This window comes from Lycium barbarum, chromosome 6, assembly GCF_019175385.1.
Source record: "Lycium barbarum isolate Lr01 chromosome 6, ASM1917538v2, whole genome shotgun sequence".
Lineage (NCBI taxonomy): Eukaryota > Viridiplantae > Streptophyta > Magnoliopsida > Solanales > Solanaceae > Lycium > Lycium barbarum.
The window spans coordinates 124,312,986-124,384,661 of record NC_083342.1 but is presented as its reverse complement, the minus strand read 5'-3'; the positions used below and the strand labels follow the sequence as shown (position 1 = coordinate 124,384,661).

Here is a 71,676-nt window from a genome sequence, read left to right as displayed (position 1 = left end):
AATAAACCAGAAGTGTTCACTAGAATTTTAAAATATGGTTCTTTATTTAATCAGAAAATCAAATTTATATTTTGTTTCATTTTAAACATTTGAAATTAGTTTAGATATTTGAACTAGTGTATGTTTAGTTTACCTTTATAATTAATCAAATTAGATTTTGATTTGAAAAGGTACTATTTGAGTCTAATATATGTACATTGACAAGGCAATATTTTTGCACTTTTAAATTAATGAAATTAAAATCTATTGATTATAGCATATTACTTCAATTAGTGTTTAATATTGCTATTCTTTCGTGTCAAATAAGAAGGGGAAAACAGTTTCCTTTTAAGCAAGTTATCTCTTTTTAAAAAATATTAATGAAATTATTATATTGAGGTATTTGAGCACCCGCAAACTCTATACTCTAATCAAAATTTAATAAAATAAAGTTTTGGATACGGAATATGAATTATTATATTGATTGTGCTATTTATATACAACTTATTGGCAATTAGAGATGTAAAAGAATTTAAGCGAACTTGTGTTAGTGGGTGAGGCACAAGGTAAGAATTTTCATTAACTTTTGTCAAATGGTACTCCCTCCGGTTTAAAATAAGTGTCCAGTTACTCTTTTTCATGCTCTTTAAGAAAACACTGCTAATTCCCAGGAAAATATTTGGTATTTTGATTAAACTATTCTTAATTAATAAGATTCTTACTTATTTATTGTCTTGAGTAAATAAGAATAAATATGAAAATAATTAATTTCTTCTTAATTTTGTAAGTATACACTTATTTTGAATCAAAAGAAAAAAAGGCTAGATAAACAATTATTTTGAACTGAAGGGAGTATATACCTAAATAACATCGTAGAAACCATGTCACTTACCAATGATGCATCAATGCCCATCTCTCCTTTGCAATTTCATATCGAAACTAATTCAATTACGAATAGTTATTCCAAGCTTTACCATATTAGGCCCGTGCTATGCACGGACGTAACTATCTAGTTTGATTATTATATGATGATAAATTCTTGTATCTAGATCCTTCTAGCTCCGTACCAATCTTTAATTTTCTACTCAATATTTCTTAACCAATTAACATCACGTGCTTATTCATTTTTATATTATAATACTTTATATCTTTACTTGTGTCTTAAAATTTTAAATATTATTTTCACTTGTGAGTTTTGATTCGTCCGAAATCGCTGATTAAACATGAAGAAATCCTAAGCTTCTCATAAGACCTTCGGCGCTAATTGAGTGATGCTCTATTCCTAATGACTACATGGTTCAAGCATGGCCTAGATTTAGAAGTCGTTGTCATGCAATGGTGGAGAATATATTCCTTACATGCAAAGTACAAATGAATATATTCACTTAAAAATAAAAATAAAAATAAAAAGATACATATGTCTATCTATTTACTATTTTAAAATATTTCTCGGGGTATATAAGAAATCGGCACACTAATAATTAGAAAGCATACATTCTAAAAGAAATTAGTCCTGGGCTCTTCTGCTATGGAAAGGAGGACATTCGAAATCTCTTGGACATAATGTTTTTCTTTCATTCTTGGACATAACTATTGCTATTTATTTGTTAAGTCTTTTCCTCAATTACCTAATTAATTTGGTCGCAACAAGGGTTATTTAAAGATTTGAGGGTTGATCACTAGTCTTTTGGAAATTATATAGTATGAAGGTGTGATTATGGGATTTACACATTCTTAACTTGTACCATATTCAAGATATAATCATTCCCCTGGCAAAGCCTACAGTCTATATTTTAAGAATTTCGGGTACCAATTAAGTGGCCCAGAATCAAAAACAAAGTAAAGAAAAATTTACATCACATAACTACCTCTAAGACTTATTTATTAGTAATAGCTACCTTTATTTTTAATTATATTTGGTAGCTTAATTATTTATCAAATTACCATCTATAGCTTGTTTTTGTAACTACAGTGTATTTCCCTAAAAATAAGGTACCTCTCTCCTACTTACCCACAATTTTTTTTTCTAAATATTTTTCTCTCACCTATCAAATCTTTTTTCTCCCTCACCCCTCTTTCTCTCTCCGTTCCATCTCCTAGTCCTTTAAATTGATTTTCTTTCACCTATCAAATTTATTTTCTCCCTCACCCCTCTTTCTCTCTCTGTTCTATCACCTACCCTAGATCTCATTTTCTCTTACAAATAAGAAGAATCCTACAGTAGTAGCAGCAGCCATGGTCGAAGACGAAGTGAAGCCATGGTCGACGTTTGGGTATTGCTTTTCTGTGAGAAACAAAGAGTTCTCGTAGGAAATGGCTAAAATGGGATACGTGAAAGCTTTAATGGAAACAACATGGAAGTTGTAAAAATATGAAGTTGATATAAGGAAAAATGAGTGGCTTACGAGAAAAGCAACTGGTAACAAATGGGAAAAAGAAAAAAAGTTTGATTTTTGATTGAATCTTGTTGAAGAATACACTATGGTTTTGCGAGAGAAATGAAGAAAGACAGAGCAATGAGCACAGCTATCAGTGGTAGTGAAGCCATGGTCGATGAAGGAGTAAAAAAAAGAGCTCTAACAACGGTGAAGGACGACAGAGTGAAGCTTTATTAACTAGTCCAATTGAAAGTCTTTATCTCCGGATAACGTCCTTTTTGTAGCAATTTGATACGACTCGCTTCTTTCCCATTAGAACACCATTGATGAGAGTTGTGGAGCTTCATGCCCACCAAGTGTTTGATAAAATATTTTAGTATATTTCAATGTATATTTCAGTGTATTTCTGTGTATTAACAAACAGTATATTTAACTTTCCGTAAATTTCAGTGTATTTCAGCATATTATTTCGCTGTATTTCAATGTATTTATCTTTTTTTTGTTATAAATATAGTGAATGTTCCAACTATAGAGCCTATTTTTACTACACTTTATTTTCACGACTTTTGTATTTCGCTGTATTTCAATGTATTTCTAATTTATGAAATAATTTCTGATATATTTCATTGTATTCCATTGTATATGCGCATACTACAGCTTTATATTTCTTAAACAATTAACCATATTTCATTATATTTCAGTGTATATTTTTCTGTATTTTTGGAAGTTTTTAGATCTTTAGTAATTTGAATTCAAAAAGTTTTGATTGTGATAAAAGTTGAGAGAGATTCGTGAGCTTTTATGGAAGAATAACCGTTTTGCGTGATTTATGGGAAGTTTTAAATTGAATCCCATAATTTTTTTTAATAAAAAATTGTTCCATAAATAGGGCCTGATTTTACTCTTCAGTGATTTGTGTGAAATATGGTTGATTTAATTTGCTTACTATTTAAAAAGGAAAAGAATATTATGTTCCAAAAATATAGCTTATTTTTTCTCTTAGAATGTTTTTTAAAAATATGTTTCAAAAATAGAGCCTAAATTTACTCTAACGTGTTTTGTATTTCTCTGTATTTCGCTATATTTCACTGCATTTCAAAAATGCGAAATACAACTGAAATACAACAAAAACAGCTACAAATTGTAAATCTTCAACTTGTAGCTATAGCTAGTTAGAAGCTATTAAAAGGTAGCTATTTGTGTAAGTTTCACAAAAGTAAAAGCAGATCAGGTGAAATTATTTGAAGCGCGTATGTATCTTATCCGCTGATGTTGTCCCCAAGAGTACATTGATACATAGATTAATAGATGTTCTCTTCCTAATGGTGAGTGGTGACGACGCCGTTGGTGTATAAAAAACTACTTATCTTTTAAAAAATTACTCACATCTAAAAAATTAGGAGTAATTTTACCAACTTACCCCTCAGTAAATGCTTAGTAAAAGAAAATTTACTTAATGATCTTGAGTATGTAAAAAAAGATAATTTTAGAAGAATCAGATCAATTTCTTCTTAAAATTCTAAAACACTACTTATTTTGAAACACAATAAAAAACCTAAAATACCATTTACTTAGAAATGGAAGGAGTAATTTTTTTTTAATTCTCCACAAGATGGAATTTTCCTCCACATGGTGGGGATCGGAAAGTTGTTAAGGGGGTATATAAATACAACTTAAGTTTAGTTGCTAAAATGAGTTTTCGTGCCAAGTTCAAGGGTTAAATGATGTCTTTTCTCAATATATTACAAGCAAAGTTATTGTTTTTGTTTGATACTCCTGTGCGCAAATAGATTGGCAACACTTGTAAGGGTAGATCGGAGAATATATTACAAGCAAATTTATTTGTTTTTGTTTGATACTTCTGTGCGCAAATAGATTTTGCAACACTTTGTAAGGGTACATGATAATGGTATCTTAGGTGCATGATACACTCCTAATTTTTACTATCAAGTCCAGCAAATGCAATAGCATTAGTCTTTTCTACATTAAGCTGAAAATGAATGAGATCATTAATATTAATATATTGAGAAAACAAAATACATCTCTAGGATTTAAAATCTTAGTAAAGAGTTTATTTTTCATATGGTGTTTAATTAGTACGAGCTAAAGAATTTCAAGTGTGCCGTCAAGGACAAGTAGGGTGTGTGTGAGGCGGGTTGATTCGATATGGTGCAAAACTCGATATGAGCTAAATAAATTCCAAATATGTTAAATTACAAGTAAATTGTTGACTTTTACGTGAGGTAAAATTTTCTGTTCTTTCTTTTTAATGTTTACATATGTCTCGACAAAATGAAATTTTGTAGTCTTCCCAGCTCCTCTATTTTTCTAAGAAAACTAGTTTGCGCACTACAATATAGTTTGAAAAGATAGTAATTTATAAAGAATTGTATCAAGTAAAATTTTCATTTGCATAATGACACTTGAAGACATTATATTCAATAGTCTTTTTAGTGAGATCGTAAAGTCTATGTTAACAACATTAATGGTTTACTCCATGCTACCTCCAGGTCAGATTTCTCACCTCTTGATATTATTATTATTATTATTATTATTATTATTATTATTATTATTATTATTATTGTTATTGTTATTATTGTAAAAGCATAAAAGCAAAAAAATATATAATCGGGAGATACGAACACAAAAAAGAAAGAAAGAAATAAGGAGAAGGGAGAAGTTCGAGTTATTGCAAAGCGCAATTTGCACGATCGCCCTTTGTTGGGGTGGTCTTTAGTTTTTGGACCTCAAATTGCTGGTCTTTAATTTTTGCCCTTCGCCTAAAATATCCCGAGGTTCTGGGTTCGAACCTCGGCTTAGTCATAAAAATAAAAATAAAATCGCAAAGAAAGGCTTTGCAAAAAGTTCTGCCTTATGGAGCAGACTTTTAGTTAAGGCATAACTAAAAGTCTGCTCGAGAGGGCAAAACTTTTCCTTAAGGCATAAACTACAAGTTTTCCTTGTAAGGCAAAGTTCTGTCCTCTCCGGCAGACTTTTAGTTATCCCCCCCCCCCATAAGACAGAACTTTTCCTTAAGGCATAACTAAAAGTTTGCCTTATAAGGCAAAGTCTATGCATTAAGGAAAAATTATGCCGTTGGGGCAGACTTTTAGTTATGCCTTAAGGCAAAGGATGCAGCATAAGGCATAACTTTTTGCAAAGCCTTGCCTTGCAATTTTTTTTTTTGACTGAGCGGGGGTTCGAACCCAGAACCTCAAGGTATTTTCGGCCACCTTTTCAAGCGAAGAGCAAAACTTAAAGACCAGCAATTCGAGGGACAAAATTTAAAGACCACCCCAAAAGAAGGATAATCCGCGCAAAAAAATGTATTGCAAATACGTAAAAGCAAAAGCCCAAAGGGAATTAAGAGAGTAAAAAAAAAAGGTGGCCCAAATGGAAACCAAAACATTTTTCTGCGCAGATTGGCCTTCTTTTGGGGTGGTCTTTAATTTTTGTCCCTCAAATTGGTGGTCTTTAATATTCGTCCTTCTCTTAACACCCAGAGGTCCTGGATTCGAACCCAAGCTCAGTAAAAAAAAAATATCGCAATGTTCGCAGGGCAGAAGTTGAGATTTGCAAGGCAGAAGTTAGCCTTAAGAGAAACTTTTACCCAAAATTAAGCCTTAAGGCAAACGTCTGCCTTAAGGCCTAAATTTTGTCCAAAGTTAGACCTTAAGGCAGAAGTTTGCAAAATTCCAGCAAATTTTTTTTTTTTTTTGCCTTAAGGCAGAGTTTGAAATCCAACTTATGCCCCGCAAATCCCAACTTATGTCGTGCGATTTTTTTTTTTTAAAATTTTTAACTGAGCGGGGGTTCGAATCCAAAACCAAAAGGCTTTTAGCGAAAGATAAAAATTAAAGACCACTGATTTGAGGGACAAAAATTAAAGACCACCCCCAGCGAAAGACAATCCTACAAATTGCCCAAACTAAAAAAGTTGGCCCATCAAAAATATGAGATTTACACCGAATCATTGGTCCAGACTCATTCCGCATTGGGGTCATTTGTACTTTTGCTCCTATTTTGTGCTGGTCTTTATTTTTTTGTCCCTCTAGACAAATAACATTTTCGTGAGGCATAAATTTAAATTTTTGCATCAAAATATGCCACAAGTTATGCATCCTTAAAAAACTTATGTCATACTAGGCATAAGTTCGATTTTGAAGGGCAAAAATTAAAGACCAACCCATTTGAAGGGAAACCGTGTAATTTCTTCAAAACCAATCTACTACAAGGCTAATTACAAGGTAAGTGTGATGACCCGCCACGTCATCATGCCACCTAAGTGCCATTTGGAGCTATTTTTGCCATGTGGATGCTTACATGGGAAAAAGTCTAGCATGTGTTGGATGATTCTAGAGCTATGGAGATTCTTGTGGAGATGCTCTAGATATTTATGGACTTGCTAGAAGATTCCTTAAGAAGACCTTAGAATATTCTAGCCTAGTGGATAATTCTAGAGAAGGGACTTCATTGTAATACGTTAATTATTATTTGCATACTAGTCCCTAGGTGAGTAGTATAAATAGAGGGGCATCCATTTGTAAAATCCATCAAGCAAAATTAATCAAGTCTTCTATAATAAAAAACTTCCTTCTAGCAAATTTCTCTTGTCTTTCTCAATTACTATTCCCTTAGCGATCTTGAGTATAGTAAACTAGGCTGACTTGGCATTGCAAGATCGTGAGCAAGTTGTGCAAGAACGTGAGCGAGTTGTCAAGTGCCGCACGTGCGCTTAGTTGAAGACTAAGGACGTGACATAAGGCATTAAAAAAACATGACATCTATATATTGTATTTCGCTAGCTACAAATCCATGAATTTAAGTGTTACTTCCCTCGTCCCAATTTGTATGATATAGTTTGACTAGATACGGAGTTTAAGAAAGAAAGGAACACTTTTGTAACTTGTGGTCTAAAACAAGTCATAGATATTTGTGTGGCTGTAAATTATTTCATTCAGGGTAAAAGGGGAAGTTTTAAGTTAAATTATTTCTAAATATAGAAATGTATCATTCTTTTTGGGACTGACTAAAAAGAAAAGTGTATCACATAAAACGGGACAGAGGGAGTAGTATATTAACAGTTTAAAGATTTTTTATTATGTTATCAGTATGATATAACTTTTAATAGTCAGTTGCCATTTTGTTAAGTTAACAAGTTAATGGTTAATTTATTATACAGATTTGCATATAAATAGAGATTTACACATTATTACTTTGTGAATGATGGATTGGCTAAATAATTGCATAAACTTAAACTCAATTTTGATAAAAAAGTAGCCTTTAATTTCTTTATGCATATAAAGGTGGAGGGTGATAATGCATGGTATACATAAAGTATACCAATTATACAAGCACTCTGCCATGTTTTCTTCCGCTTGTACTTTGTTCCGGGGAATAAAATATCACACACAACAAACTTAATTTTATTCCATAATAAGCCATAATATATCTTCATCCAATACATCACACTAAAATGGAGAGGAAATCCTACCGCAGCAAGATTACTTATTTAAGTGACACAAGCAAACATAACATAAATATTTGTAGATCAATATATTTTGAAATATCTTTTTAATTGTTGTCCCACCATAATTGTGATTGGAGATAATCCACAACTTTCTTTTCAACTTGGAATGCTTTTGTGAGAACATAAGGATTGATTGGTGGATCCGAGCCAAATACTGCATTAGCAATAGTGATAACACCTGCATTTTGACTACTGAGTCCAGACATTGCAACAGCTTTAGTCGTTCCAATATTCAATTGAAAATGAATGAGACCAAATGGGAAAACGAACACATCTCCGGCCTTTAGAATCTTGGTAAAGAGTCTATTCTTCATATTTGGGCCGGGTTTTGAAAGGACAAAGCCATTTTGGTAACTCTATGAGGAGTTCCGGCGAGTTTTCTTATGATGGAGCTGGTAAGAATTTACATGTGAGTTTAACTTATAATATGGTTATGACATATGTACAGAGTAGTTTTTAGAATAGTTTAAACATACTTTTTAGGATCGCGCGAAGCCCAGGTATATTGACTAGTTTATACACATTGAATGAATTTCTTAGACCAAAACTATTGAGTTGGGCCGAAATCATGACTCGTATTCTAGCTCTGCCTCTTGCGACAACCACACACAAATCTCAAGTGCAAATGTAGTAAGTACGTCCATCATCACTGAAGTAGTTCCTCAGAATATCTTCAAATGGGTTGTCATCTTTAGTAGTCACATTAGAATCAGAATTCTCTGCTTGATCATCAAGGTATAAAATTTTAACACCAAGTTCTTTAAATTCAGCAAACTGAGGAGACCCCATAACCTGAATGACATCTCCTTGTTAAAACAAATTCTCAACTTTCCAATAACTAAACCACATCATGCCACTTTCATGATCTTCTGGCAGGCCAAACCAAGGAGGGTAAAGCGCCCAATTCAAATCTTTTGTCTGATTTCTTATCCAAATGGCTGGTCCATCGGACAAGCCATAGTTGGTGTATGTTTCAGGACATTTGTACACAAAGCAAATGCTCAAACCATTTATTACTTTACGGCTATCAACATCTTGCAGGGCGCAATAGACATCTGCTGCATCTGTGAACTTGTAGCTGAACCAATTCGGTATGCTTTCGCCAGGCAAAAATGTAGAGAAAACACCACGGTTGTACAATATCTGAGACAGTAAATCAATTAGATTTCTGTCTTCATATGTTGAAACATAATTACGTAATTAGAAATACGTTATCTTTAGACTTTAGTGAGCAGGCATGAGGTCCTAAGCTCAAATTAATCTCATCACCACCCAAAAAGTTAAAAATGTTTCCAGGTGTTTTACCGTAAAAAAGATTCATGCTCACACGAGAGGGACATGTTGATACAAAACTCATAGGAGTAGTATTTATTTTTGTTTTTTCACGAGATACAACTATTCGATCGTCTCTCCAAAGAAATGATATAACAACCCACAGTTTCGCTGGTCAATTTGATCATAATCTTTACATGTAGTTTAGTGTTATTCTTCTACCTAGTCTGTTAACATGAATTTGGCTCCTTTTCATTTCCTCAAGTTCTTACTTGGATGGGTTACTTACACATGTCTCATCTTATTATCAATGATTTTGATTTAATTAATTAATGCACGTAAAAGGAGTGTAGGAGAGACAGACCTGAGGGGGGAACTCCTTAGGCGATAGCGAAAATGAACTTGATATGTCATCTTGTACAAAGTTTGGGTATTCATTTCTAACTCTTCCAGCATTGTACGCACGACCAAATACAAGAGAAACCACAATACTTTTCATTGTAGGTTCCAAATTTGAAATTCCCATGTTGGCAAGCACTTGATCGAGCATCAGCATTTTCCGGTGGCTCTAACTTGAACACACCTTCCGCTTCAACTATATACATAAGAAAAATTGATTTTTATTCAATATGATTTTCGAGGAAGAGCGTTCGGATCAACCCCTTCCGCTTCATTAACTCCGCCGCCCATTGGTGCACCAAACTAACCCAGACATCACCATTATCGGAAAGGGAAAAAAGGAAAACTTTGTACATAGGAACAAGGTGACAAGATATTCAAATTAAATAAAAACATGCTTAGTTACTTACTATTTTTCCTCTTAGGACATTGTAAGAATCCGAATGGTGCCAAAGTCTACTACGTTTTCCAGGATCCACAGCAGCTTCTCGACGAACAATGTCTCTTCCCATATCTCGTACTAATTGATGCATTCTTATCTCATTTACATATTCATTAACTGTCACTAAACTTCAATCAACAAGATTTTGAATCCCTACCAATGTGTAAAAGTCACATTTATCTAATATCCTAACTACAAAATCTTTCTTCATCCACACAAAGAAACAACAAAGGTGAAGGAACAAGTTCTGATCATGATCATCTTCCAATAACTCATAACTTAATCTCAATTTGTCAAAAATTTTATTTGTTGGAATATCTCTCAACTTTTCTATAGCACTTCTCCACACATCCTTGGATTTTCCGGCCAACGACGAACCGATAACTTGAAGAGCTAATGGAAGTCCTCTACACCATTCAATCACTTCCTCTGAGTACTCTCTGTAACTATAATCTTCACTTATTGGATTGTTTTCACCAAATCCATGCCAATTGAAGAGCTCAGTTGCTTCAGTTGTGTACAAAATTTCAAACTTCATGTACCTCATGGCCTAATTGAGGTCTTAGTAAACTCTTGTGCCTAGTTGTCACAATTATTTTACTTCCATAGCCAAACCAATCTTTCATGTCAAATATTGCTTCCACTAAATCAGGCTCATCAACATCATCAAGAACTAGAAGAATTTTTCTAAAATCCAACGCATTTCTTATCTTGATGTGTTGATATTTTTACTTTTTCATGTTTAAGAAAGGCAGAAAGAAGTTGCTTTTGTAAAGTGATGAGACCCTTGGGGAGTTTGGAAGTTATAAGCTAAGAAGCAACTACTTTCGAAATATCCATAAGTTTAGGTTGTAAACAAATTTGGCAAGAGTTGTTTTCCCAATTCCACCAATGCCACAAACTAGAACTCTAGAAGTATTCCAATATTATTATTAGATCCATCTTGAACCCAGGAATTTATGGGTCTGGCTCGACGATGTATTCCGGTTGTACAAGAAGAAATATAAGGCTGGACGACTTAGTCTTGTGCTGATAACATTAATAATCCTCTTGATGAAAGTGGACTCATGCCTGAAATGTCCATAATATTATAGGAAATCAAACATTTAAGTACTAACAAAGTGTCCTCTTGTTACGTTATGAGAATATCAATACGGGAGAATAATCACCAAAAAAGAAGACTGCTTTAAGTTCAATTAAAGCATAGTAATTGTTAAATCTCCCCACAATTGCTTTCGGTAATAAATACATTTTTTTTTAGTTTAAATTATATACACTATCAATATACTTTTTTTCACAGTATCAGGTCACCCAAAGGATATGTACATGTAAGTCTCCTTAAGATTTGAGATTTGTAATCTTGAAAATAAGACAAGTGGTATACTATAACAAATAAAAATGACCTGATGGTGTAAAACTTTCTTACACTGACGGTACCTGAATAAAAAACAAATAGCTTACTGATTTTGAAGGGCCATTCCTGCCAAATCAGCAGCTTGGCTAAGTGCATCCTTCCATTTCTCTAACTTGGCCTCCCATTCTTTTTCATTATTTTCATGTATTTCACACTTCAATTTTTCTTCATGTTAATCTAATGCTTCTCCAAAACTTCCCTTGTGCTTCCTTAGATTGGAAGGATCAACATGGTAGAATATAGGTAATATTGTACATGCAAACTTCATTTTATGTTCAAGAATTGCAACAAGTTGATCGTTGCTGCCCAGAAGGGAAGAATAGGTAGGGATGACAGGATTTAAACCCGTGACGTTTTTTACCCAAAACAATGGCGCTATCAAACTGCGCTACATCCCTTTCAATTGGTCTACAACAGTGTCACTATAGAGAATCCCTGCCCACCTCTCTCCCTGTAAGTCGAGCCTCCTTTTCATGCATAATTTTGTGAGAATACAATGATAGACATCTTTGATTCTTGTATTGCTTTAGGCAACTCTGAATTAGTATCTTCTTCACTTCTGGCTTCATCATCAACACCTTTGAACGTGTGAAATCCGGCTTATTTTAAAGCTGTGGAGAGGTGATCACTGAAATTTTTACCAATGTCTTCACTTTTGAAACTCAAAAACACATCATATGAATCTCTAGAATTGTTGAATGATTGATCATAAGCTAATTGTTTGGTGGCCATTGAACAAAGTTCATCTATGTTAGCTAGCCACCAAAATAGTAGTAATGAATTTTGTGTTATTTTACCCTATTGTAGTAGGGGCTTGAGTAAAGTTATAAAATTTGAGGTTTAGGACTTTAGATAAGTGGCGGAGCCACATGCATCCTAAGGGGAACTGACACCCCTTCACCGAAAAATTACACTGTGTAAATATGAAAAAAGAACTTTTTTATGTATATATACTATGTCTTGAATCCCCTTAATTTCGTTGTATATATACTTTTTTATATTGTGACACCCCTTAGTAAAATTTCTAGTTCCGCCACTGATTAATATGTAAAGTTGATATTTGATTATTATATGATGATAAATTCTTGTATCTAAATCCTTCTAGCTCCGTAGCTCGTACGAGAATCTTTAATTTTCTACTCAATATTTCTTTATTAATTAGCATCATGCACTTATTCATTTTTATATTATAATACTCTATATCTTTACGTGTGTCTTGAAGATTTTAAATATTGTTTCACTTGTGAGTTGTGACTAGTCCGAAATCTCTGATTAAACATGGAGAAATCCTAAGCTTCTCACTAGACCTTCGACGCTAATTGAGTGATGCTCTATTCATAATGACTGCATGCTTCAAGCATGGCCTAGATTTAGAAGTCGCTGTCATGCAATGGTGGAGAATATATTCCTTACATGCAAAGTACAAATGAATAGATTCACTCAAAAATAAAAATAAAAAGATACATATTTCTGTCTATTTACTATTTTAAAATATTTATAGGGGTATATAAGAAATCGGCACACTAGTAACTAGTAAGCGTACATTCTAAAAGAAATTAGTCCTGGGCTCTTCTGCTATGGAAAGGATGGCATTCGAAATCTCTTGGACACAATTTTTTTCTTTCATTCTTGGACATAAATATTGCTATTTATTTGTTAAGTCTTTTCCTCAATTACCTAATTAATTTGGTCGCAACAAGGGTTATTTAAAGATTTGAGGGTCTTTTGGAAATTATATAGTATGAAGGTGTGATTATGGGATTTACACATTCTTAACTTGTACCATATTACTTTACTACTATATAGAAATGAGGATCGTCTCAGTCACTAAAAAAAAAAAAAAAAAGAGGTGGGCTCCACTCTTCTTTAATAGTAAAAAAATTGTTTAAAAAAAAATAAGATGGGGCCCAATTTTCTATAATAGCAGGAATGAAAAAATAAACAAATTTAAGGTTAGGTCCACTCTTCTATAATAGTAGAGATTAAAAACAAATAAGGTGGGGTCCGCGTGGAGAATTAGAAGACAATTGTAAAAAAATAAAAAAATAAGGTGGGGTCCTCGTGAAGAAGTAGGAGACAATTGCAACAAAAAAAATAGGATATTTAAATAATAATAATAATAATAAGTTCAGAAAATGGTAAAGGTACGCTTAGAGAAAATGTAAAGAAGGGAAGTTTGGGAAAAAAGAAATAACGATTTAAATTGAACACAAAAACTGCTAAAGAAGTCATAAAATCAAAAGATTTAAAACTTATACACAAAGGTATAAGTTTAGACACATACGTCTCACACCAATAATGAGGAATAACATCAAGAAGACGAAATATAAACGGTCTTCTATAATAGTAAATTAAAAAAAAAAAAAGGTGGGGCCCACTCTTCTATAATAGTAGAATTCTTTTTTAAAAAAATTAAGTTGGGGCTCACTTTTTTATAATAGTGCAAATAAAAAAAAAATTTAAGGTGGGCCCACTCTTCCATAATAGTAGAGATAAAAAAAAATTAAGGTGGGATCCACGTGAAGAAGAAAAAAAATAGGACATTTAAATAATGATAATAAGTTCAGAAAATGGTAAAGGTATGCTTGGAGAAAATTTAAAGAAGAGAAATTCAGGAAAAAAGAAATAACGATTTAAATTGAACACAAAAACCACTAAAAAAGTCATAAAACCAAAAGATTTAAAACTGGGTATAAGTTTAGACACATACGTCTCACACAAATAATGAGGAAAAACATCGAGAAGACGAAATATAAACGGTCAAGAAACGTATACACATATTTTCTTAAAATGAAGAAGTTGGTCCATACTTAAAAATTTAAGACTACAGCAGATGCTGACACATGAAAGCGCGTTTTAGTGTTATTGAGTAGAAAGAGATGATCGCATGAAACTCGGTAGGAGAAGGTGTATTTCAAATTTTTCAATTGGAAAACCAAACCAAGAAAGTCATATATGGGAGAAGCGAACTAAGTAAAATAATTTAATGATATTTTCAATTAATTGAATTATAATACTTTCTGTAATAAAAATTTCATAATTATATTACCAGAAGGTACTCTCTCTGTCCTAATTTATGTGACATAATTTGACTAGACACGAAGTTTAAAAAAGAAAGGAAAGATCTTTGAAACTTGTGGTCTAAATTAAGGCTATATTTATATACAAGTGAAAATAAAATACATTATTAAAATCTCAAATGAGTTTAGTTTAGCGCACAATGAGTTAGATGTAAGGTGGAGCTAGAGTGTCAGACAGTTTCAATTGAATCCGATAGCTTAGGTTCACAAATTTTGTATTTATCTATAGATTATTGATTTAGTATCGAATAAATTTTAAAAAAATAGAATTTAGAACTCAAACTCTATATGAGCTAAAGAAATTCCAAATATGTTAAGTTGCAGGTAAATTGTTGACTTTCATGTGAGGTAAAACTTTCTATTCTTTCCTTTTAATGTTTACATTTGTCTCGACAACATATAATTTTGTAGTCTTCCCAGCTCCTCCGTTTTTCTAAAAGAACTAGTTTGTACACTACAATATTGTTTGAAAAGATAGTAATTTATAGAGTTGTATCAAGTAAAATTTTCATTTGCATAATGACACTTGAAGACATTAAATTCAATAGTCTTTTTAGTCCATGCTACCTCCAGGTGAGATTTCGTCACCGCTTGATATTATTATTATTATTGTTACTTGCTATTATATTTTGTTAGTTTTAAAAGCAAAAAATATATAAAAGGAAGATCCGAACACACACATACACACACACAAAAAAAAAAAAAAAAAAAAAGAGAAGGGGCAAGTTCGTAAAGTTATTGCAAATGCGTAAAAGCACGAAGCCCAAAGGTGGCCCAAAAAGAAACCAAAAAAGTCGGCCCGTCAAAAATATGACACATACGCTGAAGGGTCATTTGCAATTTGTCCCTTCTTTGTGCTGGTCTTTAATTTTTGTCCCTTAGGACAAATAACTTTTTCACATGACATAAGTTTATATTTTCGCATTATAGTATTCCACAAGTTATGCGCCCTTAAACAACTTATGCCCCGCTAGGCATAAGTTCAATTTTGAAGGACAAAAATTAAAAACCAACCCATTTGAAGAACAAACCGTGCACTTTCTCCACTACGAGGCTAATTACGGGGTAAGGCATTAAAAATACATGACATCTATATTTTGTGTTTCGCTTGCTACAAATCCATGAATTTAAATGTTAGCATATAATAACAGTTTAAAGTTTTTTTTTGTTTTTGTTTTTTTATTTCTTATGTTATCAGTATGATATAACTTGTAGTTAGTTGCCAATTTTATTAAGTTAACAAGTTAATGGTTAATTTATTATACAAATTTGCATATAATTAATTTATGAATGATCGATTGGCTAAATAATTGCATAAACTTAAACTCAATTTTGACAAAAAAAAGTAGCCTTTAATATCTTTACGCATAGAAAAGTGGATGGTGATAATGCATGGTATACATAAAGTATACCAATTATACAAGCACTCTGCCACGTTTTCTTCCGCTTGTTCTTTGTTCCAGAAAAAGGGAACAAAATATCACACACAACAAACTTAATTTTATTGCATAATAAGCCATAATATATCCTCATCCAATACATCACACTAAAATGGAGAGGAAATCCCGCCGTACGTCGGTAAGATTACTTATTTATGTCACACAAGCAAATAGAACATAAATATTTGTAGATGAATATATTTTGAAATTAACTTTTTAGTTGTTGTCCCACCAGAATTGTGATTGGAGATAATCCACAACTTTCTTTTCAACTTGGAACGCTTTTGTGAGAACAAAAGGATTGATTGGTGGCTCTGAGCCAAATACTGCATTTGCTATAGTGATAACTCCTGCATTTTGACTACTGAGTCCAGACATTGCAACAGCTTTAGTCTTTCCAATATTCAATTGAAAATGAATAAGACCAAATGGGAAAACGAACACATCTCCAGCCTTTAGAATCTTGGTAAAGAGTCTATTCTTCATATTTGGGCCAGGGTTTGAAAGGACAAAGCCAACATAGAGTGTGCCTTCAAGGACAGTAATAAGCTCGGTGCCTCGGGGGTGAGTATGAGGTGGGTTGAGACCATATGGTGCATAATCAATACGTGCTAACGAAATGCCCAGAGTGTTGAGTCCAGGTAAATTGTTGACGTTCACATTAGTTACAGCAGATCCAACTTGATTTGAAGTGTTTCCAGGCATGTTTATACCAGAGAAAAGGAAATCATCTGCCACAACCTTCATTGGATCCTTGCAAATTTTTCCATTCACAAAAACTGCAAAAGAATCTCTAATTAATTAAGAAAATAACAAAAGGGCTATAATAAATGTGCATAGAACTTCATAAAAAAAATATAAACATCATGATTGTAATTTGATATAATAATTTACCAGCAGCCTTGTAGTCGTCAACAGCAACACATATATCCTGGAGAGGACTAGGATCAAATGCATGGCTCATTGAAGATAACACAGCCATAATGGCAATGGTTAATCCAAATGATTTATGAGCCATTGCTACTAGAAATAAACTATCTTATGAAACAATTCAAATTAAATGATCTTTAATTTGCTCTGTTGATTTTTGACAAACATAACAAGAAAGAGCTGCGTATTTATAGATGAATATTTGTTTGAATTGGTCGTTAATTTCCCATAAACAAATTGTGGATTAGTCTTCTGGATTAACAAGTCATCGATGGTAATTAATTTTTTAATCACTTGAATTTTTAATTCAAGCTTCCTTGAACAACTACAAAGGCTAAATTTATTTACCTGGGACTCAGCTAATCCGTACGTCCATTTGAAATAGTCATGAAAATGAGGAAGATAGATCGAGGAAAAGGAGATTAGGTTGAGAAATAAGATATGATAGCAACTTCCCAAGTTAAAATGAATTTACAATAATCTGAAATGAATTAGTAATCTAAATCTTTATTGACATTATCAGAAACTAGAACTTATTTCCTTGTTGAGTTGGAAAATCAGATCAACCACCGCATTGATTTATTAAACTACAGTTTCACATTTAAATTCAATTAAACTGATCATGACTACGTTGGTTACGTGCGAGAACAGTTCATTCATCTCAACAATAACAACCTGGAAGTTTATTATTTTAACACTAATTTCACTGCATGCTTACAAGCTTCTCGTTTTAATCCATAAAAGCACTAATTAAAAATTAACTACTATTATACATATGTACTTTTGGCCACAATGATATAAAGTTGTTTCTTTCTATGATCTAGAATATAGTTATATATACTAGTCAGAGTATGCAGTTTATGAGTCCTATGGTGCCCAACCAATAAAAGAAGAGGAAGATAGTACTAAGCTAACAGAAGGCTTCCTCTCTTCACCTGCTAATGTTTTATTAAAATTCAATATATCTGTTACTTTGACTTTGAAGAGGGTGGCTTCTAATTATATAACACACAGGACCAGACATATTTGTGGATACATATATGTACGTATGTACTATATATGTATGTATAAAAATAAGTATAGATTAGTAAGACCAAATTAAGGTCTTCTTTGTTTGGTTGTGATCGATCGCATGTACAATATAACCAAGATTTTTAGAAATAAGTAACAAAGAACTTTTACTTTGTGTCCTGTATTTTTCTAAGAGTTGTATATTGCATCATGGATTAATATCCCTGTTGAAAATATAAACGACTCTTAGTACACTTTTTATTGTATTTTATACAGTATTTGCTTGAGATGAGTTTGTGGAGTAATATGGTCAATATGCATTTGAGTTCAAATTATTTGTGACTGAGATATAGTTATTGTATTGCTCCTATAGGAGTAATACATATGTATATGTGGGAATTTATATGTTAGGGGATAACCTGATGATAAAAAAATCACAGTTGAAAAAGGAACACCTTTCATTTAAGAAGAAGTCACCAATATAATCATCAATTTTAAGAAGAAGTCACCAATTTAATCATCAATCATAATAATCAATGGAGTACAAAAAAAAGTAACAATAAAGTGAAAAGTTAGACTTAACAAGTCAATTTCCCCTTAAACAAATTGTACATTAGGTTTCTGCAGTATCAATTCATCAATGTCTAATTTTTTTTCAACACACCTGAATATTAAAGCTTTCTTCAACAACTACAAAGACCAAATCTTTATTACCTTATAATTTGAAAAATTAAGATTTGACAGTTAATGACTAACTTTCCAAGAGAGGAAAAAAGAAAAGATTAGGCTTAATACCTAGATGGACCCTTAAACTTGGCATGTTTTGTAAGATAGACATATAAACTTATAAGGTGACCAGATAGACACTTAAACTTACTCAAAGTGTATTTTTCAAGTTTTTCAGTTGTTTTGAAAACAAAAACTATATTTTTCAAACACTCACAATTTTCATGGCCAAACAAGCCCTAAATATATCACAATTTTTTTTTTAAAATGCAAAAATAAGGCAAACGCATATACATGAGACTATAAATGTGCACTTAAACCAATAAATACTCGCTAATCGCAATTTTGCAGCTTTCAATTAACTCGGTTTTTTTTTTACACTTGAATAATTAAAAAACAATAACTTTAACCAATAAAAATCCTTAAAAAAAGAAATTTCAAATTAAGAAATTTCTTTTTTTTAAGGATTTTCTTCTCGGCTTTACAGTTTTCTTAATTTGAAATTTCTTTTATACTTGAAATACTGAACTTAGAAATTTCTTAATTTGAAATTTCTTTTTTTTAAGGATTTTTATTGGTTAAAGTTATTGTTTTTTAATTATTCAAGTGTAAAAAAAAAACCGAGTTAATTGAAAGCTGCAAAATTGCGATTAGCGAGTATTTATTGGTTTAAGTGCACATTTATAGTCTCATGTATATGCGTTTGCCTTATTTTTGTATTTTAAAAAAAATAAAAATTGTGATATATTTAGGGCTTGTTTGGCCATGAAAATTGTGAGTGTTTGAAAAATATAGTTTTTGTTTTCAAAACAACTGAAAAACTTGAAAAATACACTTTGAGTAAGTTTAAGTGTCTATCTGGTCACCTTATAAGTTTATATGCTTATCTTACAAAACATGTCAAGTTTAAGGGTTCATCTAGGTATTAAGCCAAAAGATTATAACCTAAGAGATGTAGACTGAGAAGCATTATATTGGACGAGCGAATAAATAATGTGTACAATAATCCATTGATTTAATTAGTCTAAAATCTTCATTGGTACATATTAAACCACTGTACTATTAAAGTTAAAATTTATTAAATTGATGACTACGTTGGTTTGCACGCGAGAGGAAAATTCACTCATCCCAACATGATTACATGAAGACCTTTGAAGTTTCTTAATTTTGAACTAATACCATGCATATTACAAGCTTGTCATTGTAATTTAAAAAGGAGTAATATTTGAAAATAACTATATACCGTGTCACAACTCACACCTAGCTATCTATAGCAGTTATTTTCTACAACATTTTATTGTAACGGTCAAGTTTATTTGGAATCCATTATCGTATACATGTAACAACTCCAAATTCACGACACAAACTGCAACTCAGAATTACAATAGAAAAATGGAATTAACAAGGTAATTGTAGAACAACAATCTATCGGTAAAACTAGGGGTGTACATGGACCGGGTTGGTTCGGATTTTTTAAACACCAAACCAAACCAATTGTGTCGGGTTTTTAAATTTATACACCAAACCAATAAAATTCAGGTTTTTTCAACCTCGGGTTTTCTCGGGTTATTCGGTTTTCTCGGGTTTTTCGGATGTTTTTTCGGAATAGTCTTGATACAAAACATATAACTTTTACTTCAAATATTTATTTAGTCCTAGTAAGATACAACTATATAATTAAGGTGTTTCTTAAGAAAATAACACAAAATGTGAGAAAAGTGATGACATTGTATTTAAATATTCAACAAAAGCTAATAAAATCGGTTAAAATAAATATTGCTAATTAACAAGCCGTAAAGAAAATGACCATAATTTTAAAATACTAAGTCATGCTAAAATAAGTACGGCTAATAAGTATTAATTACATGACAAAGAAAAAAAAACTTAAGTTATGTATTTTCACTCTCTAAATCAATTATGCAAAACCAAAGAATAGATATCCAACGTTATTGTCATTCCTAGTGGTAAATTGAATTTCTTTTGTTAGCATTAGTGTTGAGTTGGTTTTGGTTTGGACTTTATTTGAGTTACTAACATCCATAGAATATAAAACTTATTGACATTCAAAATTCTAAGTTCAAGCTTGAATAATATGATAATAGATAAAAAACTACGAAAAAATTTAAGAAATATTTATAAATTACATTACAAATAAATATTTTTATGTATAAAATATTTTTAAAATTGAATACATGTAATGTCGGGTAGGTTTGGTTCGGTTTGACCTTTTTTAGTTAAAACCAAACCAAACCAATTATGGTCGGGTTTTTTTTTCCAACACCAAACCAAGTCAAACCAAACCACTAGTCGGGTTTTTTTCTCAGTTTATCGGTTTGGTGCGGTTTGTTGGTTTACTTTGTACACCCCTAGGTAAAGCGATAGGAAAAATTAAAGAAGATAACGAAAAGAAAACCAGAAGGGGATGAGAAACATAGGCTCAGAGAAAGGGGATGTGAGGAACAAACATTTTTCTGAACAATAAGCATAACCATTCTTTTCAACCCCTAGTCCTTTTTAACTAGTTTCTAAATGGGCCTGGATTCTAAATAAAACTATTCAACATTTTACTCGGCCCTAAAATCCCAATTGGATCAATCGTACATTTTTTTTTGTTGTACGGATTGACCTGCAAAGGCGTCGGTCTTTAATTTTTGCCCCTCAAATTGATGGTCTTTAATTTTTATCCTTCGCGTAAAAAGTGGCCGAAAATACCCTGAGGTTCTAGGTTCGAACCCTCGCTCAGTGAAAAAAAAATTAAGGCTACGCGAAAATTCTGCCTTATAAAGTAGAATTTGCCTTGCGAAATTTTGCAAGGCATTTTTTTTTTTAACTCTGCTGGAATTCTACAAGCTCCAATAGGCCTAATCTTGCTATGAAATTCTGTCTTGCGATTTTGTTTGGACTGAGTCGGGGTTCGAACCCATTACCTCGGGGTATTTTAGGCGAAAGGAAAAAATTAAAGACCAACATCTGAGGGGCAAAAATTTAACACCACCCCGAATAGGTAAATCGTGCAAATTGCCCTCAGTCGTATTTACCACTTTTATCCCATAGGCTCTTATGGAGTCAATTTGGTTCACAACACTTATGTTACATTATTTGTTCTCTACAACAACATCTTGCTATAGCAACTAAAAAAATCTGAATAAACGACACCATACCAATATCAATATGTATCTTGGCCTCAATAATATAAAATTTGTTTCTTTATATGATCTCTGGCACATAATTTCCCCAAGTCACAATAGTTGTAGCAGAGTAAGCTAGAAGATGACCAATCCCGCCCCATCATGATTGGTGTCGAGTCCGTTGTGAGAGGCGCTTAAAAGGCCGTTAAGGCATTACACTCACGGGGGAGCCCGCTCCTTTCTGTCTTTTCATTGTCCGCCTCCGCCCGAACAGATACGCACTAACCCACCGGGGAGCTCGCTCGATTCGTAGATTGGTCCGACTCGTAATTCACTTCTGACCCCGTGTTCGATAGCCCGACCGTAGTGATGTTAATTGTGGTTACATTCAGAGCATGGGGGCAGTTTAAGAGTCCTACAATAATGAAAAACACAAAATATAACTCCATCCGTTTCAATTTATGTGACACTCTTCCCTTTTAGTTAGTCAAAAAAAAAAAAAAAAGACAACTCATTTAGTAACAATTTAATTTTAAACTTTTCATTTTATTCTTAATGAGATGATTTATAGCCATACAAATATTTATGGCTTATTTTATACCGCAAATTTCAAAGTCTTCCTTTCATTCTTAAACTCCGTGCCTATTCACCTGCTAATATTTTAGTATTCAATTACTCAATAGTACTATATTTGTTACTTCGACTTGGTGGGGTTGGGGGGCGGCTTCTAATAATACACACGGCCACACATCAAACATAGAGTTAGGACTTTCATTAAAGAGATTTAAAAAATAAAGAAGTAAACACACAATGAATTCAAAAAGACGCAACATCTATTACTATAAATATATATAGATAAAGAACAATTTCGACCTAGTATATATATAGTGTAATTTTTCAACGAAGGGTTCGGATAAACTACCTTGTGTCCCTTAACTCCGCCCATGCCATACATAAAGTTGTGTGTGTGTGTGTGTAGGTATGCATATTAGGTGTGACCAAACTAGCCCATAAACATATGACCCCAACCCGCCCAAGTCTATGAGGTTAGTGACTCACTCATTTATTAACTCAATTCATTTTAACCCCACCAATCAGCCTACTTAAAAGTTGGGCTGATTTGAACTAAATATGCAGGTGTCATTTGCACTTTTTGTCCCTATTTTGTGTTGGCCTTTAATATGCAGCCCAAATTGATCCATGAGAATCTCTGTCAAAGTAAATTATAATTTTTTTTTTGGTATGTTATATATAGGCATAAAAACACCTTATTAATTTTATTTAGTAATTAAACAAATATTAAGAAAACAAACAAACAAATTAAAACTCGGTAAATGTTGAACGTGTTGCTATGACCTCTTTGTTTAGCCCATCTTGACCAAGCTCATTTCAACTCAGGTGGCTCTTGGACAGTTTAATAACTCAACCATTTATTAACTCAACCTTTGTGATCTTTCTAATTTCAACTATAAAGTCATTAGTTGACATTAATAAAGTGTAACGACCTGTTTGGTTGTTATAGCCTTTTTGGTATTTTCGCCCTTTCCCGAGCAGTGATTAGCTCATTTTTGACCCGAGGGAACCGTTGGCACGCTTTTCGAGGTGTCTAGACCGGGATTCGGGCAACTTTTGTGAAATATAGGCTTAAAGTGAAAGCGAGTTGACCCAAAGTTGACTCGGTCAACGAGTGCTCCGTTGGGAATTCCGAGGCCACGGGCGCGTTCGTAGCATGTTTTTATGTGTCTATGTGTATGGTATGTGAGCAGATGGCCTCGGGGACTAGTCAGAAAATCGGATCAAATGGTGAAAATTAGGAAAATTTTTTGGTGTCTGGCGCCTGCTGTAGCGGCTCCAGGACCGCTGTAGCGGTGTGGTTGCCGCTGTAGCGGTGTGGTGGCCGCTGCAGCAGTGTGGTTGCCGCTGCAGCGGCTAGTTGAATTCTAGCTAGACTGCCATAGCGGTCTGAGCACCGCTGGGGCGGCGCGATGGCTGCTGTAGCGGCATAACTGTACCAGAATACCGTTTTTATTTCATAAACCCTTAGACATTTCCCATAACTGATGAGGAGGATGCTAGGCAAGTATTTGCTTATCAATCTCAACATCATCTCATTAATGGAGTTGATATCTCTGCTTTTCAGGTGGCTAGAGGTTTATACTTTCTTTGTCATCATGATACTGATATCTACCAAGAGAACTCAAAGAATGATGGTTGGCGCACCAATGGTTGGTTAGATTTCTTGTTCAAGGATTCTGAAGAAGATACCAATATAGATGATGCAGCTTCTAATTCGATGCTAACACAAGGAGATGATAAGACGTTTTCATGAATCCCCTAGTTTATAATGACCTTTGTATGGAATAATGAGGTTGGCGAGAATTATTTGATCAAGTAGTGGTTCTCTGCATCTTCTCGGATGTTTGATAGAGTTACCTTTTGTTTTTGTGTTTTCCCTTGATTATATAAATCTAATCCCATTTGTTAGAAAAATGAGCAGCATGAACTCTGAACAAATTCACTTCCACTTTACACTTCCCTTAGCAGAAGTTTCCTTTAGAGTAAGGACTATATTGGATTAAAGAATAGAGAAGAAAAGACAATCGAAGGTGTTCTTTCCCTCTTTAAAATGGCAAATGACGCATCAAAATTACTTTATCAAAATACCATACCTTTTTGATGAGTTAAGTGTGGGGTTCAGCCCCTATTTTGAGGAAGAAAAAATCTTCCTTGTCCGTGGCAAAGTCAAAAATGTGGGCAAGAATTTCAAAGGGAATCTTTTGCTTTTGAAATTTGAGACCAGCCAAATGGCACCGGCCAATTAATGTCACGAACAAAAATTGACACTCTTCATCCCTATAAAATGAAAGTATTACACCTCACTCTCATAGAATTATATCTGAGTATCAGAGAGTAGAGTGAGGCATGTTATAGACTGCATAAAAAAATAGACTGTGAAAAAAAATAAAGTGTGATCGATATTATAGTGAAATGGAAAAATCAAAAGAGGATTATTTCTTTTGAGTGTGTAGTGGTCTTTGGAGTATTTATACTCGTGACTACACAGTGTAAAATTTCTTACTATAGTGATATCAGTTGCTTCTCTTGGCCTTTGATTTTTTTCCTTATTCAGAATGGTTGGTTTCCACGTAAAATTTTAGTGTCATTATTGCTTCATTTTATTCTTGTTGATTGATCATAACTTAGTGTTCCGCATTTATCACTAATATTGTGAATATTATTTTTAAATTTATTTCCAACATTAAGTGACTTTGAGAATTTGTCCCCTTTCCTTATGATAAAGGAAAAGGTGGAATGTAGTATTTGTTCTTTCCTTCATACGTGTCATATTAGGGTAATTTCATGAATGTGATCTCTTTTGAGTTGCTATCTTTTTCTTTTGGGATCCGTATAATATTATAACTATATATAAGAGGGGATAAGTGTTTTTTTTAGTCCTCACGGGATTATATCTGTCATTTATTATAGTACAAAATTGACATTTCATTATTTTGATGCTTACACTTGTTGAAAAAATTACCTTTGCCCGGTATATTCCCACCTTTTTGCCCTCATTAATTTCTTAATACCACTCCCACTTGGACCTTCCTAATTGGTGAGTTGTTTGACTTTTTGTGATCTCTTCTTGAACTTTATTAGCTTACGTTATATTATTTGCCCTTATTCTTGTAAAATTGCAAAAACTTTGCAACAAAATTTTCTTTTCCAATTAGAGATAGATTTGAACATGTGTCATCTTATGCGCTTACATCTGTCCTAGAATCAATATTAGTTATAGTTTATAAATCTTTTACTTTATGTACTTTAATTATTACTTGCCCTATCCCGATTTATGTGATACAATTAAAATTTTGATATTTAAATTTCTAAATTTTGATCGTGCATCCGAACATAGAAGCTTTAACTTTTTTTTTTTTTTAAAGAAAATTCATATATTTGAAAACTACGTAACAAGGAGTACTGTAAATCACAATAATTAACGACTTAAAATAATTAAAAAGCATATCAATAAATTTCGATAAAAGAAAACTTCATTGACTCTCGAAATTCCCATAAATTGGACGGAGGGAGTATTTATCACTGCTCTTATAAAAGTATTAACTAATTCCTTTATATATTACACATGATAAATCTGTCAAGTTCTTATATGATGAGCTTACATTAGTATGACTTTAGGTTAAATTAGAGTTGTGAATGTAGTTTTGTGTTGTTTATTGATTTCAACTAAAAATCGTAGAACAAACATACCTGGTTCCAGGGGCGGGGGGAGGAAGGGCTAAGGGGATTCATCAGAACCCCCTTCGATGGATAATTATACTGTTTATTTATGGTTAAAATTATTTTTTATATATATATATATATATAGTAGACGTTGAACCCCTTTGGCTTCTTCATGTGTTTACTTTTTCATATTTTGAACCCCCTTAGTGAAAATTCTGACTCCGCCACTGCCTGATTCCGAGCTTTAGAATTAGTTGAGACTTGAGAGATAATTTCAATAGAAATAAAAATACCCAAAGCGATAAAGGAAAATAAAGAAGAAACCTTGTTAAAAAAATGATTAGCTTCGTCAAACAATCCTGCTCCTTGAATATCAAAATATCTTTCTATGACAAGTTGATTAATCAATACTGATTTAGTTCAAAAGAAATGATTAATCCTGCATATAGTAAAGCTCAAGTCGAATTATTGAAGAATATTATATCATACAGTTGCATTTGTTGGAAATAAAATGAAAAAAAAACTCTAAAATAAGAAGAATGTTCTTTTTAACTCCCAAATACTTTTGTATGATTAATTTTTAGGAGTTTGCATTTGATAACTTAATGCCACAAAGAATGAACCAAAAAATAATTAACAATTTAACTTTTAAGGTCGGTTAATGTCACTATTAAGTTAATAGAGTGTTTCAGACAGATTTCTTGAAAATTAGAAAAGTGTCTATCATTACAAAAAAAAATTATGAATAAGATGACGACAGAAGTACTGATTGTCATCCAAATTCCACATAAATAATTCCTTCTAGAAAATAAAATTTCAAATGAGGGAAGAGAAAGGAATATACTTGGGGAGATGGCTAAGAAGACGTCATATTTTACATCCGACTCCTCCAAAGATTTTACCGGGTATGTATTCCCCATTCATGGATCTCATGGTATGTAGGGCAAAATGAAGTCCAAGCCAATTCCCATATGGCCAAAGCAGTATAAATCTACAAGCCCTTGACGTTCACTAGGGATTATCCCCTGATAAGGATAATCTCGCTGCATTTCTTGACAGTTTGAGTTTGGCACCATGTCTTCTTGCTCACCATGCATTAAGTGAATACCAATTTCCTTGATGCTAAAACCAGCCATAGTAAGAACCGTGACATTCAAGGTGTCACCAGTATCCAGCTGACTCCGAAATTTCCAGTGGCTGAACCATAACATTTCTTTCTGGGCTTCAGGAAGACCATAGCAAGTCGGGCTATAAATCAGTTTTACATTCTTCTGCTCGTTATGAATTATCAAATAAAATTGGATACCCTTTCGCCAGACTTTCCAGTCAATTGTGTATGCTGAGCACACAGTTATGCCCTGGATCTTGAGATCAGGAGGTGAAGGGACAGTGAAAGATATTGTTGCTCTAGCACTCTTGTAACAAAACCAATTAGGAACCTTGCTTCCCGGAAGAAATATGCTGATCAATCCTTCTTCAAACAACGCCTGTTTCATGAAGTATCTCATTAAATATGACAAAAAACAAAAGAAAGAACCAACAGGTACAGGTGTTACATGAAGAAGTTTGACCAAGTACACGAAAGTAGATCCGTCAACCCCTTCTTGGGGGGTGGGAGTGGGGGAATGGAAGAGGAGAAAGTACCTTTACTGGTCCTCTACTTTCTGTATTAGTTGAATTGTTATACAATTTCACTTCAAAGCTTCCGACAGAATCCAACATGCTTAATTCCAATGACTTCATTGTTTTCTCAATTCCTCCCATGGCTTCCAACTTGAATCTTCCCTCCATATCAGTGAGTTCTTTACAGCCATTTAAATGGAGAAGTGGTGCACGGCACCCTACTGATAGATATGTTACTCGTTCTAGGGAAGTGCAGTAGCCTACCCTCAAATTATGGACACGAGGTAGGTCTATGAGAGATCTAAGCATTGTACAAGAACCTAATTCGAGTTTTTTGAGCCCGGAAAGAGTTCTGATGCAATCTGGAAGGCAACTAATTGGATTTTCACTAAGGTCTAGGTCCTGCAACAAGATTAAATTACTGACGTCCCTAGGAAAAGCAACTTCAGATAGATTGCACCCAGATAGACTTATATTAACCAAAGACTTTGGCAAAGAAACCCATGGAAGCTCTAGAACTTTTTTTGGCCTAGAAACGTAAGACCAGATGAATGCATGCCATGTTGCTTTCTGCTTTCTCGCAGAGGCTAGTTGACTCATTGGGATTTCATTAGCACGAAACACTGTCAAGGATTTCATCCTCCACAGATCTCTTGGCAACTCTACAAGATTTGAGCAACCAGATATTATAAGGGTTTTAAGAACTTTTAGCTTGCATATCTCTCTGGGTAGTTTCTTTAGTCTCTTGCAGTTTTTGATATTCAAGAAAATGAGCCGAGCCTCTAAAGTTCCAATGGATTCATGAACCTCAATTAGATTGACACATTCTTTTAGAACAAGCTTCTCCAGTATTGGGAGTCCTGAAAAATCAGGAGTTCTGAGAAGAGAATGAGAATGGCTGAGGTTGAGAATTTTTACCAGCGGAAGCACCTACAATGAAAAAGATCTTAAAAACGATGAGTAATGAGCTATTGGTGTTTACAAAAAGTGGAGGAAACTAATAACACAAAGCAATTTCCGTACCCTTCTTCCATCCCACGGTCTTTCCAAACAGCTGTTCCGCATGTCAAGAACAGTCAAGCTCTCCAATGGAAAATCATTTGGGATACACTTCCAAGGAAAACCTCTCCAATATAGCCACCTCAGGCTCTTGGGAAAATCTTTATAAGCACCATTTAGATGTGTATAATTGATCTGAAGTAGTCTTAGCTTGTTCATAACTGTAAAGGTATCAGTTCTCAGTTTAATCTCATTAAAGGTTTTTGAAGAAAACTTGATGGGATGCCTGGAGAAACCGAACCGATAACTCTTAACTTCTTTAGACAACCACTTTCTTCCACTGCTAGAACTTCCCATGAAAGATTGGTCTTCCCTAACCATATTCATGTCGAAGAAAAGACCTTCAATTGTCTCTGAGCCCTGAAAATAATAATTAGATAAGAGCTCAGCAGTATCCAAAATAAAAGGAAACATACACCAGAAAGGGAATTCTTACCATGTTTTCTCTCAATACATTAAATGAATCTTTATAGTGCCACAATCGGGTACGTCTCCCAGACTTCTTGGGTGATTCTTGACGGACTATTTCTCTGCCCATATCTCGAAGCATTTGATGCATTATCAACTTGTTACCCTCAATTGCCAACAAGGATCTATCTACGAGATTCTGAATCCCAACTCTTGTGTAAATATAGGATTCGTCTAATACTGCAATAACATAATCTTTATCCTTTCTTGTAAAGAAGCAGGCAATGTCAAGGAACAAACTCTTATCATGATCATCTTTTAATGAGTCGTACCCCAATTTTAGTTTTTTAATTATCTGGCTCGCAGGAATGGCTTCCAACTTGTCTAACGCACTTTTCCATACATCGATATTTTTCCCACGAAGAGAAGAACCCAAAACTTGAAGTGCCAGAGGAAGCCCTCCACAATGCTTTACCACCCTTGTTGATAGTACCATGTACTCGTCAGCTGGATGGTCCTCCCCAAAGGAATACCAACTGAAAAGCTCCAATGATTCATCATTCCCCATTTTCCTGACTTCATGGACTTTCTGAATTTCATGAACCTTCAGCAAGCATGAATTCTTAGTTGTTATGATTATTTTACTTCCTGGACAGAACCAATTTTTCATACCAATTATAGTGTGTATTTGTTCTTGTTGATCAACGTCATCCAATATGACCAGAACTCTCCTAGAACAAATAGCATCTCTTATCTTGATGATCCCTTCATCAGTATCTTGTATTTTACACTTTATCCCAGTTAGATCATAAAGGAGCTGCTTCTGTAAGCGAATTAAGCCATCAGGTTGCTGAGAAATATCTTTGATATTTGCAAGAAAGCTACTACCTTCAAATCTTCTAAAGTTTGTAGTGAAAACATATTTGGCAACAGTTGTCTTCCCAATCCCGCTCATCCCGCAAATTGCCGTAACATTATCATCATGCGATCCGTCTTGCAACCATGAAACAATATCTTTGACCCGTGAACTCATCCCAACCAGGTAAGGCGCAACACTTGAGATTGTGCGGTTCAATTTATCCTCAATGAGCTGAAGAATCTCTTCAATGGAATCTGACCCCTTCCTAATCAATTGTCAAGTAGCAAATGGTTGGCCAAAAATATCACATCTGACTTTAACGACTTATAAAGGCATTTCTATTCAAGCAATCAAAGCAAACAACTGTGTAACCACTCCAGCTCATATATTGTTGAATCCGAAGTAATTGGAATTTATGATTATTTTCTTGTCTTGTAATAAAATCGGAAAGCAAAAAAATGAATAAAGGAAATCCAGCATTTTAGCTCAAGCCAAGACAGACGGACACGAAATTTATCTATCCCAACCTATTTATGAAACTAATTACGAAATTTATCTATCCCAACCTATTTATGAAATTAATTTGACCCCTAATTTCATTTCCTTTCTGATGAAATCAGTTTGTACCGTACAAATACTTGGATGTGTAAATGAAAAGATCCTAAAGCTCAAGTTGTCAATAACACATCAATAATTTTTGAGACTTCAAGCACATCTAAATTCCAAGGATATTAATGTACTGAGAAAGAACCAGTAGTTCACTCTCCTCCTTTTCTTTTTTCCTTAAATAGCTTTAACTTTGCTTTAATGATTTTATAAATTCCTCAAGAAATGCACCTCAAATAACAATATGCAAGGAGGAACGAGTTCAAAAAAGTCACCTGAAAACTGAATCTCAATATATTCTTGATTACTTTGCAGTATGAAGAAATCTACTGGTTGTGAAAAGAAACAAAAACTTACCCATCCTCTTGATTGTTCACTAGAACACCACCCAAATCTGCAACCTCTCCAAGAGTTGCTCTCCATTTTTTAACCTTATCCATCCACTCCCTCTTTCCTTCTTCATCACTTTCAGCTTCAATTTGCCTCTCGTATCTCGTAAATGCTTCTGCAAAGCTCCTTTTCTGATATTTAACTTCAGAAGGATCCACATGATAAAACACAGGAAGAATTGCATGCCCTTTGGTCCTCTTATGTTCAAGGATTTTGACAAGTTCATCAAGGCACCATGTTGAAGTAGCATAGTTCTTCGAGATGATAATTATTGAACTCCTCGAATTTATGATTGCACGCTCTAATTCCATCTTAATATTTTCCCCTCTCTCAATCTCATTGTCATCCTTAAAAGTGCGCCACCCGGCACCTACCAAAGCAGCATAAAGCTGATCAGTAAAAGTTTTGCGTGTGTCTTCACCTCTGAAACTCAAGAACACATGATAAATGGATGGAGAAACAAAAGAGGAGGATGTTTGTTGTCTTTCAGAACCCATCAGATCAAGTTGACCAATCCTCAAGTGGTCACAACAAGAAAATGCAAACTAATGAAAAGCTAATCAGGGTAGTTCCTTTGTCTGCTAATAAATTACTCCGTAATAAAGTTGATTCTTTATTAAATTAGTAGTAAAATCATCAGCCTTGGATCAATGGACGTGAGTCCAACTTCTGCCTCTACCATAAATAAGGAATTAAATTAATCAAAGATGATATAGGAATCTGTGCTGTTTTATTATCAAAATGTTAAAGAGGTCTATTGCTTAATTAACTAATCCTTGTTGATTACTAGTTTATTCAGGACAGTGTTCTTTCCACATAGAGCATCTAATGCAATATAATAACCACCTCTCTTGACAAATTATACGGTCTCAATTGGGAACTTCAAATTTTCTAACCCTGCCTACACCATAATTATAAGAAAAGAAAAAAAAGTTGCTATCTTTTTCATGATTCGCTCCAGCACTTCTCTTTTGGCCTGTGATGCAGCATTAGAAGCAAAGTATGTAATTTGGTTGGTGCATGAAACAAATAAGATGGTTTCAAGATTACATAATGGTCTAAGAACCCTCTGTAATCCATTTTTTTTTATACATAATACATGTACTGTGGGGTCATCCACCCCCATACCCATGATTTAAGGGAAATGTTTATTTCCTTTGACAAAGTGTGTGAAAGTGATCAGCACCGATTTCCTTTAGCAGACACAATCTTTGAATTGGCACCGACCAATCGATGCCAAGAGAAAAATGGTACACTCCACCCCTATAAATAGGGAGCCCTCTTTCAGTTTAAAAATACACCAACAAAAGAGAAAAAAAATACAAAGAATAGTGAGGTATACCATAGACTGTGTAAGAAAATAGTCTGTGAAGAAAAATAGGGTGTGAGCAATATTGTAGTGAGGTGGAAAAATCAAATTAGGGTTATTTCTTTTGAGTGTTTAGTGGTTTTAGAGTATTTATGCTCATGACTACACAGTGTAAAATTCCTTGTTATAGTGATATCAGTTGCTCCTCTTATCCCGTGGTTTTTCCCTTATTCAGAAGGGTTTTCACATAAAATTTTGGTATCATTATTGATTCATTTTATTCTTGTTGATTTAACCATAACTTAGTGTTCCACATTTATCACTAATACCATGAATATTATTTTTGCGGGTCTATTTTATTTCCAATAAGAGGTATCAGAGCCAATGTTCTGCCTGAGTGTGCTATTGCAACATAGTCTGAACTTCTACATTAGAAAAGAATTACTTTGGTCTCCTCTAGTGTCAGTCAGTGTTTTAAAAGACGTTTTCGGGGCGAGCCCTAGGGCGGGGCGTACCAAAAATGCCCCGGGGCGATGGGTCGGGGGGGAAGTCTCCAAAGGCGATCACCCAGCAATTCGGGGCGTACGCCCGGGCGTTTGGGGCGAGTTTTTTTTTGTTAGGGCGTGTTGGGGCGTAAGCCTAGAAAACTTCTTCAAACTAAAACGAAATTTGTTAAATAAGTCCTTAATATAATGCCCAAATTCTCAAAAGTCAACATGTAATTACTCAAATGTTTTAAAAAGGAACTGAAACATTAAATTTAAAAGTCAAGAACTTTTTTTATTGCTAGAAGGCCTAATATATATTCTTTTCCAATTATTTATCTTGTCTTCTACTATCTCAAAAAATTAACGAGCAGTCACTTGAACTTGTAAGTAGCGTATAATAGATTGTTTTAATTAGTTTTTTTGTGGGGGTGGAGCATATATATATCACTTATTTATAGTTTTCTTCAAATTTTTACGCTATTTCACCTATTTAAAAATATTTATTATAATTATATCATTTTATAAAATACTAAAAATTAAAACCCCATGAGGCTTACGCCCCGTGTCTCGGGGCTTACGCCTCACTGAGGCAGACATAAAACGCCCCGCTTTACGCGCTCGCCTTTTAAAACACTGGTGTCAGTTAATAAATAGTATTTGTATTTGTGATAAACGATGGAAGCCAACACTAGTAGAATGGTTATTTGAGTGGCGTCAATTATGCCATTTGGAAGGGCAAAATGGAAGATTTGCTCTATGTCAAGAATTTTTATCAACCAGTCTTTGCCACTAAAAAGCCTGAAAATAAATCAGATGAAGAGCGGAATCTGTTACACAGACAGGTTTGCGGCTTTATTATACAGTGAGTTGACGATAATGAATTGAACCATATTTCTGGGGAGACACATGCTCGGACCCTATGGGAGCATCTTGAAAGTTTGTATGCTCGGAAGACTAGAAACAATAAGATGTTCATGATTAAGTAGATGTTGGGTTTAAAGTACCATGACGGTTCTCCGATGACAAATCATCTGAATAACTTTCAGGGGATCATGAACCAGTTATCTGCTATGGGCATGAAGTTTGACGAAGAAATTCGAGGCTTGTTTCTACTTGGTTCCCTACCAGATTCTTGGGAAACTTTTAGAACTTCATTGTCAAATCCTTCTCTGGATGGTGAGATCTCTATGGATCTTGCCAAGAGTAGTGTTTTAAATGACGAGATGAGAAGAAAATCTCCGGTTTCCTCCTCATCAGATGTCTTGCTAATTGACTTTATGGACAGAAGCAAGAATCGTGATTTTCAAAATAGAGAACATAACAGAAGCAAATCCAGAAGCACACTTAAAGATATTAAGTGCTATCATTGTGGGAATAAAGGGCACACAAAGAAGTTTTGCCGGATTTTGAAAAAGGAGGATAAAGACAAAGAGGAAAATAAAGAAGATGGCAATCGTGTGGCCACTATCACTACAGAAAATCTTGTTATTGTCTTTGATGTAGATCTAATAAATATTGCTTGTGATGAGTTAAGCTGGGTTGTGGACAGTGGTGCCGCATATCACGTGACATCAAGGAAGGAATTTTTCTCATCCTATACTCCAGGTGATTTTGGAACTTTGAGTATGGGTAATGAGACTGTATCTAGGGTGGCTGGTGTCGGAGCAATTTGTTTGGAAACTAGTATTGGAACTAAACTAGTTTTGAACAATGTAAAGCATGCACCTGATATTCGTCTGCACTTGATCTCTGTTGGTGTTCTGGATGATGAGGGATATGTTAGTACCAATGGTGGGGGGAAGTGGAAACTCACTAAGGGTTCCTTGATCGTGCTCGTGGTAAAAAGCGCCATGGTCTATACTGGACTAGGCCTCTATCTGTGGTGATATGGTGAATGCAGTTGAGAGTAATAGCTCTTCAACGTTATGGCATAAGAGGCTTAGCCACATTAGCGAGAAAAGACTAAATATTCTGGCCAAACAGAAATTGTTGTCAAATTTTGAAAGTGCTAAATTAGAAAAGTGTGAGAACTACTTGTCTAGAAAACATAATAGAGTTTCTTTGGAGTCTCATTCTCCTTCAAGAAAGACAGAGTTGCTTGAGTTGGTGCATTCAGATTTATGTGGTCAAATGAAGACAAGGACCTTGGGTGGTGCACTTTACTTTGCTACTTTTATTGATGATTGCTCAAGGAAACAATGGGTCTACGTCTTGAAGACTAAAGACCAAGTGTTAGGTGTCTTTAAGTAGTTTCAGGCTTCAGTTGAAAGAGAAACAAGAAAGAAGCTGAAGTGTATTCGTATAGATAACGGTGGTGAATATTGCGAAGCGTTTGACGAATACTGCAAGCAACAGGGTATCAGACACCAGAAGACTCATCCTAAGACTCCTCAGCTTAATGGTTTGGCAGAGAGGATGAACAGGATCTTGATGGAAAGAGTTAGATGCTTGCTTTCTGAAGCAAAGTCGCCGAACTCTTTTCGGGGTGAGGCTTTATTGACCGCTGCACATGTTATTAACCTATCTCCTATTGTTTCTTTGCAAAGTGATGTTCCAAGCAGATTTTGGTATGGCAGGGATGTTTCCTATGACCATTTGAAAGTGTTCGGTTACAAAGCTTTTGTACATGTGCCTAGAGATGAGAGGTCAAAATTAGCTACCAAGACAAGACAGTGCATCTTCATTGGTTATGGCCTTGATGAGTTTGGCTACAGGCTATATGATCCAATTGAGAAAAAAGTTGTGAGAAGCCGTGATGTTGTCTTCGTGGAGGATCAACCCATTGAAGAAATTAACAAAGTGCAGAAGCTAAAATCTTCAAGTTCTGAAGGTTTAGTTAATCTTGGTAAATTTCCTCATACAAATGCTGATGATGTTGGTGGGCTCGATGATGATGGTAATGCCCAGAATCATGTTGCAGATCAGCATATTGATGATGATAACGATGCTGCTATTGATGAAGTAGATGCTCCTACTCATGAAGTTGTGGATGACTCAGATATTCCACTTAGGAGGTCTACTAGACAGCATGTTCCTACTTCCTGTTATTCACCTAATGAGTATGTATTACACACTGATAGGGGAGAACCTGAATGTTATGAGGAGGTCATGAAAGATGAGCATAAGGATCAATGGATTGAAGCCATGCAAGATGAGATGAAATCTCTGCACGAGAACCATACTTTTGAGTTGGTGCAATTGCCTAAGGGCATGAGAGCTTTGAAGAACAGGTGGGTGTTCAAAGTTAAAGCTGAAGAACACAGCTTGAAGCCCAGGTACAAAGCTAGATTGGTCATTAAGGCCTTAAGGGATTTGGTCAAAGGAAGGGCATTGACTTTGACGAAATATTTTCTCCCGTTGTGAAAATGTCCTCCATTCGTATAGACCTTGGTTTGACTACTAGTCTTGATTTGGAGATTGAGCAAATGGATGTAAAGACTACTTTTGTTTACGGTGACTTAGAAGAATACATTTATATGAAACAATCTGAGGGCTTCAAGGCAAAAGGTAAAAAAAATCATGTATGCAAACTTAAAAAAGAGTCTTTATGGATCGAAACAAGCTCCCAGACAGTGGTATAAGTAGTTTGAACCTGTTATGGGGGAGCAAGGCTATAAGAAGGCCTCTTCAGATCACTGTGTGTTTGCACAAAGATTTTCTGATGATGATTTTATCATCCTTTTGTTATATGTGGATGATATGTTGATTGTAGGCAGAAATGCTTACAAGATGATAAGTTAAAGAAACAGTTGAGTAAGTCTTTTGCTACGAAAGACTTGGGTCATGATAAGCAGATTTTGGGCATAAGGATTACTCGTTTCAGAGATGAAAAGAAGCTTTATCTGTCACAAGAAAAGGACATTGAATGTGTACTGGAGCGCTTTAGCATGAAGAGTGCTAAGCCGTTTAGCACACCTCTTGCTGGTCATCTGAAATTGAGCAAGCAAATGTGTCCAACAACAATGGAGGAGCAAAAGAGCATGGCCAAAATACCCTATTCTGCTGCCATCGAAATTTTGATGTATGTAATGATATGCACTAGACTAGATATTGCTCATGCAGCCGGTGTTGTCCATAGGTTTCTTGAAAATCCTGGAAACGAGCATTTGGAAGTTGTGAAGTGGATACTCAGGTATCTGAGAGGAAGCTCCGATGAATCTTTGTGTTTTGGAGGATCAAAACAAATATTGAAGGGCTATACATATTCTGATATGGCAAGTGATCTTGATAATAGAAAATCAACCACCAAATACCTTTTTACTTTGGCAGTCAAAGTTGCAGAAGTGTGTCACACTGTCAACTGAAGCGGAGTATATTGCGGCTACTGAAGCTAGCAAGAGATGATATGGCTCAAGAGATTTCTTCAAGAACTCGGATTACAGCAGATGTAGTATGTTGTCTATTGTGACAGTCAGAGTGCAATAGACCTGAGCAAAAAATCCATGTACCATGCAAGAACAAAGCACATCAACGTCAGATATCATTAAATTCGTGAGCAAGTGGAGAACGAATCGTTCCAGTTCAAGAAGATTCACACGAGTGAAAACCCTGTAGATATGCTGACCAAGGTGGTATCGAGAGACAAGTTAGAATTGTGCAAAGAACTTGTTAGCATGAACTCAAACTAAAAGCCCGGTGTTACCTCCTTCAGTTGAATGGGTCTGGAGGGGGGAGATTTTTGGGGTCATCCAGCCCCATACTTATGATTTAAGGGAAATGTTTATTTCCTTTGACAAAGTGTGCGAAAGTGATCCGCAGCAATTTCCTTTAGCAGACACATCTTTGAATTGGCTCGGGCCAATCAATGCCAAGAGAAATATGGCACACTCCATCCCTATATATAGGAAGCCCTCTTTCAGTTTAAAAATACACCAACAAAAGAGAAGAAAATACAAAGAGTAGTGAGGCATACCATAGACTGTGTAAGAAAATAGTCAGTGAAGAAAAATAGAATGTGAGCGATATTGTAGTGACGTGGAAAAATTAAAAGAGGCTTATTTCTCTTGAGTGCGTAGTGATTTTGGAGTATTTATACTCGTGACTACACAGTGTAAAATTTCTTGCTATAGTGATATTAGTTGCTCCTCTTGGCACGTGAATTTTCCCTTATTCAGAAGGGGTTACATGTAAAATTTTGATGTCATTATTGCTTCATTTTATTCTCGTTGATTTAACCATAACTTAGTGTTTCACGTCTATCACTAATACCATATTATTTTTGCGGGCCTATTTTATTCCCAATGTGTACTTACGTACCCTGGAAATATGATAAAAGCCACGCTGCCATCTCTGTTCTTGCTGGAAGTGCCATCCATGGCTTCCATCAATTTCTGTTGTTTTCATTTGCACCTAACAAATTTTGAGGGTTAATTTGAGGATGGTGAAACTTTCACTTGATATATATCAGAGAAAATAAAAGAATGCGGGAATGCTAAATCCTTACTAATATCCACAAAAGCACCATTTTTCTTTTTTAACCATTTCAATGTTAAGCTTATAGGCTAGTCATTAGTTTATAATACAATTTAATTATTTACTGTCTGGTAAATATATAAAAAGCTTATAAGTTATGATTTTCGGCTTGTAAGCATTTTTAGTTTGATCAAATGGTCTTTCGCAATAGGACTTTGTTCTTCTTCTCCTAGTACATAAACTTTTTAAAGCTGTTTATCAACACTTTTTAACAAAATACATCAGTTGTCTATTATCAGTTTCAATATTAGTGAATAGGTTAAAAAAACCTTAACTGTTACCGTTTTGCAAGTTTATATATAAACTAGTTTCTGGTCTTGAAATAACTGACTTTGTAAAATAATATAAATATTATTAAAATAAAGCTTTGAGTAAGTAATCTTCATGAAAATTAAATACAAATTTCTGTGAATATTAATGTGGATCGTCGTAGGATGTACTTGTTTGTCGACGTAAAAATGATTTTAATATCATCTGAATCTATAAAGATGAATAGGCGAATTTTTATTAGACATCTACTCCCCCCGTCCCATTTTATATGAAGACGTTTGATTGAGCACGAAAGTTAAGAAATAAAGAATGACTTTTGAAATTTGTGGTCTAAAACAAATGATAAGAATTTGTGTGGCTAAGAATCATTTCATTAAAGTTAAAAAGGTAAAGTTAAAATTGAATTATTATTAAATATAAAAATGTGTCATTATTTTTTGAACTGACTAAAAAAAAAAAAGAGTCACAAAAATTGGGACGAAGGGAGTAATTTTTTTTTTTTTTTTTTACTTATTTCATTTTTTTTTTTGTGTGTACAAACAAGTAATGAAGCGTATATCATGTAATATATATCGTAATGCCAATATCTGATCTATCCTCTTTTCATCCACTTCGGCTGCTCTGTGGTTGTCGATATTCACATCTTGTTGAACGTGCAATGTAAAATTAGGCATGTGAGAAAACATGTTATGATAGAGACAATCCAACATTGAGAATTGTTTAATTCTGTGTTTTATTTAACTATTCTCGAATGAAGTATTAAGGGGTCGTTTGGTGCATGGTATAAGCTGAGATATCCCGACACTAATTTTTTGTACAATGTTTGGTAGAAGGTATAAACTTATCTTGGGATAAATTTATACCTTGTACCAAACAAGGTATAAAATGCATCCCATCCCAAGAGATGGGATATCCCCTCTTATCCCACTTATACTGGAATTATTTTATACCATCTTTTAGATGATATAAAATAATGCTAATAGATGGGATAAATTAGTCCCGGGATTATAATCCCGGGATAATTTTGACTACCTACCAAACGGCCGCTAAGAATATTCTTCGAGCCCTGAGTATGCAAAAATTTTTAATAGGGAGCGGTCCTCCCTATATGGGCCCTACGCGGCACGAGTCCGAATATGGTCGGACTTCAATGCTGGCATCAAATACCAGGTGAAAACAAAAAAAACAAAAAATCTTCGTTTTAATTTCAAGTTCCACTAAAGCTTCACTACAATACTACCATTGTCATCCTCCAGATATCAAAACCAATTATCATAATCTCTATCAAACACTCAAACACCATAGTCAACTACTTGAAAATGGACAAAGGAGATATAATATTAAGTATAATCCATTTTTTGTAAGTGCTGCTGCAATATATACTTGCAGAAACTAGAAGATTTTATCAGTTAATTTAAACTAAATCACTATAACAAGTGCAATATACAAAAACCTGCATATACAAACTTTGCGGCAAGTGATTACACAAATAAACACATGCAATAACTAAAATTATGCATATTAACATTTCAAACAGAAACCCAATTACAATCTTTCTTTATAAAAAATCCTCACATGAATATGTAAAGATAAACCATTCAACAAATCAAAGAAATGGACCAAAAGAAAAGTAACAAAAATTACCCCACAAAATCACTAAGATCGAAGAAAAAGCATTTGTTCCTTGTACAAAACAGATACTATTCCCCACAAAATTTACACTTACATAACACAAGTAAATTATAGAATTTTAAAAAGGTTCAGATCTAGTGACCCAGATACGGGGATAGAGAAAAGAAAATACCTCACGAAAAATCTATACTTTATCCACTAGACTTGAAGAAATTTTATTTTAAAAATGGAAATGCCTTGGAGACCGACCTTATTAAGGCCATTGACGTCATTTGCCTACTCCACCAATAGTTTTGACTCTTGATGGAATATGAAGCGTGCCTTTTGTATGCGGCTGTTTTTTTTTTTTTTTTTTTAAATATTTAATACGTAAGATAATTAAATTATTTAGAAAGGTATTTTAGTGATTTAGCTTTTCGCTTAAGAATTTCCCACTTTTAATATAGTATTATTAAATAGATAGATATAGATATTATTTGGTGGTCCTATTATCCTTTGGATTATAACTAGATTAAAAACCCTAGTTGAGGTGTGGCAAAATATTTGGGATGACTTGTTACGAGGCGCGTTTGAGATGAAAAATATATTAAAAATGAATTAACATAGCACAACGAGTTCATGGGTCCTGAGAACATCCAATAGTTTAGGTATTGAACTCGCAAAATGGTGATACTTTAGGTTTTTTTCAAACCTATTCACTCAAAAAACAAAAAAAAAAACACGCTTGGAACTCTTTGGAAGAGCTTTTGGAGTGTGATGTTCACATAGCATGTTATATCCCTCCAGGAAATATTTTGATATGAGTTTATGATCGTATCAGACGGTTCTATGAACACCTGTAGTTTAGGTATGAAACTCGCATAGTTCAAATACCTTCACTTAAATAAATATTATCTTATTTATGAAATTTATTTAAACACTCTTAATGTTTACAAACTACTTTCAATTAGCTAGCCGACGCATGCTCTAAATAGCTACAAAGTTGGGATGTGGACTTAGTGAGTGGGTTCACCAAAAAATGTCATTTTCCAATAAAGAAATCTAAATAACTACAAAGTTGGGATGTGGACCTTAGTGGTGGGTTCACCAAAAAAATGTCATTTTCCAATAAAGAAATTTCATGATGTGTCATATGAGGAAAGACATCGGGTATTAAGTTAGGTCAAAAGAGGGGTTTATGATTTTTCAAATGGTGCTACGGTCCGTGATACGATAAAGGTTACGGGAGAAACCAATTAAAAGTCAGGGTAAGAGTCTCGCAAGCGATCCAAACGAAGATCACACTCTAAAGCTCAACATACGTGTGTTTTCTTAGGAATTTGATGTGGATATACTACATGGCAAAATTTACACACGTGTTGAATTTAGTGTTTTCTTATTTTCTGTTATCAGGTATAGTTAAGTTAGGCCTTCGTGCAACTGAAAGCTGGATGACAAAATTCATAAAATATCCCTTAGAATTAGAAGTTAAACAGAATGTCAATTAGGGAGGAGAGTGGTCTAATATGTATCATAACTGAACAAGACTCATAAGTGACTAGGACCGGATCTACTAAGTGAGGGAGTGTCACGCCACCCGCACATCCCGATCGGAACCTTGTATGTATATGTTGTGTATATAGGATAGAGTATACATATATAAATTGGCACTCGTAGTGACAAATGGTTGTCTGGTGCCACTGATAGAGTCCCCGATTTTCTACTCAAAACGCACCGGATCGGCCTAGGCGTACTACATTTTTTTTTTTTGTAAAAACTACTGTTTTCTACATTTAAAAACACGATATTTGCTCTCCTTCTATTTTTGTAGTATTTGTAGTGTTCACTTAGTTTTTGTTTTGAGCATCTAAATATGCATTAACAATGAATTATAGCTTTAGTATTCATTATTCATTCTTGATTGAGTTAGACGATAGCTTCAGAATATGAAAATTCGTCGAGGAGAATTGCATAATTATTAAATTATTCCGTTTTGTCGACTTGTCTATATAAATTAAAAATAAGAATAACCCGAACAAAAGCTAAAAAAAATCAAGTCAAAGAATAAAATAGTTTGGAAATCAATTTGTTTATACATACCAAAAATAAATAACCCGAATCGAAAAAACGAATAACCTGAATCGAAGCTCAAAATAGATCGATTCGAAGTCTACTGTAGCACCTGGAACCTCAAAATCCTGGATCCACCTATGCTAAGGGCCCATTTGGCCATAAATACCAAAAACTTTTTCACTTTTTTTTGGAATTTTTGAAGTTGGAGTTGTGTTTGGCCATAGTTTTTGAAATTGTAGTTTTTGGTGAAATATAGTGTAAAAAAGTGGAAAAAGTGGAATTTTTTTGAAAAACAAGTTTTTCTTGTTTTCAGTATTCCAGAATACAACTCTGGAAAAAAGTGAATAATTTTTATGGCCAAACGCTAAAAGTAAAAAAAGTGAAAAAAAATTCCGGAAAAAAGTGAATAATTTTTATGGCAAAACGCTAAAAGTGAAAAAAAATTGCGGAAAAAAGTGAATAATTTTTATGGCCAAACGCCCACTAACTATTCCAAAAAAGCAAAATTAACTGCAGATTTAGTTAAATACACCTCAAAAACTGTACCTCCGATACAAAAAATCATACAGTATTGAAGTGCGCCATAAAAAGTCTTGAACTAATAGACCGGATAAATTGGCGGACATCGAGTTCTACTGCTAAGAAATTTGTTGAGAGCATCTTCGTTGTCTTTAAATTTTGGAACTAATTTTCTGAGAGCTGCCACATATGAAGGATCAAATTCTCCACTAATACAATATTCCCTGGTGACACGACGAAGCAGGTCTTTGCATAAAGCTGCATCATTAATACTAGAACTTTGTATTTTTACGGGCCGTTTGGGACCAAAATAGTGCTTCACGCAAAACTCTGGAAGTGAGGGAGAAGATAGTACATTATCGTCGTTGTCATTGCTTAGGATCAAAGTGAGGGCCATAAATACTATGAGTGTATGCATGAGGGTGAGAAATATGAACTTTCTTCGATTATTTAGGGCCATTCCTACTCTACTGCTTGCTACCCTCCCTGATTCTTGTTAGGTTTAATTTATACTGTAATTTTCACTACGTTTTGTATTAGAAGTAGGATTTGAAGGGATAATTTAATTCCTAATCATAGATAACTTCAAATTGGTCACTTGCCAAGTCGGTCAACCTCCCCAAAAACGGAATCTTGGCCCATCATTACCGAGTTCATCTATCCAGGCGATCGGTTAGGTTTAAAGCTTAGTGGTCAATTTTTACCCTGCTATTTAAGTTATATTTAAAAATAATTCAAATTTTTTAGTTATAGTTAGTATTGGCAAACTTCAGATAAAACATTATTTCCTCATGAACGAAGCTCATAGACGAGTACAGATTTTAGCTCTACATTCCTGAAGTACTTCTACCTTAGTATAAATATCTCGTGATCTACTGAGTATGATGCATTGTTTCTACGGAAAAGGCTCAAATATGTCATCGAACTATCGGAAATGAGTCATTTATGTCACTCGTCAATAGTTTGGCTCATTTATGCCATCGAACTATCGGAAATGACTCATTTATGTCACTCATCAATAGTTTGGCTCATTTATAACATCGTCCGTTACCAAAATGACTCATCCATGTTATTTTTCATTAACTTCGGTTTTACAATACTAGATATTACACATGGCCTCCAACAAGATTATGGTTGTGGGTGGGTAGAGTGTATGAGTCGGATTTTTTTTATTAATTTGGGATTTAAAATTGGGCTGGTTTAATTAAACGACGTAGATCTCTAATTGGAGACCACGTGTCATATCTGGTATTATAAAATTGGCGTCAATGAAAAATGGCATGAATGAGTCATTTTGGTAATGGGCGATGGTATAAATGAGCCAAACTATTGATGAGTGGCATAAATGAGTCATTTTCGATAGTTCGATGGAATAAATGAGACAAACTATTGATGAGTGACATAAATGAGTCATTTCCGATAGTTCGATGACATATTTGAGCCTTTTCTATTGTTTCTATTAAATTATTTGTAAATAATTTCATTGAATCTTGAAATTATAATCGTTTATCGTTGTAACCAATGGGTAAGACAATAATTTGTACATGAGAATAGTATATAAGACCCAAAATGCCTGCTATAAAAATAGACAAAAATTTGTACATTGAGAAGGAATCATTCATCCAACAAGTACAACATAACGTTCCATTAGCTCTTCTAACTTCTCTTTCAAGTTCATTTTACAAACATTTCTCTTTACATTACATATCAAAAATATGTGCTTCAATTTTTCAATAGCATATACTCATGTGCTTTTGTTAACTCTTTCTAACAAACTGGGAGCAAGCTCGTCTTTTTATTTGGAAATTATTTTTTAATGCATAAATATATAATTGCCTTTTCAAACATGGTACAACTACATATTAATATCACCTTTCAAGTGGTGTGAGGGATGGGGCAGAACGTTCATTCTTCTTGTTGATCTATCAGTGTTTTAGACTTCAAGGTGAGGCTGCATACAATAAACCCTTGTGGTCCGGCCCTTCCACAGACCCCGCACATGGCGGGAGCTTAGTGCACCGGACTGCCCTTTTGGACTTTAGGGCCAGAACAACCACACTACATAGTCTAAAAGTACAAAAATGGATCACAACACCAAATAATAGCTCAGATAACTTTCTAACTCAAATGGAAAATCACCAACTCCCCTTTTTCTATTGAATCACAGATTAGAAACTGGCCTCTGTGGACCCAATGTCTACATATTTAACTCCAACAACCCAAACATTGACAATCCCAGCACTTGCACTGATGGGTGAAAGGAAAGTTCACACCTTGAATGAATTTGGAACCTAATTTTCGAACAATTATCCATCAAGATTCAAGAGTAAATGGAGAGGTGATAAACACCCGAGCTTAGCTCATAAGGAGACAAATCTCCTCCAATTGCATGCTGAAGTGGATAGCAGGGACGACGACATCCCTCCTTTGCATTCTCAGATAGGGTGTCTTCCTCCTTTTGTTCAGAGCATACCAGACGGACACCAAATTCCTTAACCAAGCAACTCATGCTTAACGAAACAACAACTTGATCTCCCCTTTCTAGCTGATCTCCAAGTTTCCAATGACTAAACCATAGCATCGGATTACAAGGATCTGCAATCCCAAAAATTGTTGGACCATAAATCCATTTGATCCCCTTGGTCTTATTGCTCACTTTTATGAAGTGCCTTTGACTGAAACATTCTTCATAATATTCTGCATAAGCAATGCATATCTCTAATCCTTGTATCTTGACATTAGGAAGTTGAGGCACAGTGAAAGCTATTGAGCTCCCTGTGCTTATATTATTGAACTTGGTAGGAACTTTGCCTCCAGGAATAAAAATGCTGTGTATACCAAATTCATACAGTCCCTGAACAAGACCTTTGCTTTTCGTTGAGGTCAGATAATTGCAAAGTTCCACCACATCTACTGCTCTGACCTGCAAATTATCTAGGCAAGATAGATCAAGAATATCGACGATGTCTTCAATAGGATCTAGCTTGAATACTCCCTGAACCTCAACCAGTTTTCCACAACTCTCTAGGTGCAATTCAAGTGACCTCATGAAATTTGGTAGATTTGTTACTCTATTCAGTGATCTGCAGTTACGTGCATTCAATAATTGTAAACTCAATGGAAGTTCTGGGATCCACTGGAGTCTTGTGCAGTCAGCTAACTGAAGGGACTGCAGTATGGTTAGGCTCTTCAGGCTCGCTGGCAGGGTAGAAATGAGATTTCCTCTTAGATTCAGATATTTTAAGGAGGACAGGACAGAAAGATCACAGGGAATAACGGTGTCGGTCAGATTGCAATGTGAAATATCTAAACTTTGTAAGGTGATCTGAAAGAGTTCTGACACTGAACTTACTGACTTTGGCCACAGTGACATCCAAGAACAAAAGACTGAATAAACTGATTTAGCAGGCAGAGAGTTGCTACGATTTCTCATTGTCGTAGAAAACTCCAGCTTCGAGCACCCACGGAGTGTTAGTTCTTCTAAGGATTTTATTTCCCCAATCTTCCTTGGAAGCTTCCTAAGGCTCTCACATCCCTTCAGATTTAAGACAAGAAGTTTATGGAGTCCTCCAATGGACTCGTGGACCTTAACCAAACTTATGCAATATTCAAGAATAACTCTTTCTAGATTCAGCAGTCCAGAGAAGTCAGGGGTCTTCATGAGACTATGGGAGTGACTGAGATCAAGTATCTTCAATGATCGAAGAGACTGAGGAAAAAGAGATAGACAGGTAGAGAGAGTCAGTGTTAGAAAAAATATCAATAAGTCTGCCAGAACACAATCAGCCACAAAATTAGACATGAACGGAAGTCAGCAAACCTTTGCTCCCTCCCAGGTTTGGTGCAAGTTGCTATTGCTCATTTCAAGAACTACAAGATTTTCATGAGGGAAGCCACTTGGAAAGGATGTTAATTGGACACCATGCCAGAGCAGCCATCTTAAATTCTTTGGAAATCCTTCATAGGTGCCAGAAAGCTGCACATTATCGAGCTCAAGAAACCTCAATTCTTGCATTTTAGAAAATGCTTTAGTACTTATTCCGGCTTCATTTGGTACAGTCTGTGGTCTTGCCAAAACAGAATTCACTCGACGCCAAGAGAAAAGGCCAAGGCAAAGCCTCTTTGGTGAATTTTTCTTGAGAGTCAATGTTGAAGTACTCGTTGAATCATCACAGTGAGGTCTTTTTGATATATTATCGTGTCTGTCTGGTTTGCTTTTATCTGATTCGCGCATTTTAAGAACCAGCCCTTCAATACATTCTGTAAGCTGAAATGGAAAATAACATTTAAGTGAGCACGAGCTCCAGGCCAAAAAAAAAAAAGCAAATTGGTACAAGAGGAATGAGTCATACAGTTTCTTTCTGCAGTATACTGAGGGCTTCCTTGTGATGCCAGATTCTGCTGCGTTTACCAGGTTCTGTGGGCGATTCTCGGCAGATGATCTCTTTACCCATTTCTTGTAGTAACTGATGCATCATTAGCTTGTTTTCAGGAGTCAATGTCAGAAGACATCTATCAATGAGATTCTGTATTTCAGCAGTAGCATGGAAACCACATTCATCCAGAATTTTGATTGTATAATCTCTGTCCTTCCCGACGAAGAAGCAAGCAATATCAAGAAATACATTTTTCTCATGATCATCTGGCAAAGCTTCATAGCTTAGTTCAAGAACTTTATGGCTATGGCATTCAGAATACCTTTCTAATTTCTTTATTGCATTTTCCCACGTATCTATACTTTCACCACATAGCGAAGAGGCTAGAACTTGAAGAGCTAAAGGAACCCCTCGACAATGTTTAACTATCTGTTTGGATTGCTTCATGTACTCCTTGATGGGATGGTCTTGACCAAAAGTATGCAAGCTGAAAAGCTGAAGCGCCTCGCGATTGTCCAGCCTCTTGGTTTCATACATCACAAAAGCTTCGTGAGGGTTTAGCAAGCTTTTATTTGTAGTTGTTATAATAACTTTACTCCCTGTAGGAATCCAATCTCTTGAATCAAGTATTGCTTTCAGTTGGTCCAACTCATCAACGTCATCAAGAAAAAGAAGAAACCTTTTGTGGACTAAACATTCTTTGATCATGGAAGCTCCTTCAGCAATATCGTTTAGATCAATCTTATCCTCTTGCAAAAGATCTGAAAGAAGATTTTTCTGTAGGCTAATCAAACCACTGCTTTCTTTTGCGATCTCTCGAATATTTGCAACAAAACTGCTGCATTGAAATCTGTCACAATGCAGGTTAAAAAGAGCTTTCGCAATGGTTGTTTTCCCTATTCCAGGTTCTCCATAAATCATCAATGTGGGAGAATTAGTCGAGCTATCTTGTAACCAGAAACTAATCTCTTTTACACGGGGATATATTCCAACTGGATATGGGGCAAAACTCAAAACTTTGCGACTCAGCTTACCCCAAATGTCCTCAACAATTTCTTGAATAAACTTCAGCTCATCCCTGCCAGAAGAAAAGGACCACTCAGATAGATTACATTGGTTAAATGCAAATTATGTCACAACTGAACAGGATGGAAGTTGATGTCAGTAAACAGCCCTGATGATAGAAGATCAATGTCGTAAAACAGCAGAATATTATGAATATTGAAAGTTCCGTCGCCCTTTCATTATTTGAACACGTATCTTTTAAACAATGCAGAGCCAAAATAAATTTCATTTAGCTCACCCGTCTTCTAGAACTAACCCTGACGTATTTGCGACCTCCTTGAGAGATGTTCTCCATATATTAACCTTTGCTATGTGCTCATTCCTTCTTTCAACCGTCTCCACCATGATCTGCTCTTCGTAATTATGAAATGCTTTCGCATAAGATCCTGTCTGCTTTCTAACATGGGATGGATCTACACGATAGAACACAGGTAGAATCATATGACCAGCGCTTTTCTTCCTTTCAAGGATGTTCACAAGTTCATCTAGGCACCTTCTGGAATATGCATAATCTTCGGAGAATACAATTATTGAAATCCTCGATTCTTTGACTGCTTTTTGCAATTCTGATCCAACAATCTTTCCTTTTCTAGCTTCACTATGTCTCTTGAATGTTTGAATACCTACATCAGTCAATGCTGTGTGTAGGAGATTGATAAAGTTCATGCTGATCTCCTGGCCTCTATAACTCAAGTAGACATGATACGAGCATCTAGGCCTGGAGATTGATGCTTCAGCACTCATCGTGAATATGGATCAAAGCTATAAATGAAGATGCTCTTTAATCAGCAAAGTTCATCAAAAAAGAAAAACAATGGTATATAAGTTACTGAAATTATGTTGTCTTATGCGTTTTATAAAATTGAATACGATAAACACAAAATTGGAAGATGGGAAGTGGTTACTACAGCCAAAAAAAAAAAAAAAAACTTTTCCAGGATTAGACATGTGGATCTCTTTTTCATCACTCAGTTACTTGATGCCAGTATTGATGCTTCTAGCATATATACCGTTGGTAGAAACTGTGTCCCTTTGACATGGATTCTCTTTACACCTTTAACAAAAAATGAAGGAAGCAGCCAAATGTTCTATCAGCTAACTCCAAATTAAAATATCAGACGCTTGAACTGACTACAAAAGGGTTTGCTTCAGCATAGGTCCATTACATTGCAGAAGTACAACATGCAAACGTTGATTAGTCTTAATGCTGGCTACAGTCATATGACTCAGAACTGTCGACGTATTTCTATTAGCAGGGTGGTATTAATTCTTGTACTGAATTACTGATAGGTACTGAAAAGGAGACAAGGGACTCACCAGCTATATAACCTCATATACAGCCCCAACAATTATGCTAGGACTGCAACAAAACAAGAAAATGATAATCTATGATGACAATTTTGCACGTCCTTCAAGAAACACCAAATTAGAATCTGCAAAGTAGGAATCTGGGAAATGGCAAAAGGACATTCATTGACTTCAAAATCTCTTCTTGGTTTTTCCATTCGTTTCCTTCAACATCTCTTCTTGGTTTTCCCGAAGATCGCCGTGAGTTCTTTGCCAAATTAGGTCGAGTGGGGAATACTAGAACTATGTTCATCCTGAATCTAGTACCCTCACAAGATTATTCCTCATAAAAGAATTTGGTTTAAGGTAACATACCCTTTGCCCTCCCATTTTTCTTAAGCACTAAAGGAACAATATCTAAACACGGTTCAATCCCTCCTCCATTCTTGTTTGTATGAAGACCAGCAGGCAATAAATTTTACAACCACTTGTTGTTTCTAACATTGACACTGGAGAACTCTAGACTGTTTTTAACAAGATGACGTTGGTGATATGATTTAGTAAGGGGAGACAGAGCCTAAATACCATAATCACCAACAACAATGCCGATAAACTAGAACGGATAACTTGACATGAAAACTAAAGGCAAAAGGATCAAAAGGCTAATATTTCTTTTCTCTAGCTTGCTCACTCAAATATAAAGTTTATCTGGTTTATTCCATCTCATCACCAATTCTAGAAATGAATGTCAGATTTTACAACGAGTTTTAGAATGATAACTACTTTTGAAGAGAAAAAAGTAAGTAGTTTAAAAGCAGAACAAGAATTCAACACATCAATTTGAATGAATAAGTTCAATTGTTGTAATGATCCACCAACTACTCAGGTTCAGTTTCCCCCAAGGTCAAATAGTCAACCATAGGGAGGCAAAACCTTGAAACAAATCCAATATTCCATAAGTACCCTGGTTTTACCCTACTCATCTGCACTTTTTTTCCTCCTTAAATCACAAAATATCTAATCTGTTACTGCAATGATCAGCATGTATTTGGCTTAAGTATTTCCACCAATCTAAAGTACATAAAGATAATCAAGAATGAAGTAGTTAAAAGGAGACAGATTTTAAATATTTTGTGTTCAGATATCTAGGAAACTAGCCTTTTTACTTCAGTAACAACGTACGCACATAACATAGAATTGAATAGCCAAACAGAATTAAAGTGAACCATTTGAAAGTGCATTAGAGCTTGAAAGATTATCTCATTACCTGGCTTGCTTTCAGATGAGAAAAGCTTCAGCTTTAAGGTAAATTGGATTCTTGAATGTTGAAATTTGTAATAATGGTTATGCATAGGCGAAGCAGTGCACAAGAAGAACCCCATGGGAAATTCAAAGGAAGATGCACAGTAGATCCCAAAGTCAAGTCAACCCCATTTTTCTATTGTTAAAATTAATAATAGTATTTTTAGTCCCTCAAGTATTGATAAATGTTTATTTTGGTCCTTATGATACATTCGGCATATTTAACTCTATTTATGAAAGAAATATGTTATATTTGGACCTACTCTTAAAACGGAATCCATCCTTCCACTTTTGGATTTAAAAATACTAGTAAAGTTTGTTTTTGGGTCAAACATGCCTCTCAAATTGGACTCCTTAAATCTTTTTTCTAATTGGTCCCACGTTTTAATTCAAAATAATTAAAATCCACCAAAGTTTTAAAACCCAAACTGGTGGCTAACCCATTTTCATTCTCCAAAATTAAACATAGTACATTCTTTTTCTCCTCCTCAGAAATTAGAATATGAAGTTTCTCGACAACGGTCCACTGAGATGGACGGCTGGCGAAGGCTTTGTCCCTTTACAAACTCAAATTTGTCGAGAACTGTTTGGGATGACTTTAGTAGAGATGCTGAGGCCATTTTTTTCCTCTCTACCACTCAGCACACTCTTTTCTCAATGTCACTCCTTGCCACACAAATTTCTCAAAGCAGAGTGCCAAAATTTATAACTGTGCTAAAGTGTCACTGAATTCACAGGAGCTACAGAACCCTAGATCGATTAGTTCTAATTTCTAAGGAGGAGAAAAGGTATGTAATATGTTTAATTTTGGAGAATGAAAACGGACCGGCTACCGGTTTAGGTTTTAAAACTTGGGTGGATTTTAATTATTTTGAATTAAAATGTGGCACCAGTTAAAAAATGTCACGTGGCTTTTAAAGAGTCAAATTTGATCTGTTAATGTGAGGGGTATGTTTGAGCTTAAAAACAAACTTTAACGATCTGTTTGGAAAGCCACATGGTTATTGAAATTGGTGTAATTATTAGGGTAGTAATTACGACGACCTGGTCGTTTTTCATATCATAATTACAAGCGTATTGTTTAGTTGCACAAGTGTAATTACACAGTTTGATTAAATTTTAAATAAAGTAAATTTTTAAAATTTAAAAGTTAATATTTGACAAATATGTGTCTTTGTAACTAATATTAAATCTGACATTTAAGATACATATTATTTCTTGAAAATATATTAATTAATAATCATATATTTATAACTAAAATTGTAAAAATAATTGATATTGTCACGTCCCAACCGGATGGCCATGACGAGTACCCGAAGCTAACCTACAGAGCACCACATACATGCATTTTTAGTGATACCTGAGTGGGCCATAATGCTAACTCGTAGATACCATAAGTCGTATGGGACACAAGCCCAAAGCATAATATACATAAATCATCAAGTTAATCCCAAGTACATATGCCGGCAAGGCTATTCGTAGCAGTGATACAATAGAACATAAACTGAGATGACCATAAGACAACTAATTGTCCATATCTGTCTATGAGCCTCTATTGGAGTGCATAACATAATAAGGATGGGACAGGACCCCTCCATACCTATCTATACACAAAAAGATCATACCAACTGGACTGCAACTCCGGAACAAGTGGAGTGCTCCGTACAACCGCTGAGATGGCAGCCTAAGAGTCTGAACCATCTCTCTGTCTACCTACGGGTATGAACGCAACGTCCACAAACAAAAGGACTTCAATACGAATGATGTACTGAGTATGTAAGGAATGAATAACAACATAATGAATGTATGGAGATAACATAAGATAAGAGACATCAACCTGTACCTCTGTATGCCTCTTAAGGCGGATGTCATTCATGCTTGCCTTTTTGAATTATTTTTTTTCAAAAAGTACCCGTACTCAGCCATATAGGCTCGATGTTATCATCATATCATCATCATCATAACGTACCCGGCCTTTTTAGGACTTGTTGTTTAATGTACCCGGCCTTTTCAGGACTCTGTGTTTAACGTACCCGACCCTTTCAGGACTCGGCGTGAAACATACCTTGCCCTTTCGGGACTCAGTGTGAAAACCCAACTGATCATTGGTTGCACAATATGTGCAGTACTCGGCCAACTATAGCGCGACTCGATGTGAGAATATATATATATATATATATATATATATATATAAGCATGCATGAGAGCCCAAATAAAAGCTATGACTTTGTCAGAGTGATGTAAGGTCAGTAAACCTCTGATTATCATTATGGAACTATTATCATGGACATATCTCACCTTGAAGGAATAATAATCATAAGATGAGATCAACATCAATAATAAGAGCAATAACCATAATATGATATCAATAGCCAATAATCATGAGATAAGAATCAACAATATCATAAGAACATCAAGAGCATATGCTTCTAATATTTCTAAGAGAGAAATCATTATGGACATACTTTGTGTAAGCTCGAAGCAACGGAATCATGCCTTAGGAAAGAAAGGAACAGCTTTAACGTACCTTGATTCTTACTTATCCACTCAAAGTCTACCTTTCGAGCCTGCAAATCTACATCCAAGATGATTCATACAACAATCAGGCCATAGGAACACTTTCACACTCAAACTTAGCTAGTTAATAAGTTAACGTAATTCGGACAGTATTTCCCCTATATTATCTACTCCAACCAATTCTAAAACAGCTCCCAAACATCAATAACAACATCAACAATAACATAATCAAGATACTACATGACCAACATATACAAATCCGCCCAAGATTTCCTTCGAAAATTAGCCCATAAGCCAACAACATCAACATATCAAACTACGACCTTTATACTATGTTTTCCTTCACTCTAAACTATTAAAATCCTCCAAAAACAACACAATATCAAAGTCAAGATAAAGAACATATCTTATACTTGAAGAAATTTAGCCACACCAATTTTTTTCAAGACCAAACTCACCACAACATCAAGTAGAAGCAAGAACAATCACTTTTCATGAACTAGTTTAGTGTAATCTTGTTAAATTCTTGATCTAAGGGGCTATAAGTGTTTAAGAAAGATTTATGGAAGTTTCTAGAGATCAAGGGAGTGTAGAATGATGATAAAATGAGGGGAATGGGGTATTCATACCCCTTGAAGGCCGGGTCCACCCCTTTCCAAATGGGTCCCGCGAAGAAGCCATCTGGCAGCCTATATTGAAACGCCCATAACTTTTTACTCTGATGTCGTATCGATGAACGGTTTGTTGCATTGAAAACTAGACTCAATGAAATAAAATTTACATAGGTTATGCATTCCATAACTCCTCATATTCTCGGAGATATACCTCCCTCAATTTGGATCAGAATTTCCTGTCCAAAATTCTGTCAAGTTTTCCAAAATTTCTACAAATTTAATTTCTTCGATTCGCTTGATCCCGAAACCTTTAGACACTTGCTTAGCACTTGTTAAAAGTATTCCTTAACCTTATAAGGGTTCCATCACCTCTCCAAGTTTACATTAGCTTACTTACGATGCAAACGACGCGAAATTTTTTGAGGTGTAACAGATATATATCTTTCAAATTAATAATATTTAAAATTAATTATAAAAACTGAAAGCACACAGTTTGTAAGAACATCATGGACTGCATTTTTGATTAAAAAAAAACAATAGTTATAAATATAATGTCATTACATTATTCAAATGTCTGACAAAAAATAATCTATCAATTCTAACGAAAAAATGAACAACATGCAATGTGAAAATTGAAATAACAAGTCAATCCTACTAAAGAAAATAAATTGGAATCGTAACTATAACATAAATTCAAAATTCCCAAAAAAAATAAAAATTAACATAATCTTCTTGTGTCAATTTCCAACATAGTATAGATAAGTTCCAGCATGATTTAAGTAGATGTAATTCAAGAAAAGGAAAAGTTTATAATCTCATGCAACAACAAAATTATGCTTTAATGGCATCACTCATTAGATGTTAAGTTTATTAATGACTCATTATTTCTAATATTGGGTGATGTAGTTTCATAAAATAGAATATTAATGCAGTTATGTGAAATGAAGAAAATAAAATAAATAAGAAATAAAAAATACGAGCAATTACCTGGAATCACAAGAAGTAAAGGTTGAGAAATGAGAATAAAGGAAATGAAAGATAAATAATGTTAAAGCAAAATATGTTTTAAATTTAAAAATAAATTAAAAAGTGAAAAGTAAATTTTTTTTACAAAGAAATAAATAAAAATAAAAGAAATAAAAAGTAACCTTGTAATTACACAGTGTAATTATCATCAATTCCCACATCCCCATTGAAAATTGAAGAGTGTAATTAAACGCCTTCAATTACACCCAATTTCATGCTGACCAAATAACCGCTTGGTCAGACAAACATGTCAAAATGTGTAATTACACTTACTTACACACAACTAAGTGGCTTTTTTTTTTTAAATATTTTTATTACATAGGGGGTAGGGGAAGGGGAAGGGGAAATGGGGAAGGAGATTACAATGTGGGGATTCGAACTCTCACCAACAAAGTGAAAGTACTGAGCTACTAGATCCCTACCAACTAAGTGGCTTTCCAAACAGGCTCTAAGGGTATTTTTAGATTCAAAGGTGAAAAGAGGATATATTTAGAAGCCTTTTCTCATAAATTAGGGGTATTTATGAGCCTTTAAACATTTTAAAAAGTGTAATATTCTAAAATATGGAGTGACAACAAACTTAAGATAACACATGAATAATGGTGGAATGGCTAATACTTCTGAAAATATATGAGTATTCACAAGCAAAGAGACCAATAATACACATTCAAATAATTGAAAGTTAAGACTTAATCAGTCAAAGAGAAAAGGACATAAATGGTCCCTTAACTATGAGAGTAGGTTCAAAATAGTCTTTTAACTATGCACTTAACAGTTTTGGTTCTTTAAGTTTGCCAAAAGTTAACAAACATGGTCCCTTAATTATGAGGGTTGGTTAAAAATAGTCCCTTAAGTATGCACTTAACATTTTTGATCCTTTAAGTTCGCCAAAAGTTAACACTTTTAGTCTCCAACAAAATATTCATCGAATTTTGTTTGTTAGATTTGACGAGAACTATGAAAAAAAAAAAATTAGAGAGAACTCACATTTAGAGGTACACATTACTAAAGAAAAGACTAAATGCCTCGGGACAATTTTTTTATTGTTTTTTATGAAAACCAACGGACGTCTGTCGGTTATTTTCAAAGAAAAATGTGTGGAAACTTTTTTTTTAAAAAGGATCACTACAATGGAAGTATTTATTTTTATGCCAGGTTTTTAGTAAAAACGAGTCTAGTGAATTTTACTTAGCTGATGGACTCCTCGGTTTTATCCGATAGAATCCGTCGGTTTTTGTGTTCTGAGACACTATTTTCTGATATTATCAAGTTTGTAGGTTTTTCCCTATAACTGATTGACGTCCGTCGGTTTGTCCTGAGGTGTTTGGTCATTTCTTTAATAATGTGTACCTCTAATGTGAGTTCTCGCTAACTTTTTTTTAATTTTTTTTTTTATAGTTCTTGTCAAATCTAACAAACAGAGTTCTATGAATATTTTGTCAGAGACTAACTATGTTAACTTTTGGTGAACTTAATGGACCAAAACTGTTAAGTGCATAATTAAGGGACTATTATTAAGCAACTCTCATAGTTAAGGGACCATTTTTGTTCACTTGTGGCAAACTTAAAGAACCAAAACAGTTAAGTGCATAATTAAGGACTATTCTGAACCTACTCTCATGATTAAGGGACCATTTATGTCCTTTTCAATAACTGAAAAAGCAAAAGAGCTTGATTTGGTATACATTTGAATTTTAACAGCAGTCGACCCTATCTTCACAGTTGAGTCAACAATTGCTCTTTTTTAGTTAATCTTGTACAGAGTTACGTGGGGGCTGGCCTGATTAATCCCTTTTTTCCTTCTTTCCTTAATTAAAATAAGCCAAAAACAAAAGACTAAAATAATTAGTTGTTTACTGTTTCTTTTTCTAATAATGGACTAATGCTATTTGAAACTCGTTTATATGAGCAATAATCTTTTGGTATACAGAAATGCCTCATTTGTTTATCATAATCATTGCAATAATAGTGTAGACAAAATTAAATATCACAAACACAATGACGTGTTTTAATTTGACACTTGTACGTATAGTCGTTCTGAGAACATAGCCACAGCAAAATGATAAACGTAATTTTACTTAAACACACCGTAAGAAATCCTCGTTTAGTACATGCAATACAAAGATCAAGGAAAACTAGTCCAATGGACTAGATCCTGAATTTTATTTATGAATCTTAAATTCCAAAAACAAGCACAAATAATGGCATCATAGTATTATTTGGCTTATACTGTTTTAGTTGTTATCCCACCAGAATTGTGCTTGAAGGTGATCGATCACTTTCTTATCAACTTGGAATGCTTTGGCGAGGATATCATCATTGATTGGTGGGTCTGAGCCAAATACTGCATTTGCTATAGTGATGACTCCTGGATTTTGGCTACTGAGTCCAGCAAGTGCAACAGCCTTAGTCTTTTCCACATTAAATTGAAAATGAATGAGACCTATCGGGAAAACAAACACATCTCCAGCATGTAGAATCTTGGTAAATAGTTTATTCTTCATATTTGGACCGGGGTTTGAAAGCACGAAGCCAACATAGAGCGTGCCCTCAAGGACAACAAGAAACTCAGTTGCTCGGGGGTGAGTATGAGGTGGGTTGAGACCATATGGGGCGTAATCAATACGAGCTAAAGAAATGCCCAAAGTGTTGAGTCCAGGTAAGTTATTGACGTTCACCGCAGTTACAGCAGATCCAAGTTGATTTGAAGTATTTCCAGGTATATTTAGACTTGCTCTAAAGAAGTCATCAGCAGTGACATCCTTTGGATCCTTGCAAAATTTTCCATTCACGAAAACTGTATAGAAATCGCAATTAGAAAGTAAATATAACAATAAATACAAGTAAAAAAATAAAACAAAAAAACAAAAAAAAGGCATGAAATGCGAAAGCTATGATTGAAATAAGTATCAAATGTTGTGGTTTACCAGCAGCCTTGGAGTCATTAACAGCAACACAAAAATCTTGCAAAGGACTAGGATCAGATGCATGACTTATTGAAATCACCACAGCCAAAATGGCAATGGTCAAGACAAAGTACTTGAGAGCCATCACAATTAATTAAAATCCTGTATATATTTGAAGCAATCTAATTTATTATTTTTCTATGTGATTAATATGAGAAGAGAGGTATGCCTATTTACAGATAAACGGTAGTTTGAATTAGTCGTCAAACTTTCCATAAGTAAAGTGTGAATTAGGCTTCTGCATTACCAAGTCATAAATGGTAAATTTTTAAACATTTGAGTTGTGAAGTTGGGTCAACAACTATAATGAATTAACATTTTAATTTTCTGAGAAGATACAAACAGTTTATAACAACTACATATAATCAAAGACTAAATCATATTTTTGAAGGACTTATTATTGGAAATGGTCATGATCCCGCATGATCAGGAAGAAAAAGAAGTTGAGTATGATAGAAACTTCAACAATAAAAATAATAACCAGAATGCATATGGGATCCCAACAAGATGTAGACTTTAGAAGCAGTATATGCATGACCAACAGATGTTTGCCTTATTAACACCCAAAGCTATAATTCCTTTTGGTAAGTTTGGAAATTATCAATCAATAACCATATTGATTGTTAAATTCTTAGAATTAAATTTATTAAACTGATAAAAAAAAATTAAAGCAACACTTTTAGAGTTTAGACTTCTAGACCATTTGATACTCGAGATTCGTTGTTATACGTTTTCCCTAGTATTTCTTACGGCTCAATATTCAGTGGATAAGATTCAACTATTTCAACAACAACATACTCAGTCAATTCAGTGACCATGTATACTTGAAAGTAAGCTCATAGGTATTTAAAAAAAAAAAAAAAATTTGAATAATGAAATTATTCATGAATATCATAGCAAGGTGACAATTATATTGCCAAGTCTACATGTCTATAGGTTCCAAGCTTTTTCCTTTTCTTGGAAAGTTGCTATACACACACACACACACTCACTCTCCCCCTTTGTCCCAATTTATATGATACACTTTCCTTTTTAGTCTGTCCCAAAAAGAATGATACATTTTCTTATTTGACAATTATTTAACTTTAAATTTTACCTTTTACATTTAATGAGATGATCTATAACGACACAAATATTTTTGGCTTATTTTAGACCACAAGATTCAAAAGTGTTTCTTTATTTCTTAAACTCCGTGCTCAGTCAAACTATATCACATAAATTGGGACGGAGGGAGTGTGTATATATATATAATCTTTTTGTTTTCTTCCTGTTCCTCGTCATTTTTCAAGACTATTTCAAATGGACGGGAGGATCAATTAACTGGTATAAGTCCTACTAAAATAGGTTTAGTCTTTGTAGTTGTTGAAGAAATCTTCACAATACAATTTTTTGAAAATTTCACCATTCGATGACTTGGTAATGCAGAAACCTAATCCTCACTTTGTTTAGCTATACTCAAATTTCTATCTAAGGGAGTTCTTAACTGGCTCTCTAAAGTTATAGCAATATCATTCACTGAGTTTATCGTGGACAGAGATATGATTTATCGCAGCTGCGATGATCGTTAGTCGATGCAGTGCACTTTTAATGAAACGATCATAAGTTCAAATGAGGAACTGTTGAGAAGTGACTCAAAAAGGAAGGAAAAAAAAATCAAACATTCAAAGTTGCTAGAGTTAGAAGCGATTTCTGGATAACATAAGAATCATCAATGGGTTAGTCACATGTATGATCTTTCAATTTTCACTTTATTAATGTCAACGAATGACTTTAAAGTTGAATTTAGAAAAATCAATATAGGTTGAGTTACTAAATGAATGGTTATTAACTTGTCCAAAGGGTCAACTGAGTTGAGATGATGAGTTGTCTCAATATAGGCTAAATAAGAGGTCATAGCCCAATCAATCCAGATCATAGAAAGAGGAGATTTTATATTATTGAGGCCAAGCTTACATATGTATATATAGTCAAATCTTTTCATAACGGCGTCCTTTGTCCATAGATGTTTTGATTGCACAAGATGCTGCTATATATATATAAGATAACATATTAACATAATATGAAAGTCGGTTCCAAAATATAGTGAAATGTTGCTATCGGTGATGGTTGTTATATAGAGATGTGTCTCTATATATAGTTATTTTCAATTATTAGTCCCTTATTAAAATTAGTTACAATGACAAGCTTGTAAATATGCATGGTGTTAGTTCAAAAATCTAACAAACTTCCAGGTCTTCATGTAATCATGTTGAGATGAGTGAATTTTCCTCTCGCGTGCAAACCAACGTAGTCATCAGTTTAATAATTTTTAACTTTAATAGTACAATGGTTTAATATGCACCAATGAAGATTTTAGACTAATTAAATAAACGGATTATTGTACACATTATTTATTCGCTCGTCCAATATAATGCTTCTCAGTCTACATCTAGTAGGCTATAATCTTTTCTTTTTTCCCCTCTTGGCAGGTTATAGTAAATTACTGTCAATTCTTAATTTTTCAAATTAGATAATAAAGATTTGGTCTTTGCAGTTGTTGAAGGAAGCTTCAATATTCAAGTGTTTGAAAAAAGGGGAAATCGACGGCCAATTCAGACAAATATTCATCTATAAATAAGAGGCGTTTTCTTATCATGCAAAAATCAACAAAGGAAAACATAATTTGAATTGTTTCATAAGATAGTTTCTAATAGCAATGGCTTTCAAGTCAATTATATTAACCATTGCCATAATGGCTATTTTATCTTCAATGAGTCTTGCATTTGATCCTAGCCCTCTGCAAGATTTCTGTGTTGCTGTTGATGACTCCAAGACTGCTGGTAAATTACTTTGAATGTCAAATTAAATTCACGATTACAGTTTTTATAAAACTTTTTTTTTTTTGTTTCCTAACCTATTAATTTTTCACTAATTTAGTTTTAATTTTCTTTCTTTTGCAGTTTTTGTGAACGGAAAATTTTGCAAGGATCCAAAGGTTGTTATGGCGGATGACTTCTTCAAATCAGGTCTGAACATTCCTGGAAATACTTCGAATCAACTTGGATCTGCTGTAACTGCTGTGAACGTCGACAACTTACCTGGACTGAATACTCTGGGCATTTCGTTAGCTCGTATTGACTATGCACCATATGGTCTTAACCCACCTCATACGCACCCCCGAGCAACTGAGTTTCTTGTTGTCCTTGAGGGCACGCTCTATGTTGGCTTTGTCCTTTCAAACCCCGGTCCAAACATGAAGAATAAACTTTTTACCAAAATTTTACATCAGGGAGATGTGTTCGTTTTTCCAATAGGACTCATTCATTTTCAATTTAATGTGGGAAAGGATAAGGCTGTTGCACTTGCTGGACTGAGTAGTCAAAATCCAGGAGTCATCACTATTGCAAATGCGGTATTTGGCTCAGACCCACCAATCAATGATGATGTCCTCGCCAAAGCATTCCAAGTTGATAAAAAAGTTGTGGATTACCTCCAATCACAATTCTGGTGGGATAACAACTAAACCGTTTTTTCAAAGAATATATTGATCTACAATTAGTTATGGTTCTGTGAACTGTCTGTGTCACAGAATTAAATAAGTAATCAATGTCGACTGGTTTTCCTCTCCATTATTTAGGTGTGACGTATTGGATGAGGATATGCAATGTTTTGTTATGGAATAAAATTTTCATTGTTTGTGATATATATCCCTGATCCTTGCTCTGGAACAAAGTACATTTCCTTGGAACAAAAGCAATATATATTACTAAGTCCCCTGAAACATTAGCAATTTTTTCAAGTCAAAGAATCATGCTTTCGTAATTGAACTTTTTAACGATGTATCACATATCTGTGTACAGTTAATTTATTGACGGGCCAAAAAATGCGGCGGTCCGTTCCTTTTTTTTTTTTTTTTTTTTTTTTTTTTTGAGCGGATTGCCCTTCATTTGGGGTGGCCTTTAATTTTTGCCCTTCAAATTGGTGGTCTATAATTTTTGTCCTTCGCCTAATAACCCGAGATTCTAGGTTGGAATCTCAGCTCAGTTAAAAAAAAAAAAAATCGCACTGCAGATGTTTGGATTCGCAAGGCAGGGTCCTTAAGGCAGAATTTTGCAAAACTCTGCCTTGCTAATCCAAACTCTACCTTGCGTTTATTTTTTAATTTTTTAACTGAGCGGGGGTTCGAACTCGAAACAAAGAGATTTTTAGCGAAGAGTAAAAATTAAAGACCACCCCAATGAAGGGTCATCCTGCAAATTGCCCGTTCTTTTTTACGTGACACTATTCAAATGTGCATGAAATTAGCCCATTAATCAAGATCCCATAAGTCACTATACTATGGTGAAACTCCAAGAAAACACACCGCAAAAGTAAAGGGAAAGAAGCACGCATGTCATTCTGAAGTTGGTGTTAAGTGAAAACATATTAGCAGTTTCTAATAATACTAGTAAACTGGCCCGCGTTTCGCGTGCTTACAATTATTTTTCCTATTCTTGAACATCAAATAAAGTAAATTTTTGCAACTACTACTATCTTTATATTTACTTAAAAAAGATAATCAAAAACATGAATTTATAATTTCAACTCAAGGATGTTTCATAGAACTTTTATTTCAAAAACGAAGCTAAAAGTACAAACCATAACGTAATCTTATGAAAATAAAAACCATCATCACAAAAATTATATCAGAAATATTCTTCCTAAAAGAAAATTCAAATATTTCCTCTAATTTTCATCATTTAGAAATATTAAATTTCACTAAATATTAAATTTTTGATGAAATTACTTTTTTCATTATTATATCATTTAGAAATATTAAATTTCACTAAATATTAAATTTTCGATGAAATTACTTTTTTCATTATTATATCTTCTTTTGTTAATGTATATGTACATGTGTAGGTAGATGTATTATTGTACATGATTGTATTGTTTAATAAATATTTGATATATGTCCTAAGTTAAAATATAATTGTGTTAAAAAAATCCATTAATATAGCTATAAGAATCTAAGAATAAAATTAAAGTGCAAAAAGGAAGGCAACAAAATAAGGAAAGTGTACCGAGCAGTACTTACAAAATTCCCAATTTAAGTGAATGCACAAACACAAAATTTGGCCGTAAATGGACGTGAATGATGGAATCAAGATGGGGAGATTCTGTAAAATTTGCGAGAGAAGGGGAGTTTCTTGTGCATAGAATTCCCCAAAGCTTCTTCCATATCAAGACCCTTAGCTAGCATCCCTTCAGGAAGTGTCCAATCATAATGAAACAATAGATTAACTCCTTTGACTGGATTACTCCTTTAACTCCTTTGATGGACATACTTAAAAAGTAGGGCGGATTTACGTAAGTGTTTTAGGTTATCATTTTGATTGTATTCCTATTTTTAAAAGTCGTGCAAATATAACCCATGAAAAATTATTCTATCGGACAATGTTAGACTATATCGTTTAACGTTTGCTTTTAATCTTACAAACAAAGCATTAGACTATCTTCTAACGTTTATAATCTTAAAATTTTAAATTGTGAAGTAACAATTTCCCGTAAGATTTCGGTTTGGCAAGATATTTAGACCGTTGTCTAAACAGTTTATAATTTACAAAAAATAAAATAAAAAGAGAGTCATTTATTAAATAGTTAACCAAAAAGGAACAACTTGTGAAAATTTATGAGGAAATATTACATCTATAATAATCTTTGTCTTGTCCACATCTGAAAAATATGAATTAGAATAAGCAATATCACTGGGTGTGAATACTGCCCTTCATTCGATTGAATTACATTGTAGACATACATAATAAAGTTTAACACAATTATATTTCTTTTCTCTAGCTTGCTCACTCAAATATATAGTTTTATCTGATTTATTCCATCTCATCACCAATTCTAGAAATGAATGTCAGATTTTACACCGAGTTTTAGAATGATAACTACTTTTGAAGAGAAAAAAGTAAGTAGTTTAAAAGCAGAACAAGAATTCAACACATCAATTTGAATGAATGAGTTCAATTGTTGTAATGAACTAATGATCCACCAACCACTCAGGTTCAGTTTCCCCCAAGGTCAAATAGTCAACCATAGGGAGGCAAAACCTTGAAACTAAACCAATATTCCATAAGTACCCTGGTTTTACCCTACTCATCTACATTTTTTTCTCTCCTTAAATCACAAAGTATCTAATCTGTCACTGCAATGATCAGACTTAAGTATTTCCACCAATCTAAAGTACATAAAGATAATCAAGAATGAAGCAGTTAAAAGAGACTGCTTTTAAATATTATGTGTTGAGATACCTTGGAGACTAGCCTTTTTAGTTCAGTAACAACATACCCACATATCAAAGAATTGAATAGCTAAACAGAATTAAAGTGAAACATTTGAAAGTGCATTAGAGTTCAAAAGATTATCTCATTACCTGGCTTGCTTTCAGATGAGAAAAGCTCTTCAAAGGAAGATGCACAGGAGTTCCCAAAGTCAAGTCAACCCCATTTTTGTATTGTTAAATTAATACTAGTACTTTTGGTCCCTCAAGTATTGATAAATGCGTCCTTATGATACCTGATTTGGCATATTTAACTCTATTTTTTTTTTGAAAGAAATATGTTATATTTGGATTACTCTTAAAACGGAAAATACCCTCCGGATTTAAAAATACCAGTAAAGTTAGTTTTTGGGTCAAACATACAGCTCAAATTTGACTCCTTAAAAAGTTTTCTAATTGGTGCCACGTTTTAATTCAAAATAATTAAAATCCGCCTAAGTTTTAAAACCCAAACCGGTGGCCAACCCGTTTTCATTCTCAAAAATTAAACATGGTACATTCTTTTTCTCCTCCTTAGAAATTAGACTATGAAGTTTCTCAACAACGGTCCACTGAGACGGACGGCTGGCGAAGGCTTTGGCCTTTTACAAACTTAGATTTGTCAAGAGCTGTTGCGGATGACTTTAGTAGAGATGCTGAAGCCATTTTTTTTCTCTCTACCACAAATTTAGTTTCCTTATCTCTCAGCATACTCTTTTCTCAGTGTCAGTCCTTGCCACACAAATTTCTCAAAGCAGAGTGCCAAAATTTATAACTGTGCTAAAGTGTCACTGAATTCATAGGAGCTGCAGAACCCTAAATCGAATAGTTCTAATTTCTAAGGAGAAGAAAAGGTATGTACTTTGTTTAATTTTGGAGAATGAAAACGGGTCGGCCACCGATTTAGGTTTTAAAATTTGAGTGGATTTTAATTATTTTGAATTAAAACGTGACACTAATTAAAACATGTCACGTGGCTTTTAAATAGTCAAATTTGATCCGTTAATTTGAGGGGTATGTTTGAGCCTACAAACTTTAAGGATCTGTTTGGAAAGCTACATGGTTATTAGAATTGGTGCAATTACTAGGGTAGTAATTAAACAGTATAGTAATTACGACGACCTATTTGTTTGTCACAGTGTAATTACAAGTGTATTGTTTGGTTGCACTAGTGTAATTACAATTTGATTAAATTTTCAATAAAGTTAATTATTAAAATTTAAAAGTTAATATTTGACAAATATGTGCCTTTATAATTGATATTAAATTTGATATTTAAGATACATATTATTTTTTGAAAATATATTTATAACTAATATTGTAAAAATGATTGATATATATTTTTCAAATTTAACAATATTTAATTTAATTAATTATAAAAAGTAAAAGCACACAGTTTGTAAGAACATCATGGATATATTTTTGATAAAAAAAAAGATTAATATTATAAACATAATGTCATAATGTTATTCAAATATTTGAAAAAAAAAAAAATCATTCAATTCTAACGGAAAAATGAACAACATGCAAGGTGTGTTCGGTATGGAGGAAAATATTTTCCAATTTTCTCATGTTTGTTTCGTCAAAAAAATTGGAAAACATTTTCTTTAGAAAAACAAGTTCTTTAAAAATGGAGAAAATGACTTCCTTAATCAAAGTAGGGAAAACAAGTCCACAAAAAATATTTCACCAACCACCTGAACACCACCCAACCATCAAATCCCAACTACTCCCACCCCACCCTACCCCCACGCCTACCACCTATGCCACGCCCACCCTCACCCCCTCCCCCAATTTTTTATTTTTTTGGGTTTTCTATCCCCCCCGTCACCCCACCACCCCCTCCAAAAAGAATTTTCTACTTCATATTTAATTTACCTTTATAAAAATGAAAAGTTTGTGTGGTTAATTTGGTGTGGGGTGGGGAGTGGGGAGTGGGGAGTGGTGAGGGATATGGTTAATTTGGTGTGGCGTGGGGGTGGTGAGGGATAGTGGGTGGTGGGTAAGAAAAGAAATTTTCATTTTTTTATAGACTTGTCATAAAAGTAAAATAAAATATATAAATAAAAAATTTAGGAGGGGTGGGTGGGTAAGGTAGTTGGATGGAGCGGGGGTGGGAGGGATTTGGTTGGGGGGTAGGGATGAGTGGTGGAGGGTGGGTGCTTGGGGTGGGTGGTGCGTGGTGGGGGTGGGGGTGGGGTAGAGTGAGTGTGGGGGTTGGTGTGGTATGGGGTGGTGGGGTTGGGGTGGGGTTTGGGTGGGTATTTTCTGAAAAATGTTTTCTACCAATCAACCGAACATGAGAAAATAAGTAAGAAATTCACTTATTTTTCAAGAACATATTTTTCAGGAAATCATTTCCGTAGAAAACATTTATTTCCTCCCTACTGAACACATCGCAATGTGAAAATTAAAATAACAGGTCAATCCTACTAAAGAAAATAAATTGGAATCGTAACTATAACATAAATTCGAAATTCCAAAAAAAAAAAAAAAAATTGACATAATATTCTTATGTCAATTTCCAACATAATATAGATAAGTTCCAGCATAACTTAAGTAAATATAATTCAAGAAAAGGAAAATATAATAAGTTTATAACCTCATTCAACAACAAAATTATACTTTAATGGCATCACTCATTAGATGTCAAGTTTAATAATGACTCATTATTTCTAATATTAGGTGATGTAGTTTCAAAAAATAGAATATAAACGCAGTTATGCGAAATGAAGAACATAAAATAAATAAGAAATAAAAAATACGAGCAATTTACATGGAATCACAAGAAGTAAAGGTTGAGAAATGAGAAGAAAGAAAATGAAAGATAAATAATGTAAAAGAAAAATATGTTTTTAAATTTAAAAACAAATTAAAAAGTAAAAGTAAAAAAATTATAAAGAAATAAATAAAAATAAAAATAAAAGAAATAAAAAGAAACCTTGTAATTACGCAGAGTAATTACCATCAATTCTCATCTCCCCCGTTGAAAATTGAAGAGTGTAATTACACCCAATTTCTTGCTGACCAAATAATCACTTGGTTAGACAAACATGTCAAACTGTATAATTACACTCAATTACACACAACTAAGTGGCTTTCCAAACAGGCTCTAAGAGTATTTTTAGACCCAAAAGTGAAAGGAGGATATATTATAATGGGTAACTTACATAAATGACTACATTTTGGAGGTTTTTTAGGTATAGCTACACATTAGTTAATTACATTTCATCGCTATAGTAGATTGTATTCACGCGCTACAGTAGATTGTATTCAAAATTCGGTCGAGTCAGATTTCGCTATATTCAAGTTAGATTTCGCTGTATTCAAGTCAGATTCGATGTATTCAACTAAGTTGTATTCAAGTCAAATGTATTCAACTCAACTGCATTCATTTGTAGCTACTTTTACATTGTATTCACTTTATTATATTTAAAATCAGTTGTATATAAAAAAAATATCATTCAAAATACAAGAAATAAAAATACACCCCAAATACAATTTTGCACTAAAAATTAACGAATACACTCAAATACTAAATACAAGAAATAAAATACACCCCAAACACTGGATTGTATGCTAAAAAATTAATGAATACACTGAATTGTATGCTAAAAAATTAATGAATACACTGAATTGTATGCTAAAAATTAATGATTTTCCAGCTTTGGCACCGAAAAACGGCTGAATCTGAAATTACTAGCTGAAGGAGACATGATGCTATGGGCGGCGAAATTGTAAGCCACTGTCGCCATCATCGTCAGTGAGGGAGAAAAGAGAGAGACGACGACAGCTAAGATTTGAGAGAGAGAGAGAGAGACGGTGACAACTCAGATTTGAGAGAGAGAGAGAGAGAGAGAGAGATAGCGGCGGCTGAGAGAGAGACGGTGATGGTGACAGCTGGGAGAGAGACGGCAATATTTGTGCACTTCGGTTGCCGGAGGACGCTTACCGGAGAAGATGATCGGTTGGTTGGTGGCCGGAGCTCCGGCGGCTAAGTGCAGAAGCAGTAAGATAAATTTTTTTATAACTAATAATAATAAAGTATTCTACTTTAAATATATATGTAGCTATTAATTGTATTTAACATATTACTCTTAGCTATAAGATGTAGTTAATCTAAACTATAGCTACTAAATATAAATATGTACCAGAGTTGCCATGTAGATTCGCCATGTAGATTCCCATATTTATAAGCCTTTTCTCATAGATCAGGGGTATTTATGAGCCTTTTCTGTTTTAAAAAGTATAATATCCTAAAATATGGAGTGACAACAAACTTAACATAGCACATGAATAATCATGGAATGGTTAATAATTCTGAAAATATGTGAGTATTCACAAGCAAAGAGACTAATAATACAAATTTAAATAATTGAAAGTTAAGACTTACTCGGTCAAAGAGAAAAGGACATAATTAGTCCCTTAACTATGGGAGTGGGTTCAAAATAGTCTCTTAACTATGCACTTAAGAGTTTTGGTTCTTTAAGTTTGCCACAAGTTAACAAAAATGGCCTCTTAACTATGAGGGTTGGTTAAAAATAGTCCCTTAAGTATGCACTTAATAGGTTTGATCCTTTCAGTTTGCCAAAAGTTAACACTTTTAGTCTCCAATAAAATATTCATCGAATTTTGTTTGTTAGATTTGACGAGAACTATGAAAAAAAAAAAATTTAGCGAGAACTCACATTTAGAGGTACACATTACTAAAGAGAAGACTAAATGCCTGGTGACAAAATCAACGAACGTTAGTCCGTTATAGGGAAAAACTAAGGACAAAACCAACAAACTTGATAATGTCAGAAAATAGCGTCTCGGAACACAAAGACTGACAGACTCTGTCGATTAAAACTGAGGGAGTCCATCGGCTATGTAAAATACAACAGACTTTAGAAATAAATTAGAAATAGCAGAAACTACAAAAGTTGGCACTACTAAAACAAGCAAAAAACCGATGGATGAAAACCGATGGATAAAATCGAGGGACACTATTTTTTATTTATTTATTGTTTTTTATGAAAACCAACATACGTCTGTCGGTTGTTTTCAAGGAAAAATGCGCAGAAACTATTTTATTTTTTTAAAACAAGAATTACTACAATGGAAGTATTTATTTTTATACCAATTTTAGTAAAAACTAGTCTAGTGTATTTTACTTAGCTGATGGACTCCTTGGTTTTAATCGACAGAGTCCATCGGTTTTTGTGTTCTGAGACACTATTTTCTAACATTATCAAGTCTGTAAGTTTTTCCCTATAACCGACTGACATCCGTCAGTTGGTCCCGAGGTGTTTGCTCGTTTTTTTTTTAATAATGTGTACCTCTAATGTGAGTTCTCGCTAACTTTTTCCTTCTTTTTTTATAGTTCTCGTTAAAGCTAACAAATAGAGTTCGATGAATGTTTTGTCGGAGACTAAAAGTGTTAAACTTTGGCGAACCTAAAAGACCAAAACTGCTAAGGCATACTTAAAGGACTATTTTTAACCAACCCTCATAGTTAAGGGACTATTTGTTAACTTGTGACAAACTTAAAGAACCAAAACTGTTAAGTGCATAATTAAGGGAGAGTTTTGAACCTACTCTAATGATTAAGGGACCATTTATGTCCTTTTCTCCTCAGTTAAATATCACAAGAATAAAATTAGAATTTTTCAATAATTGAAAAAGCAAAAGAGCTTTATTTTGTACACATTTGTATTTAACAGCAGTTGACCCTCTTTTCACAGTTGAGTCAGCAATTGCTCTTTTTTAGTTAGTCTTGTACAGAGTTACGTGGCGGCGGGCCTGATTAATTCCTTTTCCCTTCTTTCCTTAATTAAAATAAGCCAAAAACACAGGACTAAAATAATAGTTGTTTACTGTTTCTTTATCTAACAATAATGGACTAGTGCTATTTGCAACTCGTTTATATGAGCAATAATCTTTGGTATGCAGAAATGCCTCATTTGTTTATCAGAATCATTGCCATAATAGTGTAGACAAAATTAAATATCACAAAAGCAATAACGTGTTTTAATTTGACACTTGTACGTATGGTCGTTCTGAGAACATAACCACAGCAAATGATAAACGTAATTTTACTTAAACACACCATAAGAAATCCTCTTTTAGTACATACAATACAATGATCAAGGTAGTTGGCGTTTACCCTCAAAAGAGAGCAACAATTGAATTTGTACGCGGTTTAAAGAATATGTGACTGAACTTGTTAACAAAGATGAATGAACGAGCAAAGAATAAAGAATCAGCGTAAAATAAATGAGGTAGCCTGAGAATATGAATGGCGGGCCCGACTGGCAGAAGCCCCTTGTAAGGACTGCGCAAACGGGTCCGACTGGGAGAAATCCCTTCCTCGGGCTGCTTTAAACGGAGATTAACTTTATAATGAGCGGGCTTTTATTATTTAGAACAGACTGAGATACCATGGAGGTGATGATTAAAAAATGATTTTGATGCTCTCTAATGGGGGCGATACATCTGCTTTTATAGTGTTGGTATCCTACTCTGGTTTAAAGACTAATTCCCACGTGGTTCCTAAAATATCGGGCACGTCCGTTTGAAGACGTGATCCTTGATGACAAATCTGTGAAAGATAAACCTTCCACAGATTTGAGCTTATCTACTCGAACCTACCTTGAACTTATCTTCTCGGACTCATTTTCTCGGGCTCATCCCGAGCTTAACTTCTCGGACTCATTTTCTCGGGCTTATCCTGAATTTAACTTTTCAGACTCATCTTCTTGGACCATCGTCAATCACACCGCACATCCCTTCGATGAACCGAAGGAAACTTCCCCAAGTTCTCACCGTACACAGATAGTCCCTCCATTTTCCGAAGTAAAGAAATGGATACAGGAAATGGATTGAAAAGACCTCGTTCTCCCCGGGATAGTGCTTCACTACGATCGCGTAACCAACTAACCTGAGTCCAAATGTAACTAATGTTGTGCCGTTATTTTCTTTGGAAACATGCATTTACCAAAACCCTTTGGCCTTCTGTATTCTATCGTTACTAGAAGTCTTTCCAGCTTCAACTTCTTCATTATATAAAGCCATGCACAACATCACTTCTTCATATATTCTGAGAATCTTGGCCTTTCGACGCTTCTCCTCCATTATTGTTAACCGAGGCTGCCCTACCTCCAAATTCTCCTACGCCGTCTCCCACTGCACCCTTACCACCACCATCTCCCGAACCTTCTGTCATGATAGACCTCGAACTTCAAGCGAAAGAAATTGTTCCGACTGGATTCAATTTTGAAGATGATTGCAAGATTGGTCATCATTACTGTTATACCCCGTATTTTTGTACGTCGAATTATTTGTAAGCTAATTGGCATAAGTTAAGGTAGAGATTATTTTGGGATATGAAATAAGGACTTTTAATCCTCGATTTTAATTAGTGCACGATTTGTTTATAAATTTCAATTAGTATAGAAATATTAATGGAGATTAGGGATTAATTAACTATGATTTGATTACTAAGTGGAGATTAGTGATTAATTAAGATTAATTAAGTTAGTCAATTATAATTAAAGTGGGCCCCACCCGATTCTTTAATTTTAAAAAAAACTTATAAATCAAAA

The 71,676-nt window shown here is 34.2% G+C and overlaps 6 protein-coding genes across 8 annotated transcripts; 1 reads left to right on the top strand and 5 right to left on the bottom strand.

The window, feature by feature from the left end:
• Positions 1-7,968: 7,968 nt before the first annotated feature.
• LOC132600124 (uncharacterized) lies at positions 7,969-10,524 on the bottom strand. 2 transcript variants are annotated; one of them, XM_060313233.1, is made up of 3 exons: positions 9,969-10,524; positions 9,524-9,754; positions 7,969-9,030 (listed from the first exon to the last, which is right to left on the bottom strand). In XM_060313233.1, exons 2-3 carry the CDS (start codon positions 9,713-9,715, stop codon positions 8,698-8,700), a joined length of 525 nt encoding a protein of 174 aa, XP_060169216.1. In that variant the 5' UTR covers positions 9,716-9,754; positions 9,969-10,524; the 3' UTR covers positions 7,969-8,697. The 2 variants fall into 2 exon arrangements, with proteins under 2 accessions (XP_060169216.1, XP_060169217.1); XM_060313234.1 differs by having other exon boundaries at positions 9,524-10,524.
• A 5,450-nt stretch (positions 10,525-15,974) lies between these two features.
• On the bottom strand, positions 15,975-17,010 carry LOC132600122 (germin-like protein subfamily 1 member 18). The gene is made up of 2 exons (XM_060313232.1): positions 16,828-17,010; positions 15,975-16,712 (listed from the first exon to the last, which is right to left on the bottom strand). Exons 1-2 carry the CDS (start codon positions 16,949-16,951, stop codon positions 16,150-16,152), a joined length of 687 nt encoding a protein of 228 aa, XP_060169215.1. The 5' UTR covers positions 16,952-17,010; the 3' UTR covers positions 15,975-16,149.
• A 9,622-nt stretch (positions 17,011-26,632) lies between these two features.
• LOC132598585 (disease resistance protein RPV1-like) lies at positions 26,633-31,798 on the bottom strand. The gene is made up of 5 exons (XM_060311545.1): positions 30,880-31,798; positions 29,086-30,181; positions 28,614-29,009; positions 27,612-28,520; positions 26,633-27,454 (listed from the first exon to the last, which is right to left on the bottom strand). The coding sequence occupies exons 1-5, from the start codon at positions 31,407-31,409 to the stop codon at positions 26,897-26,899; spliced, it is 3,489 nt and encodes a 1,162-aa protein (XP_060167528.1). The 5' UTR covers positions 31,410-31,798; the 3' UTR covers positions 26,633-26,896.
• A 12,468-nt stretch (positions 31,799-44,266) lies between these two features.
• Positions 44,267-50,896, bottom strand: LOC132598584 (disease resistance protein RPV1-like). 2 transcript variants are annotated; one of them, XM_060311544.1, is made up of 5 exons: positions 50,650-50,896; positions 48,352-48,857; positions 47,007-48,108; positions 46,475-46,921; positions 44,267-46,363 (listed from the first exon to the last, which is right to left on the bottom strand). In XM_060311544.1, the coding sequence occupies exons 2-5, from the start codon at positions 48,837-48,839 to the stop codon at positions 44,975-44,977; spliced, it is 3,426 nt and encodes a 1,141-aa protein (XP_060167527.1). In that variant the 5' UTR covers positions 48,840-48,857; positions 50,650-50,896; the 3' UTR covers positions 44,267-44,974. The 2 variants fall into 2 exon arrangements, with proteins under 2 accessions (XP_060167527.1, XP_060167526.1); XM_060311543.1 differs by having other exon boundaries at positions 44,268-46,363; positions 48,334-48,857; positions 50,650-50,893.
• Positions 50,897-56,901: 6,005 nt separating this feature from the next.
• LOC132600121 (putative germin-like protein 2-1) lies at positions 56,902-57,948 on the bottom strand. The gene is made up of 2 exons (XM_060313230.1): positions 57,769-57,948; positions 56,902-57,638 (listed from the first exon to the last, which is right to left on the bottom strand). Exons 1-2 carry the CDS (start codon positions 57,890-57,892, stop codon positions 57,076-57,078), a joined length of 687 nt encoding a protein of 228 aa, XP_060169213.1. The 5' UTR covers positions 57,893-57,948; the 3' UTR covers positions 56,902-57,075.
• A 2,487-nt stretch (positions 57,949-60,435) lies between these two features.
• Positions 60,436-61,491, top strand: LOC132598583 (germin-like protein subfamily 1 member 13). The gene is made up of 2 exons (XM_060311542.1): positions 60,436-60,626; positions 60,747-61,491. The coding sequence occupies exons 1-2, from the start codon at positions 60,503-60,505 to the stop codon at positions 61,307-61,309; spliced, it is 687 nt and encodes a 228-aa protein (XP_060167525.1). The 5' UTR covers positions 60,436-60,502; the 3' UTR covers positions 61,310-61,491.
• The last annotated feature ends 10,185 nt before the right edge of the window (positions 61,492-71,676 follow it).

What these genes read in the sequence shown, in the direction of transcription:
- LOC132600121 (XM_060313230.1), bottom strand. Translation starts at nt 57,892, where the DNA reads ATGGCTCTCAAGTACTTTGTCTTGACCATTGCCATTTTGGCTGTGGTG. An exon ending in TAATGACTCCAAGGCTGCTG is followed by an intron (nt 57,639 to 57,768) that starts GTAAACCACAAC and finishes ATTTCTATACAG; the next exon opens with TTTTCGTGAATGGAAAATTT.
- LOC132600122 (XM_060313232.1), bottom strand. Translation starts at nt 16,951, where the DNA reads ATGGCTCATAAATCATTTGGATTAACCATTGCCATTATGGCTGTGTTA. An exon ending in TGACGACTACAAGGCTGCTG is followed by an intron (nt 16,713 to 16,827) that starts GTAAATTATTAT and finishes ATTCTTTTGCAG; the next exon opens with TTTTTGTGAATGGAAAAATT.
- LOC132598584 (XM_060311543.1), bottom strand. Translation starts at nt 48,839, where the DNA reads ATGAGTGCTGAAGCATCAATCTCCAGGCCTAGATGCTCGTATCATGTC. An exon ending in GGGTTAGTTCTAGAAGACGG is followed by an intron (nt 48,109 to 48,333) that starts GTGAGCTAAATG and finishes TTCTTCTGGCAG; the next exon opens with GGATGAGCTGAAGTTTATTC. An exon ending in AAACCTGGGAGGGAGCAAAG is followed by an intron (nt 46,364 to 46,474) that starts GTTTGCTGACTT and finishes CTTTTTCCTCAG; the next exon opens with TCTCTTCGATCATTGAAGAT.
- LOC132600124 (XM_060313234.1), bottom strand. Translation starts at nt 9,715, where the DNA reads ATGCTGATGCTCGATCAAGTGCTTGCCAACATGGGAATTTCAAATTTG. An exon ending in CTAAGGAGTTCCCCCCTCAG is followed by an intron (nt 9,031 to 9,523) that starts GTCTGTCTCTCC and finishes TTACTGTCTCAG; the next exon opens with ATATTGTACAACCGTGGTGT.
- LOC132598585 (XM_060311545.1), bottom strand. Translation starts at nt 31,409, where the DNA reads ATGGGTTCTGAAAGACAACAAACATCCTCCTCTTTTGTTTCTCCATCC. An exon ending in ATGTATTGAGAGAAAACATG is followed by an intron (nt 29,010 to 29,085) that starts GTAAGAATTCCC and finishes TATTATTTTCAG; the next exon opens with GGCTCAGAGACAATTGAAGG. An exon ending in AAAGTAGAGGACCAGTAAAG is followed by an intron (nt 27,455 to 27,611) that starts GTACTTTCTCCT and finishes TTCATGAAACAG; the next exon opens with GCGTTGTTTGAAGAAGGATT.
- LOC132598583 (XM_060311542.1), top strand. Translation starts at nt 60,503, where the DNA reads ATGGCTTTCAAGTCAATTATATTAACCATTGCCATAATGGCTATTTTA. An exon ending in TGATGACTCCAAGACTGCTG is followed by an intron (nt 60,627 to 60,746) that starts GTAAATTACTTT and finishes TTTCTTTTGCAG; the next exon opens with TTTTTGTGAACGGAAAATTT.